This window comes from Somniosus microcephalus, chromosome 4 (genome assembly GCF_052327205.1).
Source record: "Somniosus microcephalus isolate GS21.2 chromosome 4, FLI_Smic_1.0, whole genome shotgun sequence".
Taxonomy (NCBI): domain Eukaryota; kingdom Metazoa; phylum Chordata; class Chondrichthyes; order Squaliformes; family Somniosidae; genus Somniosus; species Somniosus microcephalus.
This window is the reverse complement of record NC_140990.1, coordinates 347,941,783-348,013,345: the sequence shown is the minus strand read 5'-3', so window position 1 is coordinate 348,013,345 and position 71,563 is coordinate 347,941,783. Positions and strand designations below refer to the sequence as shown.

The following is a 71,563-nucleotide window of genomic DNA, read 5'->3' as shown; positions in this document are numbered from 1 at the left end:
AAACAGTCAGAGTGAGACTGGGTATAAACAGTCAGATTGAGACTGGGTATAAACAGTCAGAGTGAGACTGGGTATAAACAGTCAGAGTGAGACTGGGTATAAAGAGTCAGAGTCAGACTGGGTATAAACAGTCAGAGTGAGACTCGGTATAAACAGTCAGAGTGAGACTGGGTATAAACAGTTAGAGTCAGACTGGGTATAAACAGTCAGAGTGAGACTGGGTATAAACAGTCAGAGTGAGACTGGGTATAAACAGTCAGAGTGAGACTGGGTATAAACAGTCAGAGTCAGACTGGGTATAAACAGTCAGATTCAGACTGGGTATAAAAAGTCAGAGACAGACTGGGTATAAACAGTCAGAGTGAGATTGGAAATAAACAGTCAGAGTCAGACTGGGTATAAACAGTCAGAGTGAGACTGGGTATAAACAGTCAGAGACAGGCTGGGTATAAACAGTCAGAGTGAGACTGGGTATAAACAGTCAGAGTGAGACTGGGTATAAACAGTCAGAGTGGGACTGGGAATAAACCGTCACAGTGAGACTGGGTATAAACAGTCAGAGTCAGACTGGGTATTAACAGTCAGAGTGAGACTGGGTATAAACAGTCAGAGTCAGACTGGGTATAAACAGTCAGAGTGAGACTGGGTATAAACAGTCAGAGTCAGACTGGGTATAAACAGTCAGAGTGAGACTGGGTATAAACAGTCAGAGTCAGACTGGGTATAAACAGTCAGAGTGAGACTGGGTATAAACAGTCAGAGTGAGACTGGGTATAAACAGTCAGAGTGAGACTGGGTATAAACAATCAGAGTGAGACTGGGTATAAACAGTCAGAGTGAGACTGGGTATAAACAGTCAGACTGAGACTGGGTATAAACAGTCAGAGTGAGACTGGGTATAAACAGTCAGATTGAGACTGGGTATAAACAGTCAGAGTGAGACTGGGTATAAACAGTCAGAGTGAGACTGGGTATAAAGAGTCAGAGTCAGACTGGGTATAAACAGTCAGAGTGAGACTCGGTATAAACAGTCAGAGTGAGACTGGGTATAAACAGTTAGAGTCAGACTGGGTATAAACAGTCAGAGTGAGACTGGGTATAAACAGTCAGAGTGAGACTGGGTATAAACAGTCAGAGTGAGACTGGGTATAAACAGTCAGAGTCAGACTGGGTATAAACAGTCAGATTCAGACTGGGTATAAAAAGTCAGAGACAGACTGGGTATAAACAGTCAGAGTGAGATTGGAAATAAACAGTCAGAGTCAGACTGGGTATAAACAGTCAGAGTGAGACTGGGTATAAACAGTCAGATTGAGACTGCGTATAAACAGTCAGAGTGAGACTGGGTATAAACAGTCAGAGTGAGACTGTGTATAAACAGTCAGACTGAGACGGGGTATAAACAGTCAGAGTCAGACTGGGTATAAACAGTCAGAGTCAGACTGGGTATAAACAGTCAGAGTCAGACTGAGTATAAACAGTCAGAGTGAGATTTGGTATAAACAGTCAGCGTCAGACTGGGTATAAACAGTCAGAGTGAGACAGGTTATAAAAAGTGAGAGTGAGACTGGGTATAAACAGTCAGAGTCAGACTGGGTATAAACAGTCTGAGTGAGACTGGGTATAAACAGTCAGAGTGAGACTGTGTATAAACAATCAGAGTGAGACAGGGTATAAACAATCAGAGTGAGACTGGGTATAAACAGTCAGAGTGAGACTGGGTATAAACAGTCAGAGTGAGACTGGGTATAAACAGTCAGAGTCAGACTGGGTATAAACAGTCAGAGTGAGACTGGGTATAAACAGTCAGAGACAGGCTGGGTATAAACAGTCAGAGTGAGACTGGGTATAAACAGTCAGAGTGAGACTGGGTATAAACAGTCAGAGTGGGACTGGGTATAAACCGTGAGAGTGAGACTGGGTATAAACAGTCAGAGCCAGACTGGGTATTAACAGTCAGAGTGAGACTGGGAATAAACAGTCAGAGTCAGACTGGGTATAAACAGTCAGAGTGAGACTGGGTATAAACAGTCAGAGTCAGACTGGGTATAAACAGTCAGAGTGAGACTGGGTATAAACAGTCAGAGTCAGACTGGGTATAAACAGTCAGAGTGAGACTGGGTATAAACAGTCAGAGTGAGACTGGGTGTAAACAGTCAGAGTGAGACTGGGCATAAACAGTCAGAGTGAGAATGGGTATAAACAGTCAGAGTGAGACTGGGTATAAATAGTCAGAGTGAGACTGGGTATAAACAGTCAGAGTGAGACTGGGTATAAACAGTCAGAGTGAGACTGGGTATAAACAGTCAGAGTGAAACTTTGTATAAACAGTCAGTGTGAGACTGGGTATAAACAGTCAGACTGAGACTGGGTACAAACCGTCAGACTGAGACTGGGTACAAACAGTCAGAGTGAGACTGGGTATAAACATTCAGAGTGAGACTGGGTATAAACAGTCAGAGTGAGACTGGGTATAAACAGTCAGAGTGAGACTGGGTATAAACAGTCAGAGTGAGACTGGGTATAAACAGTCAGAGTGAGACTGGGTATAAACAGTCAGTGTGAGACTGGGTATAAACAGTCAGAGTGAGACTGGGTATAAACAGTCAGAGTGAGACTGGGTATAAACAGTCAGAGTGAGACTGGGTATAAACAATCAGAGTGAGACTGGGTATAAACAGTCAGAGTGAGACTGGGTATAAACAGTCAGACTGAGACTGGGTATAAACAGTCAGAGTGAGACTGGGTATAAACAGTCAGATTGAGACTGGGTATAAACAGTCAGAGTGAGACTGGGTATAAACAGTCAGAGTGAGACTGGGTATAAAGAGTCAGAGTCAGACTGGGTATAAACAGTCAGAGTGAGACTCGGTATAAACAGTCAGAGTGAGACTGGGTATAAACAGTTAGAGTCAGACTGGGTATAAACAGTCAGAGTGAGACTGGGTATAAACAGTCAGAGTGAGACTGGGTATAAACAGTCAGAGTGAGACTGGGTATGAACAGTCAGAGTGAGACTGGGTATAAACAGTCAGAGTGAGACTGGGTATAAACAGTCAGAGTGAGACTGGGTATAAACAGTCAGAGTCAGATTGGGTATTAAAAGTCAGAGTCAGATTGGGTATAAACAGTCAGAGTCAGACTGGGTATAAACAGTCAGAGTCAGACTGGGTATAAACAGTCAGAGAGCGACTGGGTATAAACAGTCAGAGAGCGACTGGGTATATAAACAGTCTGAGCGAGTCTAGGTATAAACAGTCAGAGTGAGACTGGGAATAAACAGTCAGAGTCAGACTGGGTATAAACAGTCAGATTGAGACTGGGTAAAACAGTCAGAGTGAGACTGGGTATAAACAGTCAGAGTCAGACTGGGTATAAACAGTCAGATTCAGACTGGCTATAAACAGTCAGAGACAGACTGGGTATAAACAGTCAGAGTGAGACTGGAAATAAACAGTCAGAGTCAGACTGGGTATAAACAGTCAGAGTGAGGCTGGGTATAAACAGTCAGAGTGAGACTGGCTATAAACAGTCAGAGTGAGACTGGGTATAAACAGTCAGAGTGAGACTGTGTATCAACAGTCAGAGTGAGACTGTGTATAAACAGTCAGACTGAGACGGGGTATAAACAGTCAGCGTCAGACTGGGTATAAACAGTCAGAGTGAGACTGGGTATAAACAGTCAGAGCCAGACTGAGTATAAACAGTCAGAGTGAGACAGGTTATAAACAGTCAGAGTGAGACTGGGTATAAACAGTCAGAGTGAGACTGGGTATAAACAGTCAGAGTGAGACTGGGTATAAACAGTCAGAGTGAGACTGGGTTTTAACAGTCAGAGACAGATTGGGTATAAACAGTCAGGGTGAGACTGGGTATAAACAGTCAGAGACAGACTGGGTATAAACAGTCAGAGTGAGACTGGGTATAAATAGTCAGAGACAGACTGGGTATAAACAGTCAGAGTGAGACTGGGTATAAACAGTCAGAGTGAGACTGGGTATAAACAGTCAGAGTGAGACTGGATATAAACAGTCAGAGTGAGACTGGGTATAAACAGTCAGAGTGAGACTGGGTATAAACAGTCAGAGTGAGACTGGGTATAAACTGTCAGAGTGAGACTGAGCAGAAACAGTCAGAGAGAGACTGGGTATAAACAGTCAGAGTCAGACTGGGTATAAACAGTCAGAGTGAGACTGGGTATAAACAGTCAGAGTGAGACTGGGTATAAACAGTCAGAGTGAGACTGGGTATAAACAGTCAGAGTGAGACTGGGTATAAACAGTCAGAGTGAGACTGGGTATAAACAGTCAGAGTGAGACTGGGTATAAACAGTCAGAGTGAGACTGGGTATAAACAGTCAGAGTGAGACTGGGTATAAACAGTCAGAGTGAGACTGGGTATAAACAGTCAGAGTCAGACTGGGTATAAACAGTCAGAATGAGACTGGGTGCAAACAGTCAGAGTCAGACTGGGTATAAACAGTCAGAGTGAGACTGGGTATAAACAATCAGAGTGAGACAGGGTATAAACAATCAGAGTGAGACTGGGTAAAAACAGTCAGAGTGAGACTGGGTATAAACAGTCAGAGTGAGACTGGGTAGAAACAGTCAGAGTCAGACTGGGTATAAACAGTCAGAGTGAGACTGGGTATAAACAGTCAGAGACAGGCTGGGTATAAACAGTCAGAGTGAGACTGGGTATAAACAGTCAGAGTGAGACTGGGTATTAACAGTCAGAGTGGGACTGGGTATAAACCGTCAGAGTGAGACTGGGTATAAACAGTCAGAGTCAGACTGGGTATTAACAGTCAGAGTGAGACTGGGTATAAACAGTCAGAGTCAGACTGGGTATAAACAGTCAGAGTGAGACTGGGTATAAACAGTCAGAGTGAGACTGGGTAGAAACAGTCAGAGTCAGACTGGGTAAAAACAGTCAGAGTGAGACTGGGTATAAACAGTCAGAGTGAGACTGGGTAGAAACAGTCAGAGTCAGACTGGGTATAAACAGTCAGAGTGAGACTGGGTATAAACAGTCAGAGACAGGCTGGGTATAAACAGTCAGAGTGAGACTGGGTATAAACAGTCAGAGTGAGACTGGGTATAAACAGTCAGAGTGGGACTGGGTATAAACCGTCAGAGTGAGACTGGGTATAAACAGTCAGAGTCAGACTGGGTATTAACAGTCAGAGTGAGACTGGGTATAAACAGTCAGAGTCAGACTGGGTATAAACAGTCAGAGTGAGACTGGGTATAAACAGTCAGAGTCAGACTGGGTATAAACAGTCAGAGTGAGACTGGGTATAAACAGTCAGAGTCAGACTGGGTATAAACAGTCAGAGTGAGACTGGGTATAAACAGTCAGAGTGAGACTGGGTATAAACAGTCAGAGTGAGACTGGGCATAAACAGTCAGAGTGAGACTGGGTATAAACAGTCAGAGTGAGACTGGGTATAAATAGTCAGAGTGAGACTGGGTATAAACAGTCAGAGTGAGACTGGGTATAAACAGTCAGAGTGAGACTGGGTATAAACAGTCAGAGTGAGACTTTGTATAAACAGTCAGAGTGAGACTGGGTATAAACAGTCAGACTGAGACTGGGTACAAACAGTCAGACTGAGACTGGGTACAAACAGTCAGAGTGAGACTGGGTATAAACATTCAGAGTGAGACTGGGTATAAACAGTCAGAGTGAGACTGGGTATAAACAGTCAGAGTGAGACTGGGTATAAACAGTCAGAGTGAGACTGGGTATAAACAGTCAGAGTGAGACTGGGTATAAACAGTCAGTGTGAGACTGGGTATAAACAGTCAGAGTGAGACTGGGTATAAACAGTCAGAGTGAGACTGGGTATAAACAGTCAGAGTGAGACTGGGTATAAACAATCAGAGTGAGACTGGGTATAAACAGTCAGAGTGAGACTGGGTATAAACAGTCAGACTGAGACTGGGTATAAACAGTCAGAGTGAGACTGGGTATAAACAGTCAGATTGAGACTGGGTATAAACAGTCAGAGTGAGACTGGGTATAAACAGTCAGAGTGAGACTGGGTATAAAGAGTCAGAGTCAGACTGGGTATAAACAGTCAGAGTGAGACTCGGTATAAACAGTCAGAGTGAGACTGGGTATAAACAGTTAGAGTCAGACTGGGTATAAACAGTCAGAGTGAGACTGGGTATAAACAGTCAGAGTGAGACTGTGTATAAACAGTCAGAGTGAGACTGGGTATAAACAGTCAGAGTCAGACTGGGTATAAACAGTCAGATTCAGACTGGGTATAAAAAGTCAGAGACAGACTGGGTATAAACAGTCAGAGTGAGATTGGAAATAAACAGTCAGAGTCAGACTGGGTATAAACAGTCAGAGTGAGACTGGGTATAAACAGTCAGAGTGAGACTGCGTATAAACAGTCAGAGTGAGACTGGGTATAAACAGTCAGAGTGAGACTGTGTATAAACAGTCAGACTGAGACGGGGTATAAACAGTCAGAGTCAGACTGGGTATAAACAGTCAGAGTCAGACTGGGTATAAACAGTCAGAGTCAGACTGAGTATAAACAGTCAGAGTGAGATTGGGTATAAACAGTCAGCGTCAGACTGGGTATAAACAGTCAGAGTGAGACAGGTTATAAAAAGTGAGAGTGAGACTGGGTATAAACAGTCAGAGTCAGACTGGGTATAAACAGTCTGAGTGAGACTGGGTATAAACAGTCAGAGTGAGACTGTGTATAAACAATCAGAGTGAGACAGGGTATAAACAATCAGAGTGAGACTGGGTATAAACAGTCAGAGTGAGACTGGGTATAAACAGTCAGAGTGAGACTGGGTATAAACAGTCAGAGTGAGACTGGGTATAAACAGTCAGAGTGAGACTGGGTATAAACAGTCAGAGACAGGCTGGGTATAAACAGTCAGAGTGAGACTGGGTATAAACAGTCAGAGTGAGACTGGGTATAAACAGTCAGACTGAGACTGGGTATAAACAGTCAGAGTGAGACTGGGTATAAACAGTCAGATTGAGACTGGGTATAAACAGTCAGAGTGAGACTGGGTATAAACAGTCAGAGTGAGACTGGGTATAAAGAGTCAGAGTCAGACTGGGTATAAACAGTCAGAGTGAGACTCGGTATAAACAGTCAGAGTGAGACTGGGTATAAACAGTTAGAGTCAGACTGGGTATAAACAGTCAGAGTGAGACTGGGTATAAACAGTCAGAGTGAGACTGGGTATAAACAGTCAGAGTGAGACTGGGTATAAACAGTCAGAGTCAGACTGGGTATAAACAGTCAGATTCAGACTGGGTATAAAAAGTCAGAGACAGACTGGGTATAAACAGTCAGAGTGAGATTGGAAATAAACAGTCAGAGTCAGACTGGGTATAAACAGTCAGAGTGAGACTGGGTATAAACAGTCAGAGACAGGCTGGGTATAAACAGTCAGAGTGAGACTGGGTATAAACAGTCAGAGTGAGACTGGGTATAAACAGTCAGAGTGGGACTGGGTATAAACCGTCAGAGTGAGACTGGGTATAAACAGTCAGAGTCAGACTGGGTATTAACAGTCAGAGTGAGACTGGGTATAAACAGTCAGAGTCAGACTGGGTATAAACAGTCAGAGTGAGACTGGGTATAAACAGTCAGAGTCAGACTGGGTATAAACAGTCAGAGTGAGACTGGGTATAAACAGTCAGAGTCAGACTGGGTATAAACAGTCAGAGTGAGACTGGGAATAAACAGTCAGAGTGAGACTGGGTATAAACAGTCAGAGTGAGACTGGGCATAAACAGTCAGAGTGAGACTGGGTATAAACAGTCAGAGTGAGACTGGGTATAAATAGTCAGAGTGAGACTGGGTATAAACAGTCAGAGTGAGACTGGGTATAAACAGTCAGAGTGAGACTGGGTATAAACAGTCAGAGTGAGACTTTGTATAAACAGTCAGAGTGAGACTGGGTATAAACAGTCAGACTGAGACTGGGTACAAACAGTCAGACTGAGACTGGGTACAAACAGTCAGAGTGAGACTGGGTATAAACATTCAGAGTGAGACTGGGTGTAAACAGTCAGAGTGAGACTGGGTATAAACAGTCAGAGTGAGACTGGGTATAAACAGTCAGAGTGAGACTGGGTATAAACAGTCAGTGTGAGACTGGGTATAAACAGTCAGAGTGAGACTGGGTATAAACAGTCAGAGTGAGACTGGGTATAAACAGTCAGAGTGAGACTGGGTATAAACAATCAGAGTGAGACTGGGTATAAACAGTCAGAGTGAGACTGGGTATAAACAGTCAGACTGAGACTGGGTATAAACAGTCAGAGTGAGACTGGGTATAAACAGTCAGATTGAGACTGGGTATAAACAGTCAGAGTGAGACTGGGTATAAACAGTCAGAGTGAGACTGGGTATAAAGAGTCAGAGTCAGACTGGGTATAAACAGTCAGAGTGAGACTCGGTATAAACAGTCAGAGTGAGACTGGGTATAAACAGTTAGAGTCAGACTGGGTATAAACAGTCAGAGTGAGACTGGGTATAAACAGTCAGAGTGAGACTGGGTATAAACAGTCAGAGTGAGACTGGGTATAAACAGTCAGAGTCAGACTGGGTATAAACAGTCAGATTCAGACTGGGTATAAAAAGTCAGAGACAGACTGGGTATAAACAGTCAGAGTGAGATTGGAAGTAAACAGTCAGAGTCAGACTGGGTATAAACAGTCAGAGTGAGACTGGGTATAAACAGTCAGAGTGAGACTGCGTATAAACAGTCAGAGTGAGACTGGGTATAAACAGTCAGAGTGAGACTGTGTATAAACAGTCAGACTGAGACGGGGTATAAACAGTCAGAGTCAGACTGGGTATAAACAGTCAGAGTCAGACTGGGTATAAACAGTCAGAGTCAGACTGAGTATAAACAGTCAGAGTGAGATTGGGTATAAACAGTCAGCGTCAGACTGGGTATAAACAGTCAGAGTGAGACAGGTTATAAAAAGTGAGAGTGAGACTGGGTATAAACAGTCAGAGTCAGACTGGGTATAAACAGTCTGAGTGAGACTGGGTATAAACAGTCAGAGTGAGACTGTGTATAAACAATCAGAGTGAGACAGGGTATAAACAATCAGAGTGAGACTGGGTATAAACAGTCAGAGTGAGACTGGGTATAAACAGTCAGAGTGAGACTGGGTATAAACAGTCAGAGTCAGACTGGGTATAAACAGTCAGAGTGAGACTGGGTATAAACAGTCAGAGACAGGCTGGGTATAAACAGTCAGAGTGAGACTGGGTATAAACAGTCAGAGTGAGACTGGGTATAAACAGTCAGAGTGGGACTGGGTATAAACCGTCAGAGTGAGACTGGGTATAAACAGTCAGAGTCAGACTGGGTATTAACAGTCAGAGTGAGACTGGGAATAAACAGTCAGAGTCAGACTGGGTATAAACAGTCAGAGTGAGACTGGGTATAAACAGTCAGAGTCAGACTGGGTATAAACAGTCAGAGTGAGACTGGGTATAAACAGTCAGAGTCAGACTGGGTATAAACAGTCAGAGTGAGACTGGGTATAAACAGTCAGAGTGAGACTGGGTATAAACAGTCAGAGTGAGACTGGGCATAAACAGTCAGAGTGAGACTGGGTATAAACAGTCAGAGTGAGACTGGGTATAAATAGTCAGAGTGAGACTGGGTATAAACAGTCAGAGTGAGACTGGGTATAAACAGTCAGAGTGAGACTGGGTATAAACAGTCAGAGTGAAACTTTGTACAAACAGTCAGAGTGAAACTTTGTATAAACAGTCAGAGTGAGACTGGGTACAAACCGTCAGACTGAGACTGGGTACAAACAGTCAGAGTGAGACTGGGTATAAACATTCAGAGTGAGACTGGGTATAAACAGTCAGAGTGAGACTGGGTATAAACAGTCAGAGTGAGACTGGGTATAAACAGTCAGAGTGAGACTGGGTATAAACAGTCAGAGTGAGACTGGGTATAAACAGTCAGTGTGAGACTGGGTATAAACAGTCAGAGTGAGACTGGGTATAAACAGTCAGAGTGAGACTGGGTATAAACAGTCAGACTGAGACTGGGTATAAACAGTCAGAGTGAGACTGGGTATAAACAGTCAGATTGAGACTGGGTATAAACAGTCAGAGTGAGACTGGGTATAAACAGTCAGAGTGAGACTGGGTATAAAGAGTCAGAGTCAGACTGGGTATAAACAGTCAGAGTGAGACTCGGTATAAACAGTCAGAGTGAGACTGGGTATAAACAGTTAGAGTCAGACTGGGTATAAACAGTCAGAGTGAGACTGGGTATAAACAGTCAGAGTGAGACTGGGTATAAACAGTCAGAGTGAGACTGGGTATAAACAGTCAGAGTCAGACTGGGTATAAACAGTCAGATTCAGACTGGGTATAAAAAGTCAGAGACAGACTGGGTATAAACAGTCAGAGTGAGATTGGAAATAAACAGTCAGAGTCAGACTGGGTATAAACAGTCAGAGTGAGACTGGGTATAAACAGTCAGAGTGAGACTGGGTATAAACAGTCAGAGTGAGACTGGGCATAAACAGTCAGAGTGAGACTGGGTATAAACAGTCAGAGTGAGACTGGGTATAAATAGTCAGAGTGAGACTGGGTATAAACAGTCAGAGTGAGACTGGGTATAAACAGTCAGAGTGAGACTGGGTATAAACAGTCAGAGTGAAACTTTGTATAAACAGTCAGAGTGAGAATGGGTATAAACAGTCAGACTGAGACTGGGTACAAACCGTCAGACTGAGACTGGGTACAAACAGTCAGAGTGAGACTGGGTATAAACATTCAGAGTGAGACTGGGTATAAACAGTCAGAGTGAGATTGGGTATAAACAGTCAGAGTGAGACTGGGTATAAACAGTCAGAGTGAGACTGGGTATAAACAGTCAGAGTGAGACTGGGTATAAACAGTCAGTGTGAGACTGGGTATAAACAGTCAGAGTGAGACTGGGTATAAACAGTCAGAGTGAGACTGGGTATAAACAGTCAGACTGAGACTGGGTATAAACAGTCAGAGTGAGACTGGGTATAAACAGTCAGATTGAGACTGGGTATAAACAGTCAGAGTGAGACTGGGTATAAACAGTCAGAGTGAGACTGGGTATAAAGAGTCAGAGTCAGACTGGGTATAAACAGTCAGAGTGAGACTCGGTATAAACAGTCAGAGTGAGACTGGGTATAAACAGTTAGAGTCAGACTGGGTATAAACAGTCAGAGTGAGACTGGGTATAAACAGTCAGAGTGAGACTGGGTATAAACAGTCAGAGTGAGACTGGGTATAAACAGTCAGAGTCAGACTGGGTATAAACAGTCAGATTCAGACTGGGTATAAAAAGTCAGAGACAGACTGGGTATAAACAGTCAGAGTGAGATTGGAAATAAACAGTCAGAGTCAGACTGGGTATAAACAGTCAGAGTGAGACTGGGTATAAACAGTCAGAGTGAGACTGCGTATAAACAGTCAGAGTGAGACTGGGTATAAACAGTCAGAGTGAGACTGTGTATAAACAGTCAGACTGAGACGGGGTATAAACAGTCAGAGTCAGACTGGGTATAAACAGTCAGAGTCAGACTGGGTATAAACAGTCAGAGTCAGACTGAGTATAAACAGTCAGAGTGAGATTGGGTATAAACAGTCAGCGTCAGACTGGGTATAAACAGTCAGAGTGAGACAGGTTATAAAAAGTGAGAGTGAGACTGGGTATAAACAGTCAGAGTCAGACTGGGTATAAACAGTCTGAGTGAGACTGGGTATAAACAGTCAGAGTGAGACTGTGTATAAACAATCAGAGTGAGACAGGGTATAAACAATCAGAGTGAGACTGGGTATAAACAGTCAGAGTGAGACTGGGTATAAACAGTCAGAGTGAGACTGGGTATAAACAGTCAGAGTCAGACTGGGTATAAACAGTCAGAGTGAGACTGGGTATAAACAGTCAGAGACAGGCTGGGTATAAACAGTCAGAGTGAGACTGGGTATAAACAGTCAGAGTGAGACTGGGTATAAACAGTCAGAGTGGGACTGGGTATAAACCGTCAGAGTGAGACTGGGTATAAACAGTCAGAGTCAGACTGGGTATTAACAGTCAGAGTGAGACTGGGAATAAACAGTCAGAGTCAGACTGGGTATAAACAGTCAGAGTGAGACTGGGTATAAACAGTCAGAGTCAGACTGGGTATAAACAGTCAGAGTGAGACTGGGTATAAACAGTCAGAGTCAGACTGGGTATAAACAGTCAGAGTGAGACTGGGTATAAACAGTCAGAGTGAGACTGGGTATAAACAGTCAGAGTGAGACTGGGCATAAACAGTCAGAGTGAGACTGGGTATAAACAGTCAGAGTGAGACTGGGTATAAATAGTCAGAGTGAGACTGGGTATAAACAGTCAGAGTGAGACTGGGTATAAACAGTCAGAGTGAGACTGGGTATAAACAGTCAGAGTGAAACTTTGTATAAACAGTCAGAGTGAGACTGGGTATAAACAGTCAGACTGAGACTGGGTACAAACCGTCAGACTGAGACTGGGTACAAACAGTCAGAGTGAGACTGGGTATAAACATTCAGAGTGAGACTGGGTATAAACAGTCAGAGTGAGACTGGGTATAAACAGTCAGAGTGAGACTGGGTATAAACAGTCAGAGTGAGACTGGGTATAAACAGTCAGAGTGAGACTGGGTATAAACAGTCAGTGTGAGACTGGGTATAAACAGTCAGAGTGAGACTGGGTATAAACAGTCAGAGTGAGACTGGGTATAAACAGTCAGAGTGAGACTGGGTATAAACAATCAGAGTGAGACTGGGTATAAACAGTCAGAGTGAGACTGGGTATAAACAGTCAGACTGAGACTGGGTATAAACAGTCAGAGTGAGACTGGGTATAAACAGTCAGATTGAGACTGGGTATAAACAGTCAGAGTGAGACTGGGTATAAACAGTCAGAGTGAGACTGGGTATCAAGAGTGAGAGTCAGACTGGGTATAAACAGTCAGAGTGAGACTCGGTATAAACAGTCAGAGTGAGACTGGGTATAAACAGTTAGAGTCAGACTGGGTATAAACAGTCAGAGTGAGACTGGGTATAAACAGTCAGAGTGAGACTGGGTATAAACAGTCAGAGTGAGACTGGGTATGAACAGTCAGAGTGAGACTGGGTATAAACAGTCAGAGTGAGACTGGGTATAAACAGTCAGAGTGAGACTGGGTATAAACAGTCAGAGTCAGATTGGGTATTAAAAGTCAGAGTCAGATTGGGTATAAACAGTCAGAGTCAGACTGGGTATAAACAGTCAGAGTCAGACTGGGTATAAACAGTCAGAGAGCGACTGGGTATAAACAGTCAGAGAGCGACTGGGTATATAAACAGTCTGAGCGAGTCTAGGTATAAACAGTCAGAGTGAGACTGGGAATAAACAGTCAGAGTCAGACTGCGTATAAACAGTCAGATTGAGACTGGGTAAAACAGTCAGAGTGAGACTGGGTATAAACAGTCAGAGTCAGACTGGGTATAAACAGTCAGATTCAGACTGGCTATAAACAGTCAGAGACAGACTGGGTATAAACAGTCAGAGTGAGACTGGAAATAAACAGTCAGAGTCAGACTGGGTATAAACAGTCAGAGTGAGGCTGGGTATAAACAGTCAGAGTGAGACTGGCTATAAACAGTCAGAGTGAGACTGGGTATAAACAGTCAGAGTGAGACTGTGTATCAACAGTCAGAGTGAGACTGTGTATAAACAGTCAGACTGAGACGGGGTATAAACAGTCAGCGTCAGACTGGGTATAAACAGTCAGAGTGAGACTGGGTATAAACAGTCAGAGCCAGACTGAGTATAAACAGTCAGAGTGAGACAGGTTATAAACAGTCAGAGTGAGACTGGGTATAAACAGTCAGAGTGAGACTGGGTATAAACAGTCAGAGTGAGACTGGGTATAAACAGTCAGAGTGAGACTGGGTTTTAACAGTCAGAGTGAGACTGGGTTTTAACAGTCAGAGACAGATTGGGTATAAACAGTCAGGGTGAGACTGGGTATAAACAGTCAGAGACAGACTGGGTATAAACAGTCAGAGTGAGACTGGGTATAAACAGTCAGAGACAGACTGGGTATAAACAGTCAGAGTGAGACTGGGTATAAACAGTCAGAGTGAGACTGGGTATAAATAGTCAGAGTGAGACTGGGTATAAACAGTCAGAGTGAGACTGGGTATAAACAGTCAGAGTGAGACTGGGTATAAACAGTCAGAGTGAAACTTTGTACAAACAGTCAGAGTGAAACTTTGTATAAACAGTCAGAGTGAGACTGGGTACAAACCGTCAGACTGAGACTGGGTACAAACAGTCAGAGTGAGACTGGGTATAAACATTCAGAGTGAGACTGGGTATAAACAGTCAGAGTGAGACTGGGTATAAACAGTCAGAGTGAGACTGGGTATAAACAGTCAGAGTGAGACTGGGTATAAACAGTCAGAGTGAGACTGGGTATAAACAGTCAGTGTGAGACTGGGTATAAACAGTCAGAGTGAGACTGGGTATAAACAGTCAGAGTGAGACTGGGTATAAACAGTCAGACTGAGACTGGGTATAAACAGTCAGAGTGAGACTGGGTATAAACAGTCAGATTGAGACTGGGTATAAACAGTCAGAGTGAGACTGGGTATAAACAGTCAGAGTGAGACTGGGTATAAAGAGTCAGAGTCAGACTGGGTATAAACAGTCAGAGTGAGACTCGGTATAAACAGTCAGAGTGAGACTGGGTATAAACAGTTAGAGTCAGACTGGGTATAAACAGTCAGAGTGAGACTGGGTATAAACAGTCAGAGTGAGACTGGGTATAAACAGTCAGAGTGAGACTGGGTATAAACAGTCAGAGTCAGACTGGGTATAAACAGTCAGATTCAGACTGGGTATAAAAAGTCAGAGACAGACTGGGTATAAACAGTCAGAGTGAGATTGGAAATAAACAGTCAGAGTCAGACTGGGTATAAACAGTCAGAGTGAGACTGGGTATAAACAGTCAGAGTGAGACTGGGTATAAACAGTCAGAGTGAGACTGGGCATAAACAGTCAGAGTGAGACTGGGTATAAACAGTCAGAGTGAGACTGGGTATAAATAGTCAGAGTGAGACTGGGTATAAACAGTCAGAGTGAGACTGGGTATAAACAGTCAGAGTGAGACTGGGTATAAACAGTCAGAGTGAAACTTTGTATAAACAGTCAGAGTGAGAATGGGTATAAACAGTCAGACTGAGACTGGGTACAAACCGTCAGACTGAGACTGGGTACAAACAGTCAGAGTGAGACTGGGTATAAACATTCAGAGTGAGACTGGGTATAAACAGTCAGAGTGAGATTGGGTATAAACAGTCAGAGTGAGACTGGGTATAAACAGTCAGAGTGAGACTGGGTATAAACAGTCAGAGTGAGACTGGGTATAAACAGTCAGTGTGAGACTGGGTATAAACAGTCAGAGTGAGACTGGGTATAAACAGTCAGAGTGAGACTGGGTATAAACAGTCAGATTGAGACTGGGTATAAACAGTCAGAGTGAGACTGGGTATAAACAGTCAGAGTGAGACTGGGTATAAAGAGTCAGAGTCAGACTGGGTATAAACAGTCAGAGTGAGACTCGGTATAAACAGTCAGAGTGAGACTGGGTATAAACAGTTAGAGTCAGACTGGGTATAAACAGTCAGAGTGAGACTGGGTATAAACAGTCAGAGTGAGACTGGGTATAAACAGTCAGAGTGAGACTGGGTATAAACAGTCAGAGTCAGACTGGGTATAAACAGTCAGATTCAGACTGGGTATAAAAAGTCAGAGACAGACTGGGTATAAACAGTCAGAGTGAGATTGGAAATAAACAGTCAGAGTCAGACTGGGTATAAACAGTCAGAGTGAGACTGGGTATAAACAGTCAGAGTGAGACTGCGTATAAACAGTCAGAGTGAGACTGGGTATAAACAGTCAGAGTGAGACTGTGTATAAACAGTCAGACTGAGACGGGGTATAAACAGTCAGAGTCAGACTGGGTATAAACAGTCAGAGTCAGACTGGGTATAAACAGTCAGAGTCAGACTGAGTATAAACAGTCAGAGTGAGATTGGGTATAAACAGTCAGCGTCAGACTGGGTATAAACAGTCAGAGTGAGACAGGTTATAAAAAGTGAGAGTGAGACTGGGTATAAACAGTCAGAGTCAGACTGGGTATAAACAGTCTGAGTGAGACTGGGTATAAACAGTCAGAGTGAGACTGTGTATAAACAATCAGAGTGAGACAGGGTATAAACAATCAGAGTGAGACTGGGTATAAACAGTCAGAGTGAGACTGGGTATAAACAGTCAGAGTGAGACTGGGTATAAACAGTCAGAGTCAGACTGGGTATAAACAGTCAGAGTGAGACTGGGTATAAACAGTCAGAGACAGGCTGGGTATAAACAGTCAGAGTGAGACTGGGTATAAACAGTCAGAGTGAGACTGGGTATAAACAGTCAGAGTGGGACTGGGTATAAACCGTCAGAGTGAGACTGGGTATAAACAGTCAGAGTCAGACTGGGTATTAACAGTCAGAGTGAGACTGGGAATAAACAGTCAGAGTCAGACTGGGTATAAACAGTCAGAGTGAGACTGGGTATAAACAGTCAGAGTCAGACTGGGTATAAACAGTCAGAGTGAGACTGGGTATAAACAGTCAGAGTCAGACTGGGTATAAACAGTCAGAGTGAGACTGGGTATAAACAGTCAGAGTGAGACTGGGTATAAACAGTCAGAGTGAGACTGGGCATAAACAGTCAGAGTGAGACTGGGTATAAACAGTCAGAGTGAGACTGGGTATAAATAGTCAGAGTGAGACTGGGTATAAACAGTCAGAGTGAGACTGGGTATAAACAGTCAGAGTGAGACTGGGTATAAACAGTCAGAGTGAAACTTTGTATAAACAGTCAGAGTGAGACTGGGTATAAACAGTCAGACTGAGACTGGGTACAAACCGTCAGACTGAGACTGGGTACAAACAGTCAGAGTGAGACTGGGTATAAACATTCAGAGTGAGACTGGGTATAAACAGTCAGAGTGAGACTGGGTATAAACAGTCAGAGTGAGACTGGGTATAAACAGTCAGAGTGAGACTGGGTATAAACAGTCAGAGTGAGACTGGGTATAAACAGTCAGTGTGAGACTGGGTATAAACAGTCAGAGTGAGACTGGGTATAAACAGTCAGAGTGAGACTGGGTATAAACAGTCAGAGTGAGACTGGGTATAAACAATCAGAGTGAGACTGGGTATAAACAGTCAGAGTGAGACTGGGTATATACAGTCAGACTGAGACTGGGTATAAACAGTCAGAGTGAGACTGGGTATAAACAGTCAGATTGAGACTGGGTATAAACAGTCAGAGTGAGACTGGGTATAAACAGTCAGAGTGAGACTGGGTATCAAGAGTGAGAGTCAGACTGGGTATAAACAGTCAGAGTGAGACTCGGTATAAACAGTCAGAGTGAGACTGGGTATAAACAGTTAGAGTCAGACTGGGTATAAACAGTCAGAGTGAGACTGGGTATAAACAGTCAGAGTGAGACTGGGTATAAACAGTCAGAGTGAGACTGGGTATGAACAGTCAGAGTGAGACTGGGTATAAACAGTCAGAGTGAGACTGGGTATAAACAGTCAGAGTGAGACTGGGTATAAACAGTCAGAGTCAGATTGGGTATTAAAAGTCAGAGTCAGATTGGGTATAAACAGTCAGAGTCAGACTGGGTATAAACAGTCAGAGTCAGACTGGGTATAAACAGTCAGAGAGCGACTGGGTATAAACAGTCAGAGAGCGACTGGGTATATAAACAGTCTGAGCGAGTCTAGGTATAAACAGTCAGAGTGAGACTGGGAATAAACAGTCAGAGTCAGACTGCGTATAAACAGTCAGATTGAGACTGGGTAAAACAGTCAGAGTGAGACTGGGTATAAACAGTCAGAGTCAGACTGGGTATAAACAGTCAGATTCAGACTGGCTATAAACAGTCAGAGACAGACTGGGTATAAACAGTCAGAGTGAGACTGGAAATAAACAGTCAGAGTCAGACTGGGTATAAACAGTCAGAGTGAGGCTGGGTATAAACAGTCAGAGTGAGACTGGCTATAAACAGTCAGAGTGAGACTGGGTATAAACAGTCAGAGTGAGACTGTGTATCAACAGTCAGAGTGAGACTGTGTATAAACAGTCAGACTGAGACGGGGTATAAACAGTCAGCGTCAGACTGGGTATAAACAGTCAGAGTGAGACTGGGTATAAACAGTCAGAGCCAGACTGAGTATAAACAGTCAGAGTGAGACAGGTTATAAACAGTCAGAGTGAGACTGGGTATAAACAGTCAGAGTGAGACTGGGTATAAACAGTCAGAGTGAGACTGGGTATAAACAGTCAGAGTGAGACTGGGTTTTAACAGTCAGAGTGAGACTGGGTTTTAACAGTCAGAGACAGATTGGGTATAAACAGTCAGGGTGAGACTGGGTATAAACAGTCAGAGACAGACTGGGTATAAACAGTCAGAGTGAGACTGGGTATAAACAGTCAGAGACAGACTGGGTATAAACAGTCAGAGTGAGACTGGGTATAAACAGTCAGAGTGAGACTGGGTATAAACAGTCAGAGTGAGACTGGATATAAACAGTCAGAGTGAGACTGGGTATAAACAGTCAGAGTGAGACTGGGTATAAACAGTCAGAGTGAGACTGGGTATAAACTGTCAGAGTGAGACTGAGCAGAAACAGTCAGAGAGAGACTGGGTATAAACAGTCAGAGTCAGACTGGGTATAAACAGTCAGAGTGAGACTGGGTATAAACAGTCAGAGTGAGACTGGGTATAAACAGTCAGAGTGAGACTGGGTATAAACAGTCAGAGTGAGACTGGGTATAAACAGTCAGAGTGAGACTGGGTATAAACAGTCAGAGTGAGACTGGGTATAAACAGTCAGAGTGAGACTGGGTATAAACAGTCAGAGTGAGACTGGGTATAAACTGTCAGAGTGAGACTGAGTATAAACAGTCAGAGTCAGACAGGGTATAAACAGTCAGAGTGAGACAGGGTATAAACAGTCAGAGTCAGACTGGGTATAAACAGTCAGAATGAGACTGGGTACAAACAGTCAGAGTCAGACTGGGTATAAACAGTCAGAGTGAGACTGGGTATAAACAGTCAGAGTGAGACTGGGTATAAACAGTCAGAGTGAGACTGGGTATAAACAGTCAGACTGAGACTGGGTATAAACAGTCAGAGTGAGACTGGGTATAAACAGTCAGAGTGAGACTGGATATAAGCAGTCAGACTGAGACTGGGTATAAACAGTCAGACTGAGACTGGGTATAAACAGTCAGAGTGAGACTGTGTATAAACAGTCAGAGTGAGACTGGGTATAAACAGTCAGAGTGAGGCTGGGTATAAACAGTCAGAGTGAGACTGGGTATAAACAGTCAGCGTGAGACTGGGTATAAACAGTCAGAGTGAGACTGGGTGTAAACAGTCAGAGACAGATTGGGTATAAACAGTCAGGGTGAGACTGGGCATAAACTGTCAGAGACAGACTGGGTATAAACAGTCAGAGTGAGACAGGGTATAAACAGTCAGAGACAGACTGGGTATAAACAGTCAGAGTGAGACTGGGTATAAACAGTCAGAGTGAGACTGGGTATAAACAGTCAGAGTCAGACTGGATATAAACAGTCAGAGTGAGACTGGGTATAAACAGTCAGAGTGAGACTGGGTATAAACAGTCAGAGTCAGACTGGGTATAAACAGTCAGAGTCAGACTGGGTATAAACAGTCAGAGTGAGACTGGGTATAAACAGTCAGAGTGAGACTGGGTATAAACAGTCAGAGTGAGAAAGAGTATAAACAGTCAGAGTCAGACAGGGTATAAACAGTCAGAGTGAGACTGGGTATAAACAGTCAGAGTGAGACTGGGTATAAACAGTCAGAGTCAGACAGGGTATAAACAGTCAGAGTGAGACAGGGTATAAACAGTCAGAGTGAGACTGTGTATAAACAGTCAGAGTGAGACTGTGTATAAACAGTCAGACTGAGACTGGGTATAAACAGTCAGAGTCAGACTGGGAATAAACAGTCAGAGTGAGACTGGGTATAAACAGTCAGAGTGAGACTGGGTATAAACAGTCAGAGTGAGACTGGGTATAAACAGTCAGAGTGAGACTGGGTTTCAACAGTCAGAGTGAGACTGGGTATTAACAGTCAGAGTGAGACTGGGTATAAACAGTCAGAGAGAGACTGGGTATAAACAGTCAGAGACAGACTGGGTATAAACAGTCAGAGTGAGACTGGGTATAAACAGTCAGAGTGAGATGGGGTATAACCAGTCAGAGTGGGACTGGGTATAAACAGTCAGAGTGAGACTGGGCATAAACAGTCAGAGACAGACTGGGAATAAACAGTCAGAGTGAGACGGGGTATAAACAGTCAGAGTGAGACTGGGAATAAACAGTCAGAGTGAGACTGGGTATAAACAGTCAGAGTCAGACTGGGTATAAACAGTCAGAGTGAGACTGGGTATAAACAGTCAGAGTGAGACTGGGTATAAACAGTCAGAGTGAGACTGGGTATAAACAGTCAGATTGAGACTGGGTATAAACAGTCAGAGTGAGACTGGGTATAAACAGTCAGAGTGAGACTGGGTATAAACAGTCAGAGTGAGACTGGGTATAAACAGTCAGAGTGAGACTGGGTATAAACAGTCAGAGTGAGACTGGGTATAAACAGTCAGAGTGAGACTGGGTATAAACAGTCAGAGTGAGACTGGGTATAAACAGTCAGAGTCAGACAGGGTATAAACAGTCAGAGTGAGACTGGGTATAAACAGTCAGAGTCAGACTGGGTATAAACAGTCAGAATGAGACTGGGTACAAACAGTCAGAGTCAGACTGGGTATAAACAGTCAGAGTGAGACTGGGTATAAACAGTCAGAGTCAGACTGGGTATAAACAGTCAGAGTGAGACTGGGTATAAACAGTCAGACTGAGACTGGGTATAAACTGTCAGAGTGAGACTGGGTATAAACAGTCAGAGTGAGACTGGATATAAGCAGTCAGACTGAGACTGGGAATAAACAGTCAGACTGAGACTGGGTATAAACAGTCAGAGTGAGACTGGGTATAAACAGTCAGAGTGAGACTGGGTATAAACAGTCAGAGTGAGACTGGGTATAAACAGTCAGAGTGAGACTGGGTATAAACAGTCAGAGTGAGACTGGGTATAAACAGTCAGAGTGAGACTGGGTGTAAACAGTCAGAGACAGATTGGGTATAAACAGTCAGAGTGAGACTGGGTATAAACAGTCAGTGTCAGACTGGGTATAAACAGTCAGAGTGAGACTGGATATAAACAGTCAGAGTGAGACTGGGTATAAACAGTCAGAGTAAGACTGGGTATAAACAGTCAGAGACAGACTGGGTATAAACAGTCAGAGTCAGACTGGGTATAAACAGTCAGACTGAGACTGGGTATCAATAGTCAGAATCAGACTGGGTATAAACAGTCAGAGTGAGACTGGGTATAAACAGTCAGAGTCGGACTGGGTATAAACAGTCAGAGTGAGACTGGGTATAAACAGTCAGAGTGAGACTGGGTCTAAACAGTCTGAGTGAGACTGGGTATAAACAGTCAGAGTGAGACTGGGTATAAACAGTCAGAGTGAGACTTGGTATAAACAGTCAGAGTGAGACTGGGTATAAACAGTCAGAGTGAGACTGGGTATAAACAGTCAGAGTCATACTGAGTATAAACAGTCAGAGTGAGACTGGGTATAAACAGTCAGAGTGAGACTGGGTATAAACAGTCAGAGTGAGACTGGGTATAAACAGTCAGAGTGAGACTGGGTATAAACAGTCAGAGTGAGACTGGGTATAAACAGTCAGAGTGAGACTGGGTATAAACAGTCAGATTCAGACTGGGTATAAACAGTCAGAGTGAGACTGGGTATAAACAGTCAGAGTCAGACTGGGTATAAACAGTCAGACTGAGACTGGGTATAAATAGTCAGAATCAGACTGGGTATAAACAGTCAGAGTGAGACTGGGTAGAAACAGTCAGAGTGAGACTGGGTATAAACAGTCAGAGTGAGACTGGGTATAAACAGTCAGAGTGAGACTGGGTATAAACAGTCAGAGTCAGACTGGGTATAAACAGTCAGAGTGAGACTGGGTATAAACAGTCAGAGTGAGACTGGGTATAAACAGTCAGAGTGAGACTGGGTATAAACAGTCAGAGTGAGACTGGGTATAAACAGTCAGAGTCAGACTGGGTATAAACAGTCAGAGTGAGACTGGGTATAAACAGTCAGATTGAGACTGAGTATAAACAGTCAGAGTGAGACTGGGTATAAACAGTCAGAGTCAGACTGGGTATAAACAGTCAGAGTGAGACTGGGCACAAACAGTCAGAGTGAGACTGGGTAAAAACAGTCAGAGTGAGACTGGGTATAAACAGTCAGAGACAGACTGGGTATAAACAGTCAGAGACAGACTGGGTATAAACAGTCAGAGTGAGACTGGGTATAAACAGTCAGAGTGAGACTGGGTAGAAACAGTCAGAGTGAGACTGGGTTTAAACAGTCAGAGACAGACTGGGTATAAACAGTCAGAGTGAGACTGGGTATAAACAGTCAGAGACAGACTGGGTATAAACAGTCAGAATGAGACTCGGTATAAACAGTGAGAGTGAGATTGGGTATAAACAGTCAGAGTGAGACTGGGTATAAACAGTCAGAGTGAGACTGGGTATAAACAGTCAGAGTGAGACTGGGTATAAACAGTCAGAGTGAGACTGGGTATAAACAGTCAGAGAGAGACTGGGTATAAACAGTCAGAGGCAGACTGGGTATAAACAGTCAGAGTGAGACTGGGTATAAACAGTCAGAGTGAGATTGGGTATAAACAGTCAGAGTGAGACTGGGTATAAACAGTCAGAGTGAGACTGGGTATAAACAGTCAGAGTCAGATTGGGTATAAACAGTCAGAGTGAGACTGGGTATAAACAGTCAGAGTGAGACTGGGTAAAAACAGTCAGAGTGAGACTAGGTATAAACAGTCAGAGTCAGACTGGGTATAAACAGTCAGAGTCAGACTGGGTATAAACAGTCAGAGTGAGACTGGGTATAAACAGTCAGAGTGAGATGGGGTATAAACAGTCAGAGTGAGACTGGGTATAAACAGTCAGAGTGAGACTGGGTATAAACAGTCAGAGTGAGACTGGGTATAAACAGTCAGAGTGAGACTGGGTATAAACAGTCAGAGTCAGACTGGATATAAACAGTCAGAGTGAGACTGGGTATAAACAGTCAGAGTGAGACTGGGTATAAACAGTCAGAGTCAGACTGGGTTTAAACAGTCAGAGACAGACTGGGTATAAACAGTCAGAGTGAGACTGGGTATAAACAGTCAGAGTCAGACTGGATATAAACAGTCAGAGTGAGACTGGGTATAAACAGTCAGAGTGAGACTGGGTATAAACAGTCAGAGTGAGACTGGGTATAAACAGTCAGTGTCAGACTGGGTATAAACAGTCAGAGTGAGACTGGATATAAACAGTCAGAGTGAGACTGGGTATAAACAGTCAGAGTAAGACTGGGTATAAACAGTCAGAGACAGACTGGGTATAAACAGTCAGAGTCAGACTGGGTATAAACAGTCAGACTGAGACTGGGTATCAATAGTCAGAATCAGACTGGGTATAAACAGTCAGAGTGAGACTGGGTATAAACAGTCAGAGTCGGACTGGGTATAAACAGTCAGAGTGAGACTTGGTATAAACAGTCAGAGTGAGACTGGGTATAAACAGTCAGAGTGAGACTGGGTATAAACAGTCAGAGTCATACTGGGTATAAACAGTCAGAGTGAGACTGGGTATAAACAGTCAGAGTGAGACTGGGTATAAACAGTCAGAGTGAGACTGGGTATAAACAGTCAGAGTGAGACTGGGTATAAACAGTCAGAGTGAGACTGGGTATAAACAGTCAGAGTGAGACTGGGTATAAACAGTCAGAGTCAGACTGGGTATAAACAGTCAGAGTGAGACTGGGTATAAACAGTCAGAGTCAGACTGGGTATAAACAGTCAGACTGAGACTGGGTATAAATAGTCAGAATCAGACTGGGTATAAACAGTCAGAGTGAGACTGGGTAGAAACAGTCAGAGTGAGACTGGGTATAAACAGTCAGAGTGAGACTGGGTATAAACAGTCAGAGTCAGACTGGGTATAAACAGTCAGAGTGAGACTGGGTATAAACAGTCAGAGTGAGACTGGGTATAAACAGTCAGAGTGAGACTGGGTATAAACAGTCAGAGTCAGACTGGGTATAAACAGTCAGAGTGAGACTGGGTATAAACAGTCAGATTGAGACTGAGTATAAACAGTCAGAGTGAGACTGGGTATAAACAGTCAGAGTCAGACTGGGTATAAACAGTCAGAGTGAGACTGGGCACAAACAGTCAGAGTGAGACTGGGTAAAAACAGTCAGAGTGAGACTGGGTATAAACAGTCAGAGACAGACTGGGTATAAACAGTCAGAGACAGACTGGGTATAAACAGTCAGAGTGAGACTGGGTATAAACAGTCAGAGTGAGACTGGGTAGAAACAGTCAGAGTGAGACTGGGTTTAAACAGTCAGAGACAGACTGGGTATAAACAGTCAGAGTGAGACTGGGTATAAACAGTCAGAGACAGACTGGGTATAAACAGTCAGAATGAGACTCGGTATAAACAGTGAGAGTGAGATTGGGTATAAACAGTCAGAGTGAGACTGGGTATAAACAGTCAGAGTGAGACTGGGTATAAACAGTCAGAGTGAGACTGGGTATAAACAGTCAGAGTGAGATTGGGTATAAACAGTCAGAGAGAGACTGGGTATAAACAGTCAGAGGCAGACTGGGTATAAACAGTCAGAGTGAGACGGGGTATAAACAGTCAGAGTGAGATTGGGTATAAACAGTCAGAGTGAGACTGGGTATAAACAGTCAGAGTGAGACTGGGTATAAACAGTCAGAGTCAGATTGGGTATAAACAGTCAGAGTGAGACTGGGTATAAACAGTCAGAGTGAGACTGGGTAAAAACAGTCTGAGTGAGACTAGGTATAAACAGTCAGAGTCAGACTGGGTATAAACAGTCAGAGTCAGACTGGGTATAAACAGTCAGAGTGAGACTGGGTATAAACAGTCAGAGTGAGATGGGGTATAAACAGTCAGAGTGAGACTGGGTATAAACAGTCAGAGTGAGACTGGGTATAAACAGTCAGAGTGAGACTGGGTATAAACAGTCAGAGTGAGACTGGGTATAAACAGTCAGAGACAGACTGGGAATAAAGAGTCTGAGTGAGACTGGGTATAAACAGTCAGAGTGAGACTGGGAATAAACAGTCAGAGTGAGACTGGGTATAAACAGTCAGAGACAGACTGGGTATAAACAGTCAGAGTGAGACTGGGTATAAACAGTCAGAGTGAGACTGGGTATAAACAGCTGAGTGAGACTGGGTATAAACAGTCAGATTGACACTAGGTATAAACAGTCAGAGTGAGACTGGGTACAAACAGTCAGATTGAGACTGGGTATAAACAGTCAGAGACAGACTGGGTATAAACAGTCAGAGTGAGACTGGGTATAAAGAGTCAGAGTGAGACTGGTTACAAACAGTCAGATTGAGACTGGGTATAAACAGTCAGAGTGAGACTGGGTATAAACAGTCAGAGTGAGACTGGGTATAAACAGTCAGAGTGAGACTGGGTATAAAAAGTCAGAGACAGACTGGGTATAAACATTCAGAGTGAGACTGGGTATAAACAGTCAGAGACAGACTGGTTATAAACAGTCAGAGACAGACTGGGTATAAACAGTCAGAGTGAGACTGGGTATAAACAGCCAGAGTCAGACTGGGTATAAACAGTCAGAGTGAGACTGGGTATAAACAGTCAGAGTCAGACTGGGTATAAACAGTCAGAGTGAGACTGGGTATAAATTGTCAGATTGAGACTGAGTATAAACAGTCAGAGTGAGACTGGGTATAAACAGTCAGAGTGAGATTGGGTATAAACAGTCAGAGTCAGACTGGGTATAAACAGTTAGAGTGAGACTGGGTATAAACAGTCAGAGTCAGACTGGGTATAAACAGTCAGAGTGAGACTGAGTATAAACAGTCAGAGTGAGACTGAGTATTAACAGTCAGAGTGAGACTGGGAATAAACAGTCAGAGTGAGACAGGGTATAAACATTCAGAGTGAGACTGGGTATAAACAGTCAGAGACAGACTGGGTGTAAACAGTCAGAGACAGACTGGGTATAAACAGTCAGAGTGAGACGGGGTATAAACAGTCAGAGTGAGACTGGGTACAAACAGTCAGAGTGAGACTGGGTATAAACAGTCAGAGTGAGACTGGGTGTAAGCAGTCAGATTGAGACTGGGTATAAACAGTCAGAGTGAGACTGGGTATAAACAGTCAGAGTGAGACTGGGTATAAACAGTCAGAGTGAGACTGGGTATAAACAGTCAGAGTGAGACTGGGTATAAACAGTCAGAGTGAGACTGGGTATAAACAGTCAGAATGAGACTGGGTACAAACAGTCAGAGTCAGACTGGGTATAAACAGTCAGAGTGAGACTGGGTATAAACAGTCAGAGTGAGACTGGGTCTAAACAGTCAGAGTGAGACTGGGTATAAACAGTCAGACTGAGACTGGGTATAAACAGTCAGAGTGAGACTGGGTATAAACAGTCAGAGTGAGACTGGATATAAGCAGTCAGACTGAGACTGGGTATAAACAGTCAGACTGAGACTGGGTATAAACAGTCAGAGTTATGCTGGGTATAAACAGTCAGAGTGAGACTGGGTATAAACAGTCAGAGTGAGACTGGGTATAAACAGTCAGAGTGAGACTGGGTATAAACAGTCAGAGTGAGACTGGGTATAAACAGTCAGAGTGAGACTGGGTGTAAACAGTCAGAGACAGATTGGGTATAAACAGTCAGGGTGAGACTGGGCATAAACAGTCAGAGACAGACTGGGTATAAACAGTCAGAGTGAGACTGGGTATAAACAGTCAGAGTGAGACAGGGTATAAACAGTCAGAGTGAGACTGGATATAAACAGTCAGAGTGAGTCTGGGTATAAACAGTCAGAGTGAGACTGGGTATAAACAGTCAGAGTCAGACTGGGTATAAACAGTCAGAGTCAGACTGGGTCTAAACAGTCAGAGTGAGACTGGGTATAAACAGTCAGAGTGAGACTGGGTATAAACAGTCAGAGTGAGACAGGGTATAAACAGTCAGAGTGAGACTGGGTGTTAACAGTCAGAGTGAGACTGGGTGTAAACAGTCAGAGTGAGACTGGGTATAAACAGTCAGAGTCAGACAGGGTATAAACAGTCAGAGTGAGACAGGGTATAAACAGTCAGAGTGAGACTGTGTATAAACAGTCAGGCTGAGACTGGGTATAAATAGTCAGAGTGAGACTGGGTATAAACAGTCAGAGACAGACTGGGTATAAACAGTCAGAGTGAGACTGGGTATAAACAGTCAGAGTGAGACTGGGTATAAACATTCAGAGTGAGACTGGGTATAAACAGTCAGATTGAGACTGGGTATAAACAGTCAGAGTGAGACTGGGTATAAACAGTCAGATTGAGACTGTGTATAAACAGTCAGAGTGAGACTGGGTATAAACAGTCAGAGTGAGACTGGGTATAAACAGTTAGAGTCAGACTGGGTATAAACAGTCAGAGTGAGACTGGGTATAAACAGTCAGAGTCAGACTGGGTATAAACAGTCAGAGTGAGACTGGGTATAAACAGTCAGAGTCGGACTGGGTATAAACAGTCAAAGTGAGACTGGGTATAAACAGTCAGAGTGAGACTGGGTCTAAACAGTCTGAGTGAGACTGGGTATAAACAGTCAGAGTGAGACTTGGTATAAACAGTCAGAGTGAGACTGGGTATAAACAGTCAGAGTGAGACTGGGTATAAACAGTCAGAGTGAGACTGGGTATAAACAGTCAGAGTGAGACTGGGTATAAACAGTCAGAGTGAGACTGGGTATAAACAGTCAGAGTGAGACTGGGTATAAACAGTCAGAGTGAGACTGGGTATAAACAGTCAGAGTGAGACTGGGTATAAACAGTCAGAGTCAGACTGGGTATAAACAGTCAGAGTGAGACTGGGTATAAACAGTCAGAGTCAGACTGGGTATAAACAGTCAGACTGAGACTGGGTATAAATAGTCAGAATCAGACTGGGTATAAACAGTCAGAGTGAGACTGGGTAGCAACAGTCAGAGTGAGACTGGGTATAAACAGTCAGATTGAGACTGGGTATAAACAGTCAGAGTGAGACTGGGTATAAACAGTCAGATTGAGACTGTGTATAAACAGTCAGAGTGAGACTGGGTATAAACAGTCAGAGTGAGACTGGGTATAAACAGTCAGAGTCAGACTGGGTATAAACAGTCAGAGTGAGACTGGGTATAAACAGTCAGAGTCAGACTGGGTATAAACAGTCAGAGTGAGACTGGGTATAAACAGTCAGAGTTGGACTGGGTATAAACAGTCAAAGTGAGACTGGGTATAAACAGTCAGAGTGAGACTGGGTCTAAACAGTCTGAGTGAGACTGGGTATAAACAGTCAGAGTGAGACTTGGTATAAACAGTCAGAGTGAGACTGGGTATAAACAGTCAGAGTGAGACTGGGTATAAACAGTCAGAGTGAGACTGGGTATAAACAGTCAGAGTGAGACTGGGTATAAACAGTCAGAGTGAGACTGGGTATAAACAGTCAGAGTGAGACTGGGTATAAACAGTCAGAGTGAGACTGGGTATAAACAGTCAGAGTGAGACTGGGTATAAACAGTCAGAGTCAGACTGGGTATAAACAGTCAGAGTGAGACTGGGTATAAACAGTCAGAGTCAGACTGGGTATAAACAGTCAGACTGAGACTGGGTATAAATAGTCAGAATCAGACTGGGTATAAACAGTCAGAGTGAGACTGGGTAGCAACAGTCAGAGTGAGACTGGGTATAAACAGTCAGAGTGACACTGGGTATAAACAGTCAGAGTCAGACTGGGTATAAACAGTCAGAGTGAGACTGGGTATAAACAGTCAGAGTGAGACTGGGTATAAACAGTCAGAGTGAGACTGGGTATAAACAGTCAGAGTGAGACTGAGTATAAACAGTCAGAGTCAGACTGGGTATAAACAGTGAGAGTGAGACTGGGTATAAACAGTCAGAGTGAGACTGGGTATAAACAGTCAGAGTGAGACTGGGTATAAACAGTCAGAGTGAGACTGGGTATAAACAGTCAGAGTGAGACTGGGTATAAACAGTCAGAGTGAGACTGGGTATAAACAGTCAGAGTGAGACTGGGTATAAACAGTCAGAGAGAGACTGGGTATAAACAGTCAGAGGCAGACTGGGTATAAACAGTCAGAGTGAGACTGGGTATAAACAATCAGAGTGAGATTGGGTATAAACAGTCAGAGTGAGACTGGGTATAAACAGTCAGAGTGAGACTGGGTATAAACAGTCAGAGTCAGACTGGGTATAAACAGTCAGAGTGAGACTGGGTATAAACAGTCAGAGTGAGACTGGGTAAAAACAGTCAGAGTGAGACTAGGTATAAACAGTCAGAGTCAGACTGGGTATAAACAGTCAGAGTCAGACTGGATATAAACAGTCAGAGTGAGACTGGGTATAAACAGTCAGAGTGAGATGGGGTATAAACAGTCAGAGTGAGACTGGGTATTAACAGTCAGAGTGAGACTGGGTATAAAGAGTCAGAGTGAGACTGGGTATAAACAGTCAGAGTGAGACTGGGTATAAACAGTCAGAGACAGACTGGGAATAAAGAGTCTGAGTGAGACTGGGTATAAACAGTCAGAGTGAGACTGGGAATAAACAGTCAGAGTGAGACTGGGTATAAACAGTCAGAGACAGACTGGGTATAAACAGTCAGAGTGAGACTGGGTATAAACAGCTGAGTGAGACTGGGTCTAAACAGTCAGATTGAGACTAGGTATAAACAGTCAGAGTGAGACTGGGTACAAACAGTCAGATTGAGACTGGGTATAAACAGTCAGAGTGAGACTGGGTATAAACAGTCAGAGTGAGACTGGGTATAAACAGTCATAGTGAGACTGGGTATAAACAGTCAGAGACAGACTGGGTATAAACATTCAGAGTGAGACTGGGTATAAACAGTCAGAGACAGACTGGGTATAAACAGTCAGAGACAGACTGGGTATAAACAGTCAGAGTGAGACTGGGTATAAACAGTCAGAGTCAGACTGGGTATAAACAGTCAGAGTGAGACTGGGCATAAACAGTCAGAGTCAGACTGGGTATAAACAGTCAGAGTGAGACTGAGTATAAACAGTCAGAGTGAGACTGAGTATTAACAGTCAGAGTGAGACTGGGAATAAACAGTCAGAGTGAGACAGGGTATCAACATTCAGAGTGAGACTGGGTATAAACAGTCAGAGACAGACTGGGTATAAACAGTCAGAGACAGACTGGGTATAAACAGTCAGAGACAGACTGGGTATAAACAGTCAGAGTGAGACTGGGTGTAAACAGTCAGAGTGAGACTGGGTATAAACAGTCAGAGTGAGACTGGGTATAAACAGTCAGAGTGAGACTGGGTATAAACAGTCAGATTGAGACTGGGTATAAACAGTCAGAGTGAGACTGGGTATAAACAGTCAGAGTGAGACTGGGTATAAACAGTCAGAGTGAGACTGGGTATAAACAGTCAGAGTGAGACTGGGTATAAACAGTCAGAGTGAGACTGGGTATAAACAGTCAGAGTGAGACTGGGTATAAACAGTCAGAGTGAGACTGGGTATAAACAGTCAGAGTCAGACAGGGTATAAACAGTAAGAGTGAGACTGGGTATAAACAGTCAGAGTCAGACTGGGTATAAACAGTCCGAATGAGACTGGGTACAAACAGTCAGAGTCAGACTGGGTATAAACAGTCAGAGTGAGACTGGGTATAAACAGTCAGAGTGAGACTGGGTATAAACAGTCAGAGTGAGACTGGGTATAAACAGTCAGACTGAGACTGGGTAAAAACAGTCAGAGTGAGACTGGGTATAAACAGTCAGAGTGAGACTGGATATAAGCAGTCAGACTGAGACTGGGTATAAACAGTCAGACTGAGACTGGGTATAAACAGTCAGAGTGAGACTGGGTATAAACAGTCAGAGTGAGACTGGGTATAAACAGTCAGAGTGAGACTGGGTATAAACAGTCAGAGTGAGACTGGGTATAAACAGTCAGAGTGAGACTGGGGAAAACAGTCAGAGACAGACTGGGAATAAAGAGTCTGAGTGAGACTGGGTATAAACAGTCAGAGTGAGACTGGGAATAAACAGTCAGAGTGAGACTGGGTATAAACAGTCAGAGACAGACTGGGTATAAACAGTCAGAGTGAGACTGGGTATAAACAGACAGAGTGAGACTGGGTATAAACAGCTGAGTGAGACTGGGTATAAACAGTCAGATTGAGACTAGGTATAAACAGTCAGAGTGAGACTGGGTACAAACAGTCAGATTGAGACTGGGTATAAACAGTCAGAGACAGACTGGGTATAAACAGTCAGAGTGAGACTGGGTATAAAGAGTCAGAGTGAGACTGGGTACAAACAGTCAGAATGAGACTGGGTATAAACAGTCAGAGTGAGACTGGGTATAAACAGTCAGAGTGAGACTGGGTATAAACAGTCAGAGTGAGACTGGGTATAAACAGTCAGAGACAGACTGGGTATAAACATTCAGAGTGAGACTGGGTATAAACAGTCAGAGACAGAATGGGTATAAACAGTCAGAGACAGACTGGGTATAAACAGTCAGAGTGAGACTGGGTATAAACAGTCAGAGTCAGACTGGGTATAAACAGTCAGAGTGAGACTGGGTATAAACAGTCAGATTGAGACTGAGTATAAACAGTCAGAGTGAGACTGGGTATAAACAGTCAAAGTGAGACTGGGTATAAACAGTCAGAGTGAGATTGGGTATAAACAGTCAGAGTCAGACTGGGTATAAACAGTGAGAGTGAGACTGGGTATAAACAGTCAGAGTCAGACTGGGTATAAACAGTCAGAGTGAGACTGAGTATAAACAGTCAGAGTGAGACTGAGTATTAACAGTCAGAGTGAGACTGGGAATAAACAGTCAGAGTGAGACAGGGTATAAACATTCAGAGTGAGACTGGGTATAAACAGTCAGAGACAGACTGGGTATAAACAGTCAGAGACAGACTGGGTATAAACAGTCACAGTGAGACTGGGTATAAACAGTCAGAGTGAGACTGGGTATAAACAGTCAGAGTGAGACTGGGTATAAACGGTCAGAGTGAGACTGGGTATAAACAGTCAGATTGAGACTGGGTATAAACAGTCAGAGTGAGACTGGGTATAAACAGTCAGAGTGAGACTGGGTATAAACAGTCAGAGTGAGACTGGGTATAAACAGTCAGAGTGAGACTGGGTATAAACAGTCAGAGTGAGACTGGGTATAAACAGTCAGAGTGAGACTGGGTATAAACAGTCAGAGTGAGACTGGGTGTAAACAGTCAGAGTGAGACTGGGTATAAACAGTCAGAGTGAGACTGGGTATAAACAGTCAGAGTCAGACTGAGTATAAACAGTCAGAGTGAGACTGGGTATAAACAGTCAGAGTGAGACTGGGTATAAACAGTCAGAGTGAGACTTTGTATAAACAGTCAGAGACAGACTGGCTATAAATAGTCAGAGTGAGACTGGGTATAAACAGTCAGAGTGAGACTGGGTATAAACAGTCAGAGTCAGACTGGGTATAAACAGTCAGAGTGAGACTGGGTATAAACAGTCAGAGTCGGACTGGGTATAAACAGTCAAAGTGAGACTGGGTATAAACAGTCAGAGTGAGACTGGGTCTAAACAGTCTGAGTGAGACTGGGTATAAACAGTCAGAGTGAGACTGGGTATAAACAGTCAGAGTGAGACTGGGTGTAAACAGTCAGAGTGAGACTGGGTATAAACAGTCAGAGTGAGACTGGGTATAAACAGTCACAGTGAGACTGGGTATAAACAGTCAGAGTGAGACTGGGTATAAACAGTCAGAGTGAGACTGGGTATAAACAGTCAGAGTTAGACTGGGTATAAACAGTCAGAGTGAGACTGGGTATAAACAGTCAGAGTGAGACTGGGTATAAACAGTCAGAGTCAGACTGGGTATAAACAGTCAGAGTGAGACTGGGTATAAACAGTCAGAGTCAGACTGGGTATAAACAGTCAGAGACAGACTGGGTATAAACAGTCAGAGTGAGACTGGGTATAAACAGTGAGAGTGAGACTGGGTATAAACAGTCAGAGTGAGACTGGGTATAAACAGTCAGAGTGAGACTGGGTATAAACAGTCAGAGTGAGACTGGGTATAAACAGTCAGAGTGAGACTGGGTATAAACAGTCAGAGAGAGACTGGGTATAAACAGTCAGAGGCAGACTGGGTATAAACAGTCAGAGTGAGAATGGGTATAAACAGTCAGAGTGAGTTTGGGTATAAACAGTCAGAGTGAGACTGGGTATAAACAGTCAGAGTGAGACTGGGTATAAACAGTCAGAGTCAGACTGGGTATAAACAGTCAGAGTGAGACTGGGTATAAACAGTCAGAGTGAGACTGGGTAAAAACAGTCAGAGTGAGACTAGGTATAAACAGTCAGAGTCAGACTGGGTATAAACAGTCAGAGTCAGACTGGGTATAAACAGTCAGAGTGAGACTGGGTATAAACAGTCAGAATGAGATGGGGTATAAACAGTCAGAGTGAGACTGGGTATAAAGAGTCTGAGTGAGACTGGGTATAAACAGTCAGAGTGAGACTGGGAATAAACAGTCAGAGTGAGACTGGGTATAAACAGTCAGAGACAGACTGGGTATAAACAGTCAGAGTGAGACTGGGTATAAACAGTCAGAGTGAGACTGGGTATAAACAGCTGAGTGAGACTGGGTATAAACAGTCAGATTGAGACTAGGTATAAACAGTCAGAGTGAGACTGGGTACAAACAGTCAGATTGAGACTGGGTAAAAACAGTCAGAGACAGACTGGGTATAAACAGTCAGAGTGAGACTGGGTATAAAGAGTCAGAGTGAGACTGGGTACAAACAGTCAGATTGAGACTGGGTATAAACAGTCAGAGTGAGACTGGGTATAAACAGTCAGAGTGAGACTGTGTATAAACAGTCAGAGTGAGACTGGGTATAAACAGTCAGAGGCAGACTGGGTATAAACATTCAGAGTGAGACTGGGTATAAACAGTCAGAGACAGACTGGGTATAAACAGTCAGAGACAGACTGGGTATAAACAGTCAGAGTGAGACTGGGTATAAACAGTCAGAGTCAGACTGGGTATAAACAGTCAGAGTGAGACTGGGTATAAACAGTCAGAGTCAGACTGGGTATAAACAGTCAGAGTGAGACTGGGTATAAACAGTCAGATTGAGACTGAGTATAAACAGTCAGAGTGAGACTGGGTATAAACAGTCAAAGTGAGACTGGGTATAAACAGTCAGAGTGAGTTTGGTATAAACAGTCAGAGTCAGACTGGGTATAAACAGTTAGAGTGAGACTGGGTATAAACAGTCAGAGTCAGACTGGGTATAAACAGTCAGAGTGAGACTGAGTATAAACAGTCAGAGTGAGACTGGGAATAAACAGTCAGAGTGAGACAGGGTATAAACATTCAGAGTGAGACTGGGTATAAACAGTCAGAGACAGACTGGGTATAAACAGTCAGAGACAGACTGGGTATAAACAGTCAGAGTGAGACTGGGTATAAACAGTCAGAGTGAGACTGGGTATAAACAGTCAGAGTGAGACTGGGTATAAACAGTCAGATTGAGACTGGGTATAAACAGTCAGAGTGAGACTGGGTATAAACAGTCAGAGTGAGACTGGGTATAAACAGTCAGAGTGAGACTGGGTATAAACAGTCAGAGTGAGACTGGGTATAAACAGTCAGAGTGAGACTGGGTATAAACAGTCAGAGTGAGACTGGGTATAAACAGTCAGAGTGAGACTGGGTATAAACAGTGAGAGTGAGACTGGGTATAAACAGTCAGAGTGAGACTGGGTATAAACAGTCAGAGTGAGACTGGGTATAAACAGTCAGAGTGAGACTGGGTATAAACAGTCAGAGTGAGACTGGGTATAAACAGTCAGAGAGAGACTGGGTATAAACAGTCAGAGGCAGACTGGGTATAAACAGTCAGAGTGAGACTGGGTATAAACAGTCAGAGTGAGACTGGGTATAAACAGTCAGAGTCAGACTGGGTATAAGCAGTCAGAGTGAGACTGGGTATAAACAGTCAGAGTGAGACTGGGTATAAACAGTCAGAGTGAGACTTTGTATAAACAGTCAGAGACAGACTGGGTATAAATAGTCAGAGTGAGACTGGGTATAAACAGTCAGAGTGAGACTGGGTATAAACAGTCAGAGTCAGACTGGGTATAAACAGTCAGAGTGAGACTGGGTAGAAACAGTCAGAGTGAGACTGGGTATAAACAGTCAGAGTGAGACTGGGTATAAAGAGTCAGAGTCGACTGGGTATAAACAGTCAGAGTGAGACTGGGTATAAACAGTCAGAGTGAGACTGGGTATAAACAGTCAGAGTGAGACTGGGTATAAACAGTCAGAGTGAGACTGGGTATAAACAGTCAGAGTCAGACTGGGTATAAACAGTCAGAGTGAGACTGGGTATAAACAGTCAGATTGAGACTCAGTATAAACAGTCAGAGTGAGACTGGGTATAAACAGTCAGAGTCAGACTGGGTATAAACAGTCAGAGTGAGACTGGGTATAAACAGTCAGAGTGAGACTGGGTAAAAACAGTCAGAGTGAGACTGGGTATAAACAGTCAGAGACAGACTGGGTATAAACAGTCAGAGACAGACTGGGTATAAACAGTCAGAGTGAGACTGGGTATAAACAGTCAGAGTGAGACTGGGAAGAAACAGTCAGAGTGAGACTGGGTTTAAACAGTCAGAGACAGACTGGGTATAAACAGTCAGAGTGAGACTGGGTATAAACAGTCAGAGACAGACTGGGTATAAACAGTCAGAGTGAGACTGGGTATAAACAGTGAGAGTGAGACTGGGTATAAACAGTCAGAGTGAGACTGGGTATAAACAGTCAGAGTGAGACTGGGTATAAACAGTCAGAGTGAGACTGGGTATAAACAGTCAGAGTGAGACTGGGTATAAACAGTCAGAGAGAGACTGGGTATAAACAGTCAGAGGCAGACTGGGTATAAACAGTCAGAGTGAGACTGGGTATTAACAGTCAGAGTGAGTTTGGGTATAAACAGTCAGAGTGAGACTGGGTATAAACAGTCAGAGTGAGACTGGGTATAAACAGTCAGAGTCAGACTGGGTATAAACAGTCAGAGTGAGACTGGGTATAAACAGTCAGAGTGAGACTGGGGAAAAACAGTCAGAGTGAGACGAGGTATAAACAGTCAGAGTCAGACTGGGTATAAACAGTCAGAGTCAGACTGGGTATAAACAGTCAGAGTGAGACTGGGTATAAACAGTCAGAATGAGATGGGGTATAAACAGTCAGAGTGAGACTGGGTATAAACAGTCAGAGTGAGACTGGGTATAAAGAGTCAGAGTGAGACTGGGTATAAACAGTCAGAGTGAGACTGGGTATAAACAGTCAGAGACAGACTGGGAATAAAGAGTCTGAGTGAGACTGGGTATAAACAGTCAGATTGAGACTGGGAATTAACAGTCAGAGTGAGACTGGGTATAAACAGTCAGAGACAGACTGGGTATAAACAGTCAGAGTGAGACTGGGTATAAACAGTCAGAGTGAGACTGGGTATAAACAGCTGAGTGAGACTGGGTATAAACAGTCAGATTGAGACTAGGTATAAACAGTCAGAGTGAGACTGGGTACAAACAGTCAGATTGAGACTGGGTATAAACAGTCAGAGACAGACTGGGTATAAACAGTCAGAGTGAGACTGGGTATAAAGAGTCTGAGTGAGACTGGGTACAAACAGTCAGATTGAGACTGGGTATAAACAGTCAGAGTGAGACTGGGTATAAACAGTCAGAGTGAGACTGGGTATAAACAGTCAGAGACAGACTGGGTATCAACAGTCAGAGACAGACTGGGTATAAACAGTCAGAGTGAGACTGGGTATAAACAGTCAGAGTCAGACTGGGTATAAACAGTCAGAGTGAGACTGGGTATAAACAGTCAGAGTCAGACTGGGTATAAACAGTCAGAGTGAGACTGGGTATAAACAGTCAGATTGAGACTGAGTATAAACAGTCAGAGTGAGACTGGGTATAAACAGTCAAAGTGAGACTGGGTATAAACAGTCAGAGTGAGATTGGGTATAAACAGTCAGAGTCAGACTGGGTATAAACAGTTAGAGTGAGACTGGGTATAAACAGTCAGAGTCAGACTGGGTATAAACAGTCAGAGTGAGACTGAGTATAAACAGTCAGAGTGAGACTGAGTATTAACAGTCAGAGTGAGACTGGGAATAAACAGTCAGAGTGAGACAGGGTATAAACATTCAGAGTGAGACTGGGTATAAACAGTCAGAGACAGACTGGGTTTTAACAGTCAGAGACAGACTGGGTATTAACAGTCAGAGTGAGACTGGGTATAAACAGTCAGAGTGAGACTGGGTATAAACAGTCAGAGTCAGACTGGGTATAAACAGTCAGAGTGAGACTGGGTATAAACAGTCAGATTGAGACTGGGTATAAACAGTCAGAGTGAGACTGGGTATAAACAGTCAGAGTGAGACTGGGTATAAACAGTCAGAGTGAGACTGGGTATAAACAGTCAGAGTGAGACTGGGTATAAACAGTCAGAGTGAGACTGGGTATAAACAGTCAGAGTGAGACTGGGTATAAACAGTCAGAGTGAGACTGGGTATAAACAGTCAGAGTGAGACTGAGTATTAACAGTCAGAGTGAGACTGGGAATAAACAGTCAGAGTGAGATAGGGTATAAACATTCAGAGTGAGACTGGGTATAAACAGTCAGAGACAGACTGGGTATAAACAGTCAGATTGAGACTGGGTATTACAGTCAGAGTGAGACTGGGTATAAACAGTCAGAGTGAGACTGGGTATAAACAGTCAGAGTGAGACTGGGTATAAACAGTCAGAGTGAGACTGGGTATAAACAGTCAGATTGAGACTGGGTATAAACAGTCAGAGTGAGACTGGGTATAAACAGTCAGAGTGAGACTGGGTATAAACAGTCAGAGTGAGACTGGGTATAAACAGTCAGAGTGAGACTGGGTATAAACAGTCAGAGTGAGACTGGGTATAAACAGTCAGAGTGAGACTGGGTATAAACAGTCAGAGTGAGACTGGGTATAAACAGTCAGAGTGAGACTGGGTATAAACAGTCAGAGTGAGACTGGGTATAAACAGTCAGAGTGAGACTCGGTATAAACAGTCAGAGTCAGACTGGGTATAAACAGTCAGAGTCAGACTGGGTATAAACAGTCAGAGTGAGACTGGGTATAAACAGTCAGATTGAGACTGGGTATAAAGAGTCAGAGTGAGACTGGGTATAAACAGTCAGAGTGAGACTGGGTATAAACAGTCAGAGTCAGACTGGGTATAAACAGTCAGAGACAGACTGGGTATAAACATTCTGAGTGAGACTGGGTATAAACAGTCAGAGACAGACTCGGTATAAACAGTCAGAGACAGACTGGGTATAAACAGTCAGAGTGAGACTGGGTATAAACAGTCAGAGTCAGACTGGGTATAAACAGTCAGAGTGAGATTGGGTATAAACAGTCAGAGTCAGACTGGGTATAAACAGTCAGAGTGAGACTGGGTATAAACAGTCAGATTGAGACTGAGTATAAACAGTCAGAGTGAGACTGGGTATAAACAGTCAAAATGAGACTGGGTATAAACAGTCAGAGTGAGATTGGGTATAAACAGTCAGAGTCAGACTGGGTATAAACAGTTAGAGTGAGACTGGGTATAAACAGTCAGAGTCAGACTGGGTATAAACAGTCAGAGTGAGACTGAGTATAAACAGTCAGAGTGAGACTGAGTATTAACAGTCAGAGTGAGACTGGGAATAAACAGTCAGAGTGAGACAGGGTATAAACATTCAGAGTGAGACTGGGTATAAACAGTCAGAGACAGACTGGGTGTAAACAGTCAGAGACAGACTGGGTATAAACAGTCAGAGTGAGACTGGGTATAAACAGTCAGAGTGAGACTGGGTATAAACAGTCAGATTGAGACTGGGTATAAACAGTCAGAGTGAGACTGGGTATAAACAGTCAGAGTGAGACTGGGTATAAACAGTCAGAGTGAGACTGGGTATAAACAGTCAGAGTGAGACTGGGTATAAACAGTCAGAGTGAGACTGGGTATAAACAGTCAGAGTGAGACTGGGTATAAACATTCAGTGTGAGACTGGGTATAAACAGTGAGAGTGAGACTGGGTATAAACAGTCAGAGTGAGACTGGGTATAAACAGTCAGAGTGAGACTGGGTATAAACAGTCAGAGTGAGACTGGGTATAAACAGTCAGAGTGAGACTGGGTATAAACAGTCAGAGAGAGACTGGGTATAAACAGTCAGAGGCAGACTGGGTATAAACAGTCAGAGTGAGACTGGGTATAAACAGTCAGAGTGAGACTGGGTATAAACAGTCAGAGTCAGACTGGGTATAAACAGTCAGAGTGAGACTGGGTATAAACAGTCAGAGTGAGACTGGGTATAAACAGTCAGAGTGAGACTTTGTATAAACAGTCAGAGACAGACTGGCTTTAAATAGTCAGAGTGAGACTGGGTATAAACAGTCAGAGTGAGACTGGGTATAAACAGTCAGAATCAGACTGGGTATAAACAGTCAGAGTGAGACTGGGTATAAACAGTCAGAGGCGGACTGGGTATAAACAGTCAAAGTGAGACTGGGTATAAACAGTCAGAGTGAGACTGGGTCTAAACAGTCTGAGTGAGACTGGGTATAAACAGTCAGAGTGAGACTGGGTATAAACAGTCAGAGTGAGACTGGGTATAAACAGTCAGAGTGAGACTGGGTATAAACAGTCAGAGTGAGACTGGGTATAAACAGTCAGAGTGAGACTGGGTATAAACAGTCAGAGTGAGACTGGGTATAAACAGTCAGAGTGAGACTGGGTATAAACAGTCAGAGTGAGACTGGGTATAAACAGTCAGAGTGAGACTGGGTATAAACAGTCAGAGTGAGACTGGGTATAAACAGTCAGAGTCAGACTGGGTATAAACAGTCAGAGTGAGACTGGGTATAAACAGTCAGAGTCAGACTGGGTATAAACAGTCAGACTGAGACTGGGTATAAATAGTCAGAATCAGACTGGGTATAAACAGTCAGAGTGAGACTGGGTAAAAACAGTCAGAGTGAGACTGGGTATAAACAGTCAGAGACAGACTGGGTATAAACAGTCAGAGACAGACTGGGTATAAACAGTCAGAGACAGACTGGGTATAAACAGTCAGAGTGAGACTGGGTATAAACAGTCAGAGTGAGACTGGGTATAAACAGTCAGAGTGAGACTGGGTATAAACAGTCAGAGGCAGACTGGGTATAAACAGTCAGAGTGAGACTGGGTATAACCAGTCAGAGTGAGACTGGGTATAAACAGTAAGAGTCAGACTGGGTATAAACAGTCAGAGTGAGACTGGGTATAAACAGTCAGAATGAGATGGGGTATAAACAGTCAGAGTGAGACTGGGTATAAACAGTCAGAGTGAGACTGGGTATAAAGAGTCAGAGTGAGACTGGGTATAAACAGTCAGAGTGAGACTGGGTATAAACAGTCAGAGACAGACTGGGAATAAAGAGTCTGAGTGAGACTGGGTATAAACAGTCAGAGTGAGACTGGGAATAAACAGTCAGAGTGAGACTGGGTATAAACAGTCAGAGACAGACTGGGTACAAACAGTCAGAGTGAGACTTTGTATAAACAGTCAGAGACAGACTGGCTTTAAATAGTCAGAGTGAGACTGGGTATAAACAGTCAGAGTGAGACTGGGTATAAACAGTCAGAATCAGACTGGGTATAAACAGTCAGAGTGAGACTGGGTATAAACAGTCAGAGTCGGACTGGGTATAAACAGTCAAAGTGAGACTGGGTATAAACAGTCAGAGTGAGACTGGGTCTAAACAGTCTGAGTGAGACTGGGTATAAACAGTCAGAGTGAGACTGGGTATAAACAGTCAGAGTGAGACTGGGTATAAACAGTCAGAGTGAGACTGGGTATAAACAGTCAGAGTGAGACTGGGTATAAACAGTCAGAGTGAGACTGGGTATAAACAGTCAGAGTGAGACTGGGTATAAACAGTCAGAGTGAGACTGGGTATAAACAGTCAGAGTGAGACTGGGTATAAACAGTCAGAGTCAGACTGGGTATAAACAGTCAGAGTGAGACTGGGTATAAACAGTCAGAGTCAGACTGGGTATAAACAGTCAGAGTGAGACTGGGTATAAACAGTCAGAGTCAGACTGGGTATAAACAGTCAGACTGAGACTGGGTATAAATAGTCAGAATCAGACTGGGTATAAACAGTCAGAGTGAGACTGGGTAAAAACAGTCAGAGTGAGACTGGGTATAAACAGTCAGAGACAGACTGGGTATAAACAGTCAGAGACAGACTGGGTATAAACAGTCAGAGACAGACTGGGTATAAACAGTCAGAGTGAGACTGGGTATAAACAGTCAGAGTGAGACTGGGTATAAACAGTCAGAGTGAGACTGGGTATAAACAGTCAGAGGCAGACTGGGTATAAACAGTCAGAGTGAGACTGGGTATAACCAGTCAGAGTGAGACTGGGTATAAACAGTAAGAGTCAGACTGGGTATAAACAGTCAGAGTGAGACTGGGTATAAACAGTCAGAATGAGATGGGGTATAAACAGTCAGAGTGAGACTGGGTATAAACAGTCAGAGTGAGACTGGGTATAAAGAGTCAGAGTGAGACTGGGTATAAACAGTCAGAGTGAGACTGGGTATAAACAGTCAGAGACAGACTGGGAATAAAGAGTCTGAGTGAGACTGGGTATAAACAGTCAGAGTGAGACTGGGAATAAACAGTCAGAGTGAGACTGGGTATAAACAGTCAGAGACAGACTGGGTACAAACAGTCAGAGTGAGACTGGGTATAAACAGTCAGAGTGAGACTGGGTATAAACAGCTGAGTGAGACTGGTTATAAACAGTCAGATTGAGACTAGGTATAAACAGTCAGAGTGAGACTGGGTACAAACAGTCAGATTGAGACTGGGTATAAACAGTCAGAGACAGACTGGGTATAAACAGTCAGAGTGAGACTGGGTATAAAGAGTCAGAGTGAGACTGGGTACAAACAGTCAGATTGAGACTGGGTATAAACAGTCAGAGTGAGACTGGGTATAAACAGTCAGAGTGAGACTGGGTATAAACAGTCAGAGACAGACTGGGTATAAACATTCAGAGTGAGACTGGGTATAAACAGTCAGAGACAGACTGGGTATAAACAGTCAGAGACAGACTGGGTATAAACAGTCAGAGTGAGACTGGGTATAAACAGTCAGAGTCAGACTGGGTATAAACAGTCAGAGTGAGACTGGGTATAAACAGTCAGAGTCAGACTGGGTATAAACAGTCAGATTGAGACTGGGTATAAACAGTCAGATTGAGACTGAGTATAAACAGTCAGAGTGAGACTGGGTATAAACAGTCAAAGTGAGACTGGGTATAAACAGTCAGAGTGAGATTGGGTATAAACAGTCAGAGTCAGACTGGGTATAAACAGTTAGAGTGAGACTGGGTATAAACAGTCAGAGTCAGACTGGGTATAAACAGTCAGAGTGAGACTGAGTATAAACAGTCAGAGTGAGACTGAGTATTAACAGTCAGAGTGAGACTGGGAATAAACAGTCAGAGTGAGACAGGGTATAAACATTCAGAGTGAGACTGGGTATAAACAGTCAGAGACAGACTGGGTATAAACAGTCAGAGACAGACTGGGTATAAACAGTCAGAGTGAGACTGGGTATAAACAGTCAGAGAGAGACTGGGTATAAACAGTCAGAGTGAGACTGGGTATTAACAGTCAGAGTGAGACTGGGTATAAACAGTCAGATTGAGACTGGGTATAAACAGTCAGAGTGAGACTGGGTATAAACAGTCAGAGTGAGACTGGGTATAAACAGTCAGAGTGAGACTGGGTATAAACAGTCAGAGTGAGACTGGGTATAAACAGTCAGAGTGAGACTGGGTATAAACAGTCAGAGTGAGACTGGGTATAAACAGTCAGAGTGAGACTGGGTATAAACAGTCAGAGTGAGACTGGGTATAAACAGTCAGAGTGAGACTGGGTATAAAAAGTCAGAGTGAGACTCGGTATAAACAGTCAGAGTCAGACTGGGTATAAACAGTCAGAGTCAGACTGGGTATAAACAGTCAGAGTGAGACTGGGTATAAACAGTCAGATTGAGACTGGGTATAAACAGTCAGAGTGAGACTGGGTATAAACAGTCAGAGTGAGACTGGGTATAAACAGTCAGAGTCAGACTGGGTATAAACAGTCAGAGTGAGACTGGGTATAAACAGTCAGAGTGAGACTGGGTATAAACAGTCAGAGTGAGACTGGGTATAAACAGTCAGAGTGAGACTGGGTATAAACAGTCAGAGTGAGACTGGGTATAAACAGTCAGAGTGAGACTGGGTATAAACAGTCAGAGTGAGACTGGGTATAAACAGTCAGAGTGAGACTGGGTATAAACAGTCAGAGTGAGACTGGGTATAAAAAGTCAGAGTGAGACTCGGTATAAACAGTCAGAGTCAGACTGGGTATAAACAGTCAGAGTCAGACTGGGTATAAACAGTCAGAGTGAGACTGGGTATAAACAGTCAGATTGAGACTGGGTATAAACAGTCAGAGTGAGACTGGGTATAAACAGTCAGAGTGAGACTGGGTATAAACAGTCAGAGTCAGACTGGGTATAAACAGTCAGAGTGAGACTGGGTATAAACAGTCAGAGTCAGACTTGGTATAAACAGTCAAAGTCAGACTGGGTATAAACAGTCAGAATGAGACTGGGTATAAACAGTCAGAGTCAGACTGGGTATAAACAGTCAGACTGAGACTGGGTTTAAACAGTCAGAGTGAGACTGGTTATAAACAGTCAGAGTCAGACTGGGTATAAACAGTCAGAGTGAAACTGGGTATAAACAGTCAGAGTGAGACTGGTTATAAACAGTCAGAGTGAGACTGGGTTTCAACAGTCAGAGTGAGACTGGGTATAAACAGTCAGAGTCAGACTCTGTATAAACAGTCAGAGTCAGACTGGGTATAAACAGTCAGAGTCAGACTCGGTAGAAACAGTCAGAGTGAGACTGGGTATAAACAGTCAGAGTGAGACTGGGTATAAACAGTCAGAGTCAGACTGAGTATAAACAGTCAGAGTGAGACTGGGTATAAGCAGTCAGAGTCAGACTGGGTGTAAACAGTCAGAGTCAGACTGTATCTTACACTTGACCTTTGGGGAGTGACAGAGCTTTTCCGCTAAACCTTCATCTCTTTCTGTCTGCTTCCCCTAGGGGACATTGGCGGTCACATGGGTCTGTTCATTGGGGCGAGTATCCTGACCATCCTGGAAATCATCGATTACATCTATGAGGTGAGCTGATCATTGCCTCTCTCTGCATTCCCCAGTGAGTTACAATTTCAGCAACTTCCACAAGCAAGGACCCGGTGACCATGTCAGTTAAAGTTGTGGAACACTACCTCCAGTGTGGGACTGAGCCCCGGGGAGCACCGCCCAGTGTGGGATTGAACCCCGGGCAGCACCGCCCGGTGTGGGACTGAGCCCCGGGGAGCACCGCCCGTTGTGGGACTGAACCCCGGGCAGCACCGCCCGGTTTGGGACTGAGACCGGGAGAGCACCGCCCAGTGTGGGACTGAACCCCGGGCAGCACCGCCCGGTGTGGGACTGAGCCCCGGGGAGCACCGCCCAGTGTGGGACTGAGCCCCGGGGAGCACCGCCCGGTGTGGGACTGAGGCCCGGGGAGCACCGCCCGGTGTGGGACTGAGGCCCGGGGAGCACCGCCCAGTGTGGGACTGAGCCCCGGGGAGCACCGCCCAGTGTGGGACTGAGCCCCGGGGAGCACCGCCCGGTGTGGGACTGAGGCCCGGGGAGCACCGCCCGGTGTGGGACTGAGGCCCGGGGAGCACCGCCCGGTGTGGGACTGAGGCCCGGGGCCCCGGAGAGCACCGCCCGCTGTGGGACTGAGCCCCGGGGAGCGCCGCCCGGTGTGGGACTGAGCCCCGGGGAGCACCGCCCGATGTGGGACTGAGCCCCGGTCAGCACCGCCCGCTGTGGGACTGAGCCCCGGGGAGCGCCGCCCGGTGTGGGACTGAGCCCCGGTCAGCACCGCCCAGTGTGGGACTGAGCCCCAGATGTCCGGAGTGAGGGGGAGGGGAGGATGAAGGGAGGGGAAGGGAAGGATGTCCGGAAGGGGAGGGGAGGATGGAGGGAAGGGAGGATGGAGGGAGGGAGGGGGAGGGGAGGATGGAGGGAGGGGGAGGGGAGGATGTCCGGAGGGAGGGGAGGGGAGGATGTTCGAATGGAGGGGGGGAGGATGGAGGGAGGGAGGGGGAGTGGAGGATGGAGGGAGGGAGTGGGAGGGCAGGGCATTCTGGAGGGGGAGGGTGAACAGCCAGTTGTCGTGGTGCATATAGGCACCGACGATATAGGTAAAAAATGGGATGAGGCCATAAAAGCTGAATATAGGGAGTTAGGAGGTAAATTAAAAAATAGGACCTCAAAGGTAGTAATCTCAGGATTGCTACCAGTGCCACGTGCTAGTCAGAGTAGAAATAGAAGGATATTTCAGGTGAATACATGGCTAGAGGAATGGTGCAAGGGGGTGGGATTCATATTCCTGGGACATTGGAACCGGTTCTGGGGGAGGTGGGACCAGTACAAAGCGGACGGTTGTCACCTGGGACGGACTGGGACCGATGTCCTAGGGGGAGTGTTTGCTAGTGCTGTTGGGGAGGGTTTAAACTAAAATGGCAGGGGGTTGGGAACCTGAGCAGGGAGACAAAGAAAAGGGAAACAAGGATAGAAGCAAAAGACAGGAAGGAGAAAAGCAAAAGCAGCAGTCAGAGAAATCAAGGGTTTAAATCAAACAGGGCCACAGTAAATAATAATTCTAAAAGGACTGAATGTTAAAAAAACAAGCCTGAAGGCTTGGTGTCTTAATGCGAGGAGCATTCATAATAAGATGGAGGAATTTGCTGTGCAAATAGATGCAAACGGATATGATGTAATTGGAATTATGGAGACATGGCTCCAGGGTGACCAAGGCTGGGAATTCAACATCCAGGGGTATTCAATATTCAGGAAGGACAGGCAAAAAGGAAAAGGAGGTGGGGTAGCATTGCTGGTTAAAGAGGAGATTAACACAATAGTAAGGAAGGATATTAGTAGCTCTGATGATGTGGAATCTGTATGGGTAGAGCTGAGCAATACCAAGGGGCAGAAAACGTTAGTGGGAGTTGTATACAGACCCCCAAACAGTAATGCTGAGGTTGGGGATGGCATTAAATGGGAAATTAGAGACACGTGCAATAAGGGCACAGCAGTTATCATGGGTGACTTCAATCTACATATAGATTGGGCTAGCCAAATTAGTAACAATAATGTGGAGGAGGAATTCCTAGAGTGTATACGGGATGGTTTCCTGGACCAATATGTTGAGGAACCAACTAGAGATCAGGCCATCTTAGACTGGGTATTATGTAATGAGAAAGGATTAATTAGCAATCTTGTTGTGTGAGGCCTCTTGGGGAGGAGCGATCATAATATGATAGAATTTTTCATTAAGATGGAGAGTGAAGTAGTTGATTCAGAGCCTAGGGTCCTGAATTTAAATAAAGGAAACTACGAAGGTATGAGGCGCGAGTTGGCTCGGATGGATTGGGGAATGTTGCTTAAAGGGTTGACGGTGGATAGGCAATGGTAAACATTTAAAGATCGCATGCATGAACTACAGAATTTTTACATCCCTGTTTGGCATAAAAATAAAACAATAAAGGTAACTCAACCGTGGCTAACAAGGGAAATTAGGGATAGCATAAGATCCAAGGAGAGGACAGATAATTTGGCCAGAAAAAGCAGTAAACCTGAGGATTGGGAGCAGTTTACGATTCAGCAAAGGAGGACAAAGGGATTAATTAAGAGGGGGAAATAAATTATGAGAGTAAGCTTGCAGGGAACATAAAAACTGACTGTAAAAGCTTCTATAGATATGTGAAGAGAAAAAGATTGGTGAAGTCAAGCATAGGTCCCTTGCAGTCAGAATCAGGGGAATTTATAATGGGGAACAAAGAAATGGCAGACCAATTAAATACATACTTTGGTTCTGTCTTCACAAAGGAGGACACAAATAACCTCCCAGAGATGTCGGGGAACATAGGATCTGATGAGAGGGAGGAACTGAATGAAATCAGTATTTGTAGGGAAATGGTGTTAGGGAAATTGATGGGACTGAAGGCCGATAAATCCCCAGGGCCTGATAACCTACATCCTAGGGTACTTAAGGAAGTGGCCCTAGAAATAGTAGATGCATTGCTAGTCATCTTCCAAAATTCTATATGGAACAGTTCCCATGGATTGGAGGGTAGCTAATGTTACCCCACTATTCAAAAAAACTAGTAGAGAGAAAACGGGGAATTATAGACCGGTAAGCCTGACATCGGTAGTGGGGAAAATGCTAGAGTCCATTATAAAAGATGTAATAGCAGAGCACTTGGAAAACAGTGACAGGATCGGACAAAGTCAACATGGATTTACAAAAGGTAAATCGTGCTTGACTAATCTACTGGAATTTTTTGAGGATGTAACTGGTAGAATAGATAAGGGAGAACCAGTGGATGTGGTGTACTTGGACTTTCAGAAGGCTTTCGATAAGGTCCCGCATAAGAGATTAGCGTGTAAAGTTAAGGCACATGGGATTGGGGGCAAGGTATTGTCTTGGATAGAGAACTGGTTGGCAGACAGAAAGCAAAGAGTTGGAATAAACGGGTCCATTTCCGAGTGGCAGGCAGTGACTAGTGGGGTAACGCAGGGATCGGTCCTTGGATCCCAGCTACTCAATTTCAATTTTATTTGTCACATAACCAAATTCAACAAGTGAAATCCAGTCAGTGAAATGCTTTTTTCTTAATGAGCCGAGCGCACTAAGCAGCAAAGGACACTTAGCTGCCTGGTACGCACGGAGCCCGCAAGGACGGCAGCCATCTTCATCGGCGCCATCACAATAGGGTCCGCTCTTGCCTCGCTCCGCCTTTCCCGCATTTCTGCCCGACAATCTTCAGCCGCCGTGGTACGACGCCATCTACTGGGCTGACAGCGACTCTTTAATGTCCTCTCCATGGCGCTGGTGACTCTAGTAGCCTGCGTGTCTCCTCCACACACCTGGCCTGCACATTACCCCTGGCTGTCACACTTGGCGTCCTGGTAACCAGGTTCCTCTCCGGCTCCCGCTCCTTTCAAACTGTCCTCTCCGGCCTCTCATAATATATATACATATATATATATATAAATGATCTAGATGAGGGAACTAGATGTAATATCTCCAAGTTTGCAGACGACACAAAGTTGGGTGGGCGTGTGTGCTGTGAGGAGGATGCCGTGAAACTCCAGTATGATTTGGACAGGTTGGGTGATTGGGCAATAACATGGCAGATGCGGTATAATGTGGATAAATGCGAGGTTATCCACTTCGGTGGCAAAAACAGGAAGACAGATTATTATCTGAACGGCAATAGATTGGGAGAAGGGGAAGTGCAACGAGACCTGGGTGTCCTTGTGCACCAGTCGCTGAAGGTAAGCATGCAGGTGCAGCAGGCGGTTAAGAAGGCAAATGGTATGTTGGCCTTCGTAGCGAGAGGGTTTGAGTACAGGAACAAGGATGTCTTGCTACAGTTGTACAGGGCCTTGGTGAGACCACACCTTGAGTATTGTGTGCAGTTTTGGTCGCCTTATCTGAGGAAGGATGTTCTTGCAATGGAGAGAGTGCAGCGAAGATTCACCAGACTGATACCTGGGATGGCAGGAATGACGTATGAAGAGAGATTGGGTCGATTGGGCTTATACTCACTGGAGTTTAGAAGAATGAGAGGGGATCTCATTGAAACTTATAAAATTCTAACAGGACTGGACAGACTAGATGCAGGAAGGATGTTCCCAATGGCCGGGGTGTCCAGAACCAGGGGTCACAGTCTAAGGATAAGGGGTAAGCCATTTAGGACTGAGATGAGGAGGAATTTCTTCACCCAGAGAGTGGTGAACCTGTGGAATTCTCTACCACACAAGGCAGTTGAGGCCAATTCATTAAATATATTCAAGAAGGAGTTTGATATATTTCTTAAGGCTAAAGGGATCAAGGGATATGGGGAGAAGGCAGGGACAGGGTACTGAATTTGGATGATCAGCCATGATCTCATTGAATGGTGGAGCAGGCTCGAGGGGCCGAATGGCCTACTCCTGCTCCTATCTTCTATGTTTCTATGTCCGGAGGGAGGGAGGGGGGATGGAGGGAGGGATGGAGGGGGGATGGGGGGAATGGAGGGGGGGAGGGGGGATGGGGGGGAATGGAGGGGGGGATGGAGGGAGGGCAGAATGTCCATCCCACTGTGATGACTGAACAATATATTATTGTTGTGCAGCTAACCCGGGACAAAGTGCGCCGAATGCTGCATCCCCACCGCCCCTCTCCGAAAAAAACCCAGGACCGCATCGCAACCCTTGTCCTGGACGACCTCAAACTGGTGAGTAACTGCAAGCATTCCATTTCTACAGCACCTCTCTCCACCTCAGGTCACCCAAAGTGCTTTACAGCCAATGAAATGCTTTTGAAGTGTGGTCACTGTTGTAATGTGGGAAACACGGCAGCTAATTGGCGCGCAGCAAGATCCCACAGACAGCAATGAGCAGATAATCTGTTTTAATGAGGTTGATTGAGGGATAAATATTGGCCCAGGACACCGGGGAGAACTCCCCTACTCTTCTTCGAAATAGTGCTCTGGGATCTTTTACATCCACCTGAGAGAGCAGACGGGGCCTCGGTTTAACGTCTCATCTGAAAGACGGCACCTCTGAAAGTGCAGCACTCCCTCAGTACTGACCCTCCGACAGTGCAGCGCTCCCTCAGTACTGCACCTCCAACAGTGCAGCACTCCCTCAGTACTGACCCTCTGACAGTGCAGCGCTCCCTCAGTACTGCCCCTCCGACAGTGCAGCACTCCCTCAGTACTGCCCCTCCGACAGTGCAGCACTCCCTCAGTACTGCCCCTCCGACAGTGCAGCGCTCCCACAGTACTGCCCCTCCTACAGTGCAGCGCTCCCTCAGTACTGCCCCTCCGACAGTGCAGCGCTCCCTCAGTACTGCCCCTCCGACAGTGCAGCGCTCCCTCAGTACTGCCCCTCCAACAGTGCGGCGCTCCTTCTTCCGATTAGGCAGTCTGCAGCCTTCCGGTCTCAATATCGAGTTCAACAATTTCAGATCATAACATCGGCCCCCATTTCATTTTCACTTATATTTTTCCACTCCTTTCCTTTCCCACCCCCCCTTTCCTTTTGTTTCTCTCTCACACCTGGCAGCTATCTTTTGCCCTGCCAGTACACTTTACACCCAATCACAGCCTATTACCATCTCGTCCAGCTTCTAATCTCTTTTACTTCTTTTGGTTCTTTTATTCTTTTCTCCGATCGCAGCCCTGCCTTCGATCTAGTTCCTTTTCTCTCCAGTTTTGAAGAAGGGTCAAACCCGAAACGTCAACTCAAATTTCTCTCCACGGATGTTGCCTGACTTGCAGTGCAGCACTCCCTCAGTACTGCCCCTCCGACAGTGCAGCAATCCCTCAGTACTGCCCCTCCGACAGTGCAGCGCTCCCTCAGTACTGACCCTCCGACAGTGCAGTGCTCCCTCAGTACTGCCCCTCCGACAGTGCAGCGCTCCCTCAGTACTGCCCCTCCGACAGTGCAGCTCTCCCTCAGTACTGCCCCTCCGACAGTGCAGCACTCCCTCAGTACTGCCCCTCTGACAGTGCAGCACTCCCTCAGTACTGCCCTCCGACAATGCAGCTCTCCCTCACTACTGACCCTCCGACAGTGCAGCGCTCCCTCAGTACTGACCCTCCGACAGTGCAGCACTCCCTCAGTACTGCCACTCCGACAGTGCAGCGCTCCCTCAGTACTGCCCCTTCGACAGTGCAGCTCTCCCTCAGTACTGCCCCTCCGACAGTGCAGCACTCCCTCAGTACTGCCCCTCTGACAGTGCAGCACTCCCTCAGTACTGCCCTCCGACAATGCAGCTCTCCCTCACTACTGACCCTCCGACAGTGCAGCGCTCCCTCAGTACTGACCCTCCGACAGTGCAGCACTCCCTCAGTACTGCCCCTCCGACAGTGCAGCGCTCCCTCAGTACTGCCCCTCCGACAGTGCAGCTCTCCCTCAGTACTGCCCCTCTGACACTGCAGAACTCCCTCAGTACTGACCCACCGACAGTGCAGCACTCCCTCAGTACTGCCCCTCCGACAGTGCAGCACTCCCTCAGTACTGCCCCTCCGACAGTGCAGCACTCCCTCAGTACTGCGCCTCCGACAGTGCAGCACTCCCACAGTACTGCCCCTCCTACAGTGCAGCGCTCCCTCAGTACTGCCCCTCCGACAGTGCAGCGCTCCCACAGTACTGCCCCTCCAACAGTGCGGCGCTCCCTCAGTACTGCCCCTCCGACAGTGCAGCGCTCCATCAGTACTGACCCTCCGACAGTGCAGCACTCGCTCAGTACTGCCCCTCCGACAGTGCAGCGCTCCCTCAGTACTGCCCCTCCGACAGTGCAGCTCTCCCTCAGTACTGCCCCTCCGACAGTGCAGCACTCCCTCAGTACTGCCCCTCCGACAGTGCAGCACTCCCTCAGTACTGCCCCTCCGACAGTGCAGCACTCCCTCAGTACTGACCCTCCGACAGTGCAGCGCTCCCTCAGTACTGACCCTCCGACAGTGCAGCACTCCCTCAGTAGTGCCCCTCCGACAGTGCAGCGCTCCCTCAGTACTGGCCCTCCGACAGTGCAGCTCTCCCTCAGTACTGCCCCTCTGACAGTGCAGCACTCCCTCAGTACTGACCCACCGACAGTGCAGCACTCCCTCAGAACTGCCCCTCCGACAGTGCAGCACTCCCTCAGTACTGCACCTCCGACAGTGCAGCACTCCCTCAGTACTGCCCTCTGACAGTGCAGCGCTCCCTCAGTACTGCCCCTCCGACAGTGCAGCGCTCCCTCAGTACTGCCCCTCCTACAGTGCAGCGCTCCCTCAGTACTGACCCTCCGACAGTGCAGCGCTCCCTCAGTACTGACCCTCCGACAGTGCAGCGCTCCCTCAGTACTGCCCCTCCGACAGTGCCCTCAGTACTGCCCCTCCGACAGTGCAGCGCTCCCTCATTACTGACCCACCGACAGTGCAGCGCTCCCTCAGTACTGACCCACCGACAGTGCAGCGCTCCCTCAGTACTGACCCTCCGACAGTGCAGCACTCCCTCGGTACTGCCCCTCCGACAGTGCAGCTCTCCCTCAGTACTGACCCTCCGACAGTGCAGCGCTCCCTCAGTACAGACCCTCCGACAGTGCAGCACTCCCTCAGTACTGCCCCTCCGACAGTGCAGCGCTCCCTCAGTACTGCCCCTCCGACAGTGCAGCTCTCCCTCAGTACTGCCCCTCTGACAGTGCAGCACTCCCTCAGTACTGACCCACCGACAGTGCAGCACTCCCTCAGTACTGCCCCTCCGACAGTGCAGCACTCCCTCAGTACTGCACCTCCGACAGTGCAGCACTCCCTCAGTACTGCCCTCCGACAGTGCAGCACTCCCTCAGTACTGCCCCTCCGACAGTGCAGCGCTCCCTCAGTACTGACCCTCCGACAGTGCAGCACTCCATCAGTACTGACCCTCCGACAGTGCAGCGCTCCCTCAGTACTGCCCCTCCGACAGTGCAGAACTCCCTCAGTACTGACCCTCCGACAGTGCAGCGCTCCCTCAGTACTGACCCTCCGACAGTGCAGCCCTCCCTCAATACTGACCCTCCGACAGTTCAGCGCTCCCTCAGTACTGCACCTCCAACAGTGCAGCGCTCCCTCAGTACTGACCCTCCGACAGTGCAGCGCTCCCTCAGTACTGCACCTCCAACAGTGCAGCACTCCCTCAGTACTGACCCTCTGACAGTGCAGCGCTCCCTCAGTACTGCCCCTCCGACAGTGCAGCACTCCCTCAGTACTGCCCCTCCGACAGTGCAGCACTCCCTCAGTTCTGCCCCTCCGACAGTGCAGCGCTCCCACAGTACTGCCCCTCCAACAGTGCAGCGCTCCCACAGTACTGCCCCTCCAACAGTGCGGCGCTCCCTCAGTACTGCCCCTCCGACAGTGCAGCGCTCCCTCAGTACTGACCCTCCGACAGTGCAGCACTCCCTCAGCACTGCCCCTCCGACAGTGCAGCGCTCCCTCAGTACTGCCCCTCCGACAGTGCAGCTCTCCCTCAGTACTGCCCCTCCGACAGTGCAGCACTCCCTCAGTACTGCCCCTCCGACAGTGCAGCACTCCCTCAGTACTGCCACTCCGACAGTGCAGCTCTCCCTCAGTACTGACCCTCCGACAGTGCAGCGCTCCCTCAGTACTGACCCTCTGACAGTGCAGCACTCCCTCAGTACTGCCCCTCCGACAGTGCAGCGCTCCCTCAGTACTGCCCCTCCGACAGTGCAGCTCTCCCTCAGTACTGCCCCTCTGACAGTGCAGCACTCCCTCAGTACTGACCCACCGACAGTGCAGCGCTCCCTCAGTACTGCCCTCCGACAGTGCAGCACTCCCTCAGTACTGCCCTCCGACAGTGCAGCACTCCCTCAGTACTGCCCCTCCGACAGTGCAGCACTCCCTCAGTACTGCACCTCCGACAGTGCAGCACTCCCTCAGTACTGCCCTCCGACAGTGCAGCACTCCCTCAGTACTGCCCCTCCGACAGTGCAGCGCTCCCTCAGTACTGACCCTCCGTCAGTGCAGCACTCCATCAGTACTGACCCTCCGACAGTGCAGCGCTCCCTCAGTACTGCCCCTCCGACAGTGCAGCACTCCCTCAGTACTGACCCTCCAACAGTGCAGCGCCCCCTCAGTACTGACCCTCCGACAGTGCAGCGCTCCCTCAATACTGACCCTCCGACAGTGCAGCGCTCCCTCAGTACTGCCCCTCCGACAGTGCAGCGCTCCCTCCGTACTGACCCTCCGACAGTGCAGCGCTCCCTCAGTACTGCCCCTCCGACAGTGCAGCGCTCCCTCAGCACTGCCCCTCCGACAGTGCTGCGCTCCCTCAGTACTGCCCCTCTGACAGTGCAGCGCTCCCTCAGTACTGTCCCTCCGACAGTGCAGCGCTCCCTCAGTACTGCCCCTCCGACAGTGCAGCGCTCCCTCAGTACTGACCCTCCGACAGTGCAGCGCTCCCTCAGTACTGACCCTCCGACAGTGCAGCGCTCCCTCAGTACTGCCCCTCCGACAGTGCAGCGCTCCCTCAGTCCTGCCCCACCGACAGTGCAGCGCTCCCTCAGTACTGCCCCACCGACAGTGCAGCGCTCCCTCAGTACTGCCCCTCCGACAGTGCAGCGCTCCCTCAGTACTGCCCCTCCGACAGTGCGGCGCTCCCTCAGTACTGCCCCTCCGACAGTGCAGCACTCCCTCAGTACTGCCCTTCCGACAGTGCAGCGCTCCCTCAGTACTGCCCCTCCGACAGTGCAGCACTCCCTCAGTACTGCCCCTCCGACAGTGCAGCGCTCCCTCAGTGCTGCCCCACCGACAGTGCAGCGCTCCCTCAGTACTGCCCCACCGACAGTGCAGCGCTCCCTCAGTACTGACCCACCGACAGTGCAGCGCTCCCTCAGTACTGACCCACCGACAGTGCAGCGCTCCCTCAGTACTGCCCCTCCGACAGTGCAGCACTCCCTCAGTACTGACCCACCGACAGTGCAGCGCTCCCTCAGTGCTGACCCACCGACAGTGCAGCGCTCCCTCAGTACTGACCCACCGACAGTGCAGCGCTCCCTCAGTACTGCACTGGTGTGTCTCCCTAGATTTTTGTGCTCAAGTCTCCGGACTGGGACTGTGAGGTGAGAGTGATACCCACTGAGCCATCACAAAATCAACCTCTCGCAACATTTCAGTTGACTGGATGCCCTGTGACAGTTCTGACCGTCCCATCTATTTCACTTTCTGTGTCACAAGCCGCTCCTGAGCTGGGGACCTTGAGTTTAAACTCTGATGGATTGCTGAGTGAATTTGGTGTGTTGTGGAACCGAGAGCGTGTTTTTTCAGAACCTTCCATATTTGTTTTCACAGAGCTCGTGTGAGGCACTGAGACGTAACCCTGAAGGAATGGCCTATGGCACCAACATGCCGCCTCGCCAACCTCAGCACAGGCTACCCTTTGACGACTTTGCTTGTTGACTGTGACCAGAGATAGTGGGCCTTCCCTCCCTCCCTTCCTCTCTCCCTCTCCCTTCCGTCGCTTCCTCCCTCCCTCTCTCCCTCCCTCCCTCCCTCTCTGCCTCCTCCTTCCATCGCTTCCTCCCTCCTTCACTCCCTCCCTCTCTCCCTCATCCTTCCGTCGCTTCCTCCCTCCTTCACTCCCTCCCTCCCTCCCTCTCCCTTCCGTCGATTCCTCCCTCCTTCACTCCCTCCCTCTCTCCCTCCCTCCTTCCCTCCCTCCCCCCTCCTTCCGTCGCTTCCTGCCTCCTTCACTTCCTCCCTCCCTCCCTCTCTCTTCCATCGCTTCCTCCCTCCTTCACTCACTCCCTCCCTCTCTCCCCCCTCCTTCCGTCGCTTCCTCCCTCCCTCCCTCTCTCCCTCCTCCTTCACTCCCTCCCTCCCTCCCTCCTTCCCTCCCTCTCTCCTCCTTCACTCCCTCCCTCCCTCCCTCCCTCCCTCCATCCCTCCCTCTCTCCCTCCTCCTTCACTCCCTCCCTCCCTCCCTCTCTCCCTCCTCCTTCACTCCCTCCCTCCCTCCCTCCTTCCCTCCCTCTCTCCTCCTTCACTCTCTCCCTCCCTCCTTCCTTCCCTCCCTCTCTCCCTCCCCTGAAGACCCATGGTACAGAGAGCCATAGAATCTCTCTTCCTCTCAACCCTCCCACTCCCATCAACCTCTCAGCAGTGAAAACTCAAGCCAAAGTCTCGCACAATACTTGTCAATATTTCCTGCTGCAAACCTCTTTCCAAGGACTTATTTAGTTGCCGTGGTAACCGTCTCCATACAAAACACTTCGCTGGAACTGGAAGCTGCCTCTTCCTTTTTTTTTTAGAGAACTCCGTACACCGAGAGTGAAATTATTGAGCTTCAGCTGAATTGACTTGCCGAGTCTGGCCCGATACCAGACCCTGCGGGTTTTAATGTGGGGGGAAGGGCCTGTTCTCGGCCTAGCATGTTCCAGGCCTGTTGACAATTAATTACATCCCCATTGGCGGCCCACAGAGTGACCCTTATTGTACAATATTCAAGCTAAAAGCTGCCTGTAGCAACTCCCCAGTAGTGAGGCCGTTGAATAGTTGAGCGAAGTGAGGGCTGGGCTGGTCTGGTCTGGGCTGGGCTGGGCTGGTCTGGTCTGGTCTGGGCTGGGCTGGTCTGGTCTGGGCTGGGCTGGCTGCCAGATTCAGGCAGACAATCCCTGCAGCATCTGGGGCAGCGAGGTGCTGAGTAGGCGCCGAGAGTCATGATCAGAATCTAATATTGACTTTTTTTGTACATATGTGGCAACTGCTAGGAGTGAACTCTTATCATTCACATCCTGCGCAGTGTGAGCATCAGATTAGCAACCCTACAGGTCGCACTGTGACCCAGTGTGAGTCCAGTAAAGGCACAGGCCTATATCTGTGCTGTGCGAGGTCCACATTCTCACCGCTCTCCGGCTAAAGCAGTTTCTCCTGAATTCCTGATTGGATTTATTAGTGACTCTCTTATAGTGATGGCCTCAAGTGGAAACAGCTTCTCTACGTCGAGCCCATCGAACCCCTTTCATAATCTTAAAGGCCTCGATCAGGCCACCCCTCAGCCAGCTCTTTTCTAGAGGAAAGAGCCCCAGCCTGTTCGGTCTGTCTCGTTCTCGATGCATTAACTGACCACTGACGGGCTGGTACTCCGCTGACCCTCTGACCTGGAGGGAGTTGGGTTGGACAGCTGCTTGTTTGGTGGCATTGAATTGTGAGCGGAATCCGTGGTCTCTGGGCTGTGTGGATTGTCAGCGCCTCCAACCCAGACCTAGCTCAAGGCTTTCAGATCACCGTGGAACAAAGTCGCTTGTGTGGACAGGGCCAGTGTCTCCAGGGGCCAGGGCCCAGTGTCTCCAGGGGCTAATTCCAGGGCCCAGTGTCCAGGGTCCAGTGTCCAGGGCCCAGTGTCCAGGGCCCAGTGTCCAGGGCCCAGTGTCCAGGGTCCAGTGTCCAGGGCCCAGTATCCAGAGGCCAGTGTCCAGGGCCCAGGGTCCAGAGACCAGTGTCCAGAGGCCAGGGCCCAGTGTCCAGGGGCCAAGGTCCAGGGTCCAGAGACCAGTGTCCAGTGTCCAGAGGTCAGTGTCCAGGGGCCAGTGTCCAGAGGCCAGTGTCCAGGGCCCAGTGTCCAGAGGCCAGTGTCCAGGGGCCAAGGTCCAGGGTCCAGGGGCCAGTGTCCAGGGGCCAAGGTCCAGGGTCCAGAGGCCAGTGTCCAGGGGCCAAGGTCCAGGGTCCAGAGGCCAGTGTCCAGGGGCCAAGGTCCAGGGTCCAGAGGCCAGTGTCCAGGGGCCATGTCCAGAGACCAGTGTCCAGGGGCCAATGCCCAGGGGCCAGTGTCCAAGGCCCAGTGTCCAGGACCCAGTGGCCAGTGTCCAGAGGTCAGTGTCCAGGGGCCAGTGTCCAGAGGCCAATGGCCAGTGTCCAGAGGTCAGTGTCCAGGGGCCAGTGTCCAGAGGCCAGTGTCCATTTCCATTCGCGTACCTTGGCTGCACGCGATATCGGAGCCACCTGAGGCGTCACAGCTGCCTAAAGCCATCTACACCTGTCTGCCCAGACTGAAGGCCCAGAGACATTGGAGAGCCAGACTGCCCCTCTGGGGAGCGGGGTGAGCAGCAGGATTGACCCTGTCATCTCTGCACTTGCCTGTGAATCCAGTCACATTCCCAGTATCACTGCTGTGACCGACCCTTCCCACCGCTCAGCCCAGCTCAGCCCAGAGGGTGACCGCTCCCTGGAACCCAGCGGGACCAGCCTTCCACACAGCCTGCAAGCTCAGTGCTCAGGACTCGCAGCTCCGGGTACCTGGCCTAGAAGCACACCCATTTAAAGGACATTGCATGCAGCATTAACTATAGTCCATCCTCCACATAGCCTCCATCACTGCCCGCGGCTCATGTGCTAAAGGCACTGAGCTCAGTTACTCCCACCGGACCATTTCTGATCTCCACTGACAGACTGGCTTGAAGGACCCACCCTCCGCCCTCTCTCGCTCACACACTGTACATCTAACCCAGGCTGCACCGACCCGGGACAGACTGCTTCCCCACCAGCCGTTCATCACAGCTCCCTCTGTCTCTCACACTCTCTCTGTCTCTCTCTCTCTGTCTCTCACTCTCTCTCTGTCTCTCTCTCTCTGTCTCTCACTCTCTCTCTGTCTCTCTCTCTCTGTCTCTCACTCTCTCTCTGTCTCTCTCGCTCTGTCTCTCACTCTCTCTCTGTCTCTCTCTCTCTGTCTCTCACTCTCTCTCTGTCACTCTCTCTCTGTCTCTCACTCTCTCTCTGTCACTCTCTCTGTCTCTCCCTCTCCCTCTGTCCCTCTCTCCCTCTGTCCCTCTCTCCCTCTGTCACTCTCTCTCTCTGTCTCTCTCTCTCTCCCTCTGTCACTCTCTCTCTCTGTCTCTCTCTCTCTCCCTCTGTCACTCTCTCCCTCTGTCACTCTCTCTCTGTGTCTCTCTGTCTCTGTGTCTCTCTGTCACTCTCTCTCTCTGTCTCTCTCTCTCACTCTGTCTCTCACTCTCTCTCTGCCTCTCTCTCACTGTCTCTCTCTCTCTCTGTCACTCTCTGTCACTCTGTCTCTCCCTCTCCCTCTGTCCCTCTCTCCCTCTGTCCCTCTCTCACTCTCTCACTCTGTCTCTCTCTCTCACTCTGTCTCTCTCTCTCACTCTGTCTCTCTCTCTCTCTCTGTCACTCTCTCTCTCTCTGTCACTCTCTCACTCTGTCTCTCTCTCACTCGTCCATTGCCATCAGTTTGAAGGAGAGACTATTTGGGAGGTTGAGTCAGTGAGAGTAATTATATCCCATCTCCCTCCCCCAGCCTCTGGGTCCAGTGTGTAACCTGAATGCTCTCAGCCTGACCTCCAAATCTATCTAAAGCCGATGGGCTGTTGCACTAAACTCAATCAGTGCTGTAGCTCTGACCATCTTATGGGAATCCTGTGGGAAACACATCCTACACTTAAAGAATCAGAGGAGCATCTCAATTCAGCACCCTGTAGACTGCAGGCTGCTCGGAGGGTGCAGGATGTGGAACCCTCCATTCGTAACTTTGATAAGAGCCATGGGCACCTCCCACGCATGTATGTGTTTGCAATTCTCTCATGTATGTGTGCAATTCTCTCACGTGTGTGCAATTCTCTGTGTGTGCAATTCTCTCATGTGTGTGCAATTCTCTCACGTTTGTGCAATTCTCTCCACGTGTGCGTGTGCACTTCTCACCTGTGCGAGCACCTGTTGTAATGTAGGAAATGCAGCAGCCAATTTGCACACAGCAAGCTCCCACAAACAGCAATGTGATGTTGATTGAGGGATAAATATTGGTCCTCGGACACCGCGGAAAACGCCCCTGATCTTCTTCTAATAGTGCCATGGGATCTTTCACATCAACCTGATAGGACAGACGGGGCCGCAGGTTAACGTTTCATCCAAAAGACAGCACCTCCGACAGTGCAGCACTCCCTCAGTACTGCCCCTCCGACAGTGCAGCACTCCCTCAGTACTGCCCCTCCGACAGTGCAGTGCTCCCTCAGTGCAGCACTCCCTCAGTACTGCCCCTCCGACAGTGCAGCACTCCCTCAGTACTGCCCCTCCGACAGTGCAGCGCTCCCTCAGTACTGCCCCTCCGACAGTGCAGCACTCCCTCAGTACTGCCCCTCCGACAGTGCAGCACTCCCTCAGTACTGCCCCTCCGACAGTGCAGCGCTCCATCAGTACTGCCCCTCTGACAGTGCAGCACTCCCTCAGTACTGACCCTCCGACAGTGCAGCGCTCCCTCAGTTCTGCCCCCCTGACAGTGCAGCTCTCCCTCAGTACTGACCCTCCGACAGTGCAGCTCTCCCACAGTACTGCCCCTCTGACAGTGCAGTGCTCTCTCAGTACTGACCCTCCGACAGTGCAGCTCTCCCTCAGTACTGACCCTCCGACAGTGCAGCTCTCCCTCAGTACTGACCCTCCGACAGTGCAGCACCGGGAGTATCAGCCTGGGTTTCGTGCTGAAGTCTCTGGAGTGGGTCTTGAACCCACGACCTTCTAACTCGGAGGCGAGAGAGTGCTGCCCACTGAGAGAACCCCGGCTGACACCTGACACTTTGAATGCGATTGGTGGGACTGATGATGTATCCGAGATCTTTGAGAGGAAACCCTGAACCATCGTCACTCTCCTCAGCTCGTTTGGCTCGCTGATTAATCTTCGAGTGAGAATCAGAGATATCCTGTACAAGAGCGGGATCATGGAACAACAGGAGGGGAAACGGTTTGTCTAAGTCTAGAGAATGGAGATCAAAGATCATGAAACAGAAATGGGAAGGACCTTATTTTAATATAACGAGAAAACCCTCGCAGCTGTTTTCTAATTCACCCAGTAAATCTGATATTCTGTATGTTTTTAATGCTATGTGTTATAATGTAGATCAGAAAAATGTGGATTATATAATTGTAGCATAACTCAAATATTCTCAATAAATTCAGAAACTGAAAGCCTTTTTGATTTCTTATTTTATAGATAAGTTGGTGCCATTTTTCTTCGAGTGACTAGATCTCCTGGTGTGGTCCTTATCCATTCACACCTGCACCTTCCCTAAACCCAACTCCCACTTTGTGCTGTGGCACATTCCATGGGTTCAGTGGGTGTGGGGTCTGGATCAGCGCTGAAATGCTTGTAGTTTTCATTGGGAAACGAACACCCGTTAAACAAAGCCCCAACATTGGGTCAGCACCTTCCCCCGGTGCCCTGTGGGACTGGGAGCTTCCCCTGGTGCCCTGTGGGACTGGGCCCTTCCCCTGGTGCCCTGTTGAACTCGGCCCTTCCCCTGGTGCCCTGTGGGACTGGGCCCTTCCCCCGGTGTCCTGTGGGACTGGGCCCTTCCCCCGGTGTCCTGTGGGACTGGGCCCTTCCCCCGGTGTCCTGTGGGACTGGGCCCTTCCCCCGGTGTCCTGTGGGACTGGGCCCTTCCCCCGGTGCCCTGTGGGACTGGGCCCTTCCCCTGGTGCAATGTGGGACTGGGCCCTTCCCCTGGTGCCCTGTGGGACTGGGCCCTTCGCCTGGTGCCCTGTGGGACTGGGCCCTTCCCCTGGTGCCCTGTGGGACTGGGCCCTTCCCCTGGTGTCCTGTGGGACTGGGCCCTTCCCCCGGTGCCCTGTGGGACTGGGCCCTTCCCCTGGTGCTCTGTGGGACTGGGCCCTTCCCCTGGTGCCCTGTGGGACTGGGCCTTTCCCCCGGTGTCCTGTGGGACTGGGCCCTTCCCCTGGTGCTCTGTGGGACTGAGCCCTTCCCCTGGTGCAATGTGGGACTGGGCCCTCCCCCTGGTGCCCTGTGGGACTGGGCCCTTCCCCTGGTGCCCTGTGGGACTCGGCCCTTCCCCTGGTGTCCTGTGGGACTGGGCCCTTCCCCCAGTGCCCTGTGGGACTGGGCCCTTCCCCTGGTGTCCTGTGGGACTGGGCCCTTCCCCCGGTGCCCTGTGGGACTGGGCCCTTCCCCTGGTGCTCTGTGGGACTGGGCCCTTCCCCTGGTGCCCTGTGGGACTGGGCCTTTCCCCCGGTGTCCTGTGGGACTGGGCCCTTCCCCTGGTGCTCTGTGGGACTGGGCCCTTCCCCTGGTGCCCTGTGGGACTGGGCCCTTCCCCCGGTGTCCTGTGGGACTGGGCCCTTCCCCCGGTGCCCTGTGGGACTGGGCCCTTCCCCTGGTGCTCTGTGGGACTGGGCCCTTCCCCTGGTGCTCTGTGGGACTGGGCCCTTCCCCTGGTGCCCTGTGGGACTGGGCCTTTCCCCCGGTGTCCTGTGGGACTGGGCCCTTCCCCTGGTGCTCCGTGGGACTGGGCCCTTGCCCTGGTGCAATGTGGGACTGGGCCCTTCCCCTGGTGCCCTGTGGGACTGGGCCCTTCCCCTGGTGCCCTGTGGGACTGGGCCCTTCCCCTGGTGCCCTGTGGGACTGGGCCCTTCCCCCGGTGCCCTGTGGGACTGGGCCCTTCCCCTGGTGCTCTGTGGGACTGGGCCCTTCCCCTGGTGCCCTGTGGGACTGGGCCTTTCCCCCGGTGTCCTGTGGGACTGGGCCCTTCCCCTGGTGCTCTGTGGGACTAGGCCCTTCCCCCGGTGTCCTGTGGGACTGGGCCCTTCCCCTGGTGCTCTGTGGGACTGGGCCCTTCACCTGGTGCCCTCTGGGACTGGGCCCTTCCCCTGGTGCTCTGTGGGACTAGGCCCTTCACCTGGTGCCCTGTGGGACTGGGCCCTTCCCCTGGTGCTCTGTGGGACTGGGCCCTTCACCTGGTGCCCTGTGGGACTGGGCCCTTCCCCTGGTGCTCTGTGGGGCTAGGCCCTTCCCCCGGTGTCCTGTGGGACTGGGCCCTTCCCCCGGTGTCCTGCCCTGTGGAACTGGGCCCTTCCCCCGGTGTCCTGTGGGACTGGGCCCTTCCCCCGGTGCCCCATGGGACTGGGCCTTTCCCCCGGTGCCCCGTGGGACTGGGCCCTTCCCCTGGTGCCCTGTGGGACTGGGCCCTTCCCCCGGTGCCCTGTGGGACTGGGCCTTTTCCCTGGTGTCCTGCACTGTGGGACTGGGCCCTTCCCCTGGTGCCCTGTGGGACTGGGTCCTTCCCCCGGTGCCCTGTGGGACTGGGCCCTTCCCCTGGTGCCCTGTGGGACTGGGCCCTTTCCCCGGTGCCCTGTGGGACTGAGCCCTTCCCCCGGTGCCCTGTGGGACTGGGCCCTTCCCCTGGTGTTCTGCCTTGTGGGACTGGGCCCTTCCCCTGGTGTTCTGCCTTGTGGGACTGGGCCCTTCCCCTGGTGTTCTGCCCTGTGGGACTGGGCCCTTCCCCTGGTGTTCTGCCCTGTGGAACTGGACCCTTCCCCTGGTGTTCTGCCCTGTGGGACTGGGCCCTTCCCCCGGTGCCCTGCCCTGTGGGACTGGGCCCTTCCCCTGGTGCCCTGTGGGACTGGGCCCTTCCCCCGGTGCCCTGTGGGACTGGGCCCTTCCCCCGGTGCCCTGTGGGACTGGGCCCTTCCCCCGGTGCCATGTGGGACTGGGCCCTTCCCCCGGTGTCCTGTGGGACTGGGCCCTTCCCCTGGTGCCCTGTGGGACTGGGCCCTTCCCCTGGTGCCCTGTGGGACTGGGCCCTTCCCCTGGTGTCCTGTGGGACTGGGCCCTTCCCCTGGTGTCCTGTGGGACTGGGCCCTTCCCCTGGTGTTCTGCCTTGTGGGACTGGGCCCTTCCCCCGGTGCACTCTGGGACTGGGCCCTTCCCCTGGTGTCCTGTGGGACTGGACCCTTCCCCTGGTGCCCTGTGGGACTGGGCCCTTCCCCTGGTGCCCTGTGGGACTGGGCCCTTCCCCTGGTGCCCTGTGGGACTGGGCCCTTCCCCTGGTGCCCTGTGGGACTGGGCCCTTCCCCTGGTGCCCTGTGGGACTGGGCCCTTCCCCTGGTGCCCTGTGGGACTGGGTCCTGTTGTATTATTTCAGTGATTCTTCAGCAGGATCCTGGTTATGACATCTCAAACAACAACAGCTGTCAGACGTGAGGAGCTGGAGATGCCAGGAGGGAGCAGGCTGATAAGAGGGGAAATGTTCAGTGGCTGAGTCTCTGGAATTGTTTCTGGCTGTAACGTATCATGTGTTGGATTATTTCCTTTTTTTCTATCACAATACAAATAGAAAAAATAAACAGGTTCTTCACAGAAAATAGCCCAGATCCTTTTGGTACAAACCATTCCCACATTTGCAACATGAATTCAAGTCATTAAATTCAACTACAAGCTGTAGTGTATGTACCTTTAAGAGAGAACTACTTTTACAGCTCCTGTATACTGTAGTACCGGCAGTGACCACACCGGTATATAAGCCTTGAGCATGCCTCTGTACTGTTAGTCTTTAGACTACCCTCCTCCAGTAAACACCTGTTGATTGTTAAGTTACAGCATCCGTGTAGTTATTGGGAAAACATCATACTCTCAGAATCACGGATCTAACAGTGGCGACGAGTATCGTTTCGAACCTACCTGCAACTCTGCATTTCCTTTCAATGATTCGCTCCGGGAGGACAGTGGAAGAAAGTCGAGGCCAGAAGCACGGGCGTCGACCACGAGCAACCGCCCAGTCATCCGGCAGAGAGTGAACATCGCAGGGGAGGCTGTTGAGAGCCGGGCTTGGTTCCCCAACCACGACGATCCAGCAACAGACTGGCAACAGGTACAGCGCAGACCCTTCCCGGACAGCGGCGGCTGGAGCCGACCGACGGCACAGAAAAGGCTGAGCAGCGTCGACGGGGTAAGAGAGAGGGTGAAGCGCACAGGGCGCAGCCGGGGGTTGAAAACCGAGCGGCGTCGAGGAAAAACAAAAAAAAAGAGAGGGTAAAGCAGCAGCCGGGTTCAGGACCGAGCGGCGGCAATGGGAGAGGCGCACAGGAGAACGCGCAGAGCACAGCCAGGGCTCAAGGGCTGAACAGCGTCCACGGGGGAAAGAAAGGAAGTGCGGGAGACGCCATTTTGTGCCAGCGGAGAAGAAGGGAGAGCGCGGGAGACGCCATTTTAGACAGTTAAATCACACCCAGGGATGCCGAAGACTGGCAGTATCACTGCGTTCGACAATGAAGTCGAAGATTGGGCGACATATGTGGAACGCATTGAGGTGTACTGCAGGGCGAATGAAGTGCCAGATGCTAGGAAAGCACTGGTTTTGTTGAATTCCATGGGTGCAAAAACTTATGGCTTACTGTGAAACCTAATAACCACAGAGAAGCCAGTGGATAAGAATTTTGAAAGCATAGTGGAAATCCTACAGGACCACTTAAACCCCACACCGCTGCTGATAGCAGAAAGATTTAAGTTCCACAAAAGGAACCAGCATAAAGACGAAAGCAATGCTGAGTACTTAACGGAACTGCGCAAGCTATCGAAACACTGCCAGTTTGGAGTGGGACTATCAGATACGTTAAGGGACAAGTTTGTGTGTGGGCTTCAAAGTGAAGGAACCCAGAAACGGCTTCTATCAGAAAAGGATCTTACGCTGGACAAGGCTTTCAGCATGGCAGTATCACACGAAGCAGCCGCACGGGGTGCTGCTGAGATACAACGGAGACCACAAAAATATGGCACCAATGAAATGTCATATGGAACAGGGAAGTGTTATCGCTGCGGCAGAACAACACACGACCAGAAGGATTGTTGGTTCAAGGACCAAGTGTGCAGACAGTGTGGAAAAGCAGGACACATAGCAAGAGTCTGCAGGTCAGGGAAGAAAACCAGCAGCAAGAAATCTCCACAGGAGAAGTACAAAAAGGTACACAAGGTGATGGATGTAATGATATCAGCAAATAGAGATGGTATTTGCCTGTTCGATTATGATGCCTTAATAGCATGTTTGTATGTATTGATTGCTTGTGCCTGACCAGCAGAGGGCATGTGACCGAGAGAAGCAAGGCAGTTAGTTTAGTTTCGGTTTTGTTCTAGATGCATCACAGCATCGTGTCTCCTGTAAAAGCTGTATAAAAGAGTTGAACAGACTTTAGATTAAAACTCATTCTCTTTCATAAATGTCTCGTCATTGAACCCACAAAGAAATCAATACAATGGACAGTAGTTCAGATGAACAGAAAAGTGATACAGACTCCGGAAGCAAGGAGCTGGGTTGTCTGAAACTACATAAGGTAATCAAAATGGAGGATCACCAGACTATCTGGGTCACGCTCAAGATAGACGGAGTCCAAGTGAAAATGGAATTGGACACAGGATCAGCCCTAACAGTCATAAACCAAAGGGACTACAAGCGGCTATTTTCACAAATACCCTTGAAAGCTACAGAGATTGTCTTGAAGACGTACATGGGGCAAAAAGTCTACCCAAAGGAAAAATAAGGGTGAAAGTGATATACAAAGGCCAGGAAATACCTAAAATGGACCTATATGTATTGCCAGATGGAGGACCACCACTACTAGGACATGAATGGATCTGGAAGATACAATTAGATTGGCATTCCATACAGGCACTGAAGGTTGAGGCCAAAAAGGATGACGACGTCACACCTGGACGACTGTCAAAAATGCTAACTGATGCACAAGAAGTGTTCCAGGAGGGACTTGGAACACTAAAAGGCATAACAGCGACGATTAAAATAGAGGAAAATGCAAGCCCAAAGTTTTTTAAGGCCAGACCGGTGCCTTATGCGACCCGACCAGCCGTCGAAGCAGAGCTGGAAGGTTTGGAACGTTCAGGAGTACTGTCCAAAGTGGACTGGAGCGAGTGGGCTACACCCATCGTTCCTGTAATGAAGAGGTCGTTGAGTAATACGCCTGGGGAACCAAAGAAGGTCCGCATCTGTGGGGATTTTAAGGTGACAGCGAACCCAGTCCTTTACACGGTACAATATCCACTTCCACGGATTGAGGATATTTTTGCCTCGCTATCTGGAGGTAAACGCTTCACCAAAATTGATCTGGCTCAGGCGTACTTGCAAATGGAGGTAGAAGAAGCCTCGAAACAATACCTCACGATCAACACTCACAAAGGTCTCTAACAATACAACCGGCTGGTGTTCAGGGTAGCATCGGCTCCGGCTATTTGGCAAAGGGCAATGGATCAAGTCCTGCAAGGGATTCCAGGGACCCAGTATTATTTGGACGACATCCTGGTCACGGGCGAAAATGACAGTGATCACCTCGCCAACCTGGAGAAGGTGCTTACTAGATTAAAGGAATATGGGCTACGAGCTAATCGCCACAAGTGCGAGTTTTTCCAGAAGCAGATCTCGTATTGTGGCCACATTATTGATGAAGAGGGGTTACATAAGTCCCCTGAAAAGATTGAGGCAGTAGTCAAGGCTCCAGCACCAGAAAATGTGTCACAACTGAGGTCGTTCCTTGGGCTGGTGAACTACTACCATAAGTTCTTGCCGAATTTGTCTGCAGTATTACACCCACTGAACACCCTACTGCAAACGGGGGTACCATGGAAGTGGAATGACGAATGTAAATGAGCTTTCCAGAAGTGCAAAGATTTGATCACATCAAAAGAGGTGTTGGCCCATTTCAACCCAGCACTACCAATTCGGGTGGCATGTGATGCATCACCCTATGGTATTGGAGCGGTGCTGTCGCACAAATTCCCAGACGGGTTGGAGAGGCCAGTAGCCTTTGCGTCTCGGTCACTAACCTCAGCCGAGCGCAACTACACCCAGATTGACAGGGAGGCCCTCAGCCGAGTATGGGAGTAAAAAAATTCAACCACTATCTGCATGGGCAGAAGTTCACCTTGTTGACTGACCACCAACCACTTGTCTCCATCTTTAATCCAAACAAGGGTGTTCCGGTGATGACTGGACAACGGCTACAAAGATGGTCACTTTTTCTAGGGGTGAACCAATATGAAATCGAGTATAAGGGCACGCAACAGCATGGAAACGCTGATGGGCTATCACGCCTGCCACTGCCTACGGTGGAGGAAGCACCAGCAGTGGACCCTATCGAAATATTTTATTCGTCGATAATTGAACGATTGCCAGTAACTAACGCTGATATAGAGAAGGAGACCCGCAATGATCCGACACTGTCTCGGGTATATGATTTGACGGTGAAGGGATGGCCAACACATGGTGACTCACTGTTGCCAGCATTCTCATCCAGAAGAGAACAGCTGTCAGTATGCCAGGGGACAGTGATGTGTGGATCCCGAGTGGTAATTCCACCCAAGTTAAGGGAGAGAGTGCTCAATGAGCTTCACGAAGGTCATCTGGGAAGGGTGAAAATGAAAAGCCTTGCTAGGGCTTATGTGTGGTGGCCGGGGATCGATCAACAAATCGAGGACCTAACAAAGAGCTGCTCAGGATGCCAGAAGGTCCAAAATGCACCACCACATGCCCCTCTACACCCATGGGAGTGGCCCTCATCTCCATGGCAACGGGTGCATATTGATTTTGCTGGTCCATTCATGGACTCAATGTTCTTAATAGCAGTGGGTGCGCACTCGAAATGGCCTGAGGTGATCAAAATGTCCTCAACCACTACAGAGAAAACGATTGCAGTCCTACGGACCATATTTGCCAGGAACGGCTTGCCAGAGCAGATTTGCTCTGATAACGGACCACAGTTTGTGTCCGAAGAGTTTCGGAAATTTATGAGAAGGAATGGGGTAAGGCATTACACATCCGCCCCGTATCATCCAGCCACAAATGGATTGGCTGAGAGGTTCGTACAAACCTTTAAAAAAAAGGCAATAAGGGCCATGTGCGATGATGAAATTCCACTACAGCATAAGGTGGACAATTTCCTGTTAGCCTACAGAAATGCGACACATGCAGTTACCAACCAGACCCCGGCCATGATGTTCTTTAACCGAAGGTTGAGATCTCGTCTGGATTTGCTCAGACCAAATGTGCGAAGAAATGTTGAGGACAAACAATTGCAGTACATCAATGAGAAGCCGACAAGGAGCTTCAATGTAGGACAACCAGTCTTGGCCCGCGACTACCGAACAGAGAAATGACAACCCGGAACGATATGCACATGGCAGGGGCCATTAATGTACACAGTGGATGTCGGGGAGAATATTGTGAGATGCAACGTCGACCAGATCCTAGCGTTACAGGAACGAGTCAACCCCATGTCTCGTGTCCCTGGGGATGAACCCGACATACAGGTAGCATCTACCTCAGAAACAGTAGCAGCAAAAACTGATGAACTAACCGACAAAAGGGGGCCAGAATCGCCTCCGCACCAAGAACAAGAACCCCAGGAAAGGCGCTATCCAGAAAGGATCAGGAAGCCGCCCCAAAGACTGAATCTATAAATGGACTATTTCAGTTTAATGTGCATGTTAAAGTGTTAACTGTTATTTGAATGTTATGGGTACTGTTAATCTAAAAGGGGAGGTATTGTAGTGTATGTACCTTTAAGAGAGAACTACTTTTACAGCTCCTGTATACTGTTGTAGCGGCAGTGACCACACCTGTATATAAGCCTTGAGCATGCATCTGTACTGTTAGTCTTTAGACTACCCTCCTCCAGTAAACACCTGTTGATTTTTAAGTTACAGCCTCCGTCTAGTTATTGGAAACATCGTAATTTAAGAATCACGGATTCAACACAAGCATCCTGTGCGATCTGTTTTAATATTGATGTCATTGAAACATATAAAATTCTTACAGGGCTTGACAAGGTAGATGTAGGGAGAATGTTTCCCGCTGGCTGGGGAGTCCAGAACCAGGGGTCACAGTCTCAGGATAAGGGGTCGGCCATTTAGAACTGAGATGAGGAGAAATTTCTTCACTCAGAGGGCGGTGAATCTTTGGAATTCTCTGCCTCAGAGGCCTGTGGAGCCTCAGTCGTTGAGTATATTCAAGACTGAGATCGATAGATTTTTGGATATTAATGGAATCAAGGGATATGGGGATAGTGCAGGAAAGTGGAGGAGGTAGAAGATCAGCCATGATCTTATTGAACGGCGGAGCAGGCTCGAGGGTCGAATGGCCGACTCCTGCTCCTAATTCTTCTTATATGTTGGACTGGCCATTCTACTTACCTTCAATAGACACATCGCTAAATCTCTTTGTTAAAGTAAGGTTTTGAACGTATCTTTCATCCTTTCTTACTCCAATAGAGAGTCTTCATGAAGCCAGTAAAATCTCACAGCACAGAAGGAGGTTGTTCAACCCATCGTGCCTGTGCCGGCTCTTTGAAAGAGCTCTCCAATCAGTCCCACTCCCCCTGCTCTTTCCCCGAAGCCCTGCTAGATTTCCTTTTCAAGTATTTATCCAATTCCCTTTCAAAAGTTACTATTGAATTGCTTCCACCGCCCTTTTAGCAGCGCGTTCCAGATCACAATTCACAACAAAAATAATTTCTCCTCATCTTCGTGTTTGATGGGACAGTGTAGAGGGAGCTTTACTCTGTATCTAACCCGTGCTGTACCTGCCCTGGGAGTGTTTGATGGGACAGTATAGAGGGAGCTTTACTCTGTATCTAACCCGTGCTGTACCTGCCCTGGGAGTGTTTGATGGGACAGTGTAGAGGGAGCTTTACTCTGTATCTAACCCGTGCTGTACCTGCCCTGGGAGTGTTTGATGGGACAGTGTAGAGGGAGCTTTACTCTGTGTCTAACCCATGCTGTACCTGCCCTGGGAGTGTTTGATGGGACAGTGTAGAGGGAGCTTTACTCTGTATCTAACCCCTGCTGTACTTGCCCTGGGAGTGTTTGATGGGACAGTGTAGAGGGAGCTTTACTCTGTATCTAATCCGTGCTGTACCTGCCCTGGGAGTGTTTGATGGGACAGTGTAGAGGGAGCTTTACTCTGTATCTAACCCCGTGCTGTACCTGCCCTGGAGTGTTTGATGGGACAGTGTAGAGGGAGCTTTACTCTGTATCTAACCCGTGCTGTACCTGCCCTGGGAGTGTTTGATGGGACAGTGTAGAGGGAGCTTTACTCTGTATCTTACCCGTGCTGTACCTGCCCTGGAAGTGTTTGATGGGACAGTGTAGAGGGAGCTTTACTCTGTATCTAATCCGTGCTGTACTTGCCCCAGAGGGTTTGATGGGACAGTGTAGAGGGAGCTTTACTCTGTATCTAACCCGTGCTGTACTTGCCCTGGGAGTGTTTGATGGGACAGTGTAGAGGGAGATTTACTCTGTATCTAACCCGTGCTGTACCTGCCCTGGGAGTGTTTGATGGGACAGAGGGAGCTTTACTCTGTATCAAACCTGCACTGTACCTGCCCTGGGAGTGTTTGATGGGACAGTGTAGAGGGGGCTTTACTCTGTATCTAACCCGTGCTGTACCTGCCCTGGGAGTGTTTGATGGGACAGAGGGAGCTTTACTCTGTATCAAACCTGCACTGTACCTGCCCTGGGAGTGTTTGATGGGGACAGTGTAGAGGGAGCTTTACTCTGTATCTAACCCATGCTGTACCTGCCCTGGGAGTGTTTGATGGGACAGTGTAGAGGGAGCTTTACTCTGTATC

At 47.8% G+C, this 71,563-nt stretch overlaps 2 protein-coding genes across 2 annotated transcripts; both read left to right on the top strand.

The window, feature by feature from the left end:
• The first annotated feature begins 44,681 nt into the window (after window positions 1-44,681).
• Window positions 44,682-55,963, top strand: LOC147120757 (acid-sensing ion channel 1-like). Its single transcript, XM_085984256.1, has 3 exons — window positions 44,682-44,744; window positions 49,802-49,903; window positions 55,499-55,963. The coding sequence occupies exons 1-3, from the start codon at window positions 44,682-44,684 to the stop codon at window positions 55,604-55,606; spliced, it is 273 nt and encodes a 90-aa protein (XP_085840382.1). The 3' UTR covers window positions 55,607-55,963.
• A 5,952-nt stretch (window positions 55,964-61,915) lies between these two features.
• LOC147120756 (uncharacterized) lies at window positions 61,916-64,139 on the top strand. Its single transcript, XM_085984255.1, has 4 exons — window positions 61,916-62,115; window positions 62,827-63,197; window positions 63,348-63,581; window positions 64,081-64,139. The coding sequence occupies exons 1-4, from the start codon at window positions 61,916-61,918 to the stop codon at window positions 64,137-64,139; spliced, it is 864 nt and encodes a 287-aa protein (XP_085840381.1).
• The last annotated feature ends 7,424 nt before the right edge of the window (window positions 64,140-71,563 follow it).

Coding starts and splice junctions, on each gene's coding strand:
- LOC147120757 (XM_085984256.1), top strand. CDS start 44,682: ATGGGTCTGTTCATTGGGGCGAGTATCCTGACCATCCTGGAAATCATC. Junction 44,745..49,801: donor TCATCGATTACATCTATGAG/GTGAGCTGATCA, acceptor ATTGTTGTGCAG/CTAACCCGGGACAAAGTGCG. Junction 49,904..55,498: donor TCCTGGACGACCTCAAACTG/GTGAGTAACTGC, acceptor TTGTTTTCACAG/AGCTCGTGTGAGGCACTGAG.
- LOC147120756 (XM_085984255.1), top strand. CDS start 61,916: ATGTGGGACTGGGCCCTCCCCCTGGTGCCCTGTGGGACTGGGCCCTTC. Junction 63,198..63,347: donor GGACTGGGCCCTTCCCCTGG/TGCCCTGTGGGA, acceptor CCCCTGGTGTTC/TGCCTTGTGGGACTGGGCCC. Junction 63,582..64,080: donor GGCCCTTCCCCCGGTGCCCT/GTGGGACTGGGC, acceptor GTATTATTTCAG/TGATTCTTCAGCAGGATCCT.